A 57,718-nucleotide genomic window follows, 5' to 3' on the forward strand; every position below is an offset into this window, starting at 1 on the left:
TTCCCTATTTAGACGCAGATGTACATTGATATGCAAAACACACCATAAAATCACACATAATTACCCATGTCTTTGCTATTACTTTCAAAGGAGAAGTGCCTGTCTGTGTCCTTTGAGATGTGTGAAGCGGATAGTGATTTTCTGGTTTCGCAGTGCCACTGTAGATTGCTATTATCATCAACCCTAAATGTGCTCTGATGGTCTTAACTTGGTCAGTTAGTCTCATTTTATCTGCATTCATCAGACAACCACCACACATTTAAACAATTTTCACTCACTCTATTTGATTTTGTTTGTGTACCTAAAGAAATTGTAGCTTATGTTGAATTATATGGATTTATAATGCATAATATAAAACAAATTTGATTTGGCTTGCAAACACTTTTATTTTCTAGAACAAAACCACAAATCAGTGGCAAACATTTCAATTTTTTTTTTCTTTCACGTTTACTTTAAATCCCTTTTTTGTTACTTTCAGAGAGGAATACTCTGGCAACACTCAAAATCACAGGCAGCACATGGCTTCTGTCCATTTTAAGAGACAATGATTTGGATTTACAGAACATTCTTACAAGGCAAACACGAACATTGTTCCCTTTGTCAAAGATTTAAATGTGATACCAATGCCGGTGTCACATCCAAAACAAAAACATTTCTCCCATAATGCTCCACTCCAGGAGGAAGCACAATTAGAATGACCGAACAACACAGTTGTTCCCTCAGAAAAGACGAACAAAAAACAAAAAACGAATGACACTCTTCAAACAGTGAAGTTATTTCAGGTGAAGAGTGGAAATAACTGAATGAACACATGATTTGACAGATGCAAAGAAAACAATATGAAACTTGATCACAAACACAGCTCAGTAACCATATACACTGGTTCCACAGCGGTGAGGAATTTTATCTCCATACTATGTATCTCTGAAAAGTCCATATTTATGAGATTTTCACTTTGGACCTACAATCACGCAGTTAATAATATCACTGAGCAATAATACAAGAGTACCACAAGCATTCTGTGCAATATTTCAGAAACTGTCATTATTTTCCTTCCATTTAAAAAAAACTAACAAACAAAAAAGGAGATTAGCATGGTTTCTTATGTATTTACCAATAGATGGTTTCAAAAAGCTCTTTCAATGTGTTATAAATTCTTCTTAGTAGGCTGTACCGTGAATATACTACAAATCTAACATGAATGTAAACAAATTAAAGACCAGCTAACACTGATTAACTGTGAATGCTTCTATTGATATACACGGTCAGGTTGAAAAGAAACTTTACAGAATGATTAAAAGAAGTAATTGCTGGTCAAAAACAAGTATTTGAAAAATCAGAAATTTATCAACAGTAGCCCTTGAGTTTAATTTATGGCTTTGAGATACGAGTAAAGGATAAGCACAAACACACATACATACTTATGCACACAAACCTGAAAAACACCTGCCAGATACATAACGTTTGCACATACGAAGGAAACATATCCCATTATACTGTACATGCCAACATCAAACTTTCAACAAACACCCCACTTAGACTAGAAACGTACCTAATGCAGCTTAAATTTGATGTTTGTGCTACACATAAAATGTAAATACTGATTAAACAGATTTTGCTAAATAAATCACTGGAATTTTATGGATAATATTTCCAAACCCATTCCTTCAGAAAAGACTTCATTTACACCAAAAAATGGCTGACATCTGTTTGAGATGACTATTACACGTTCTGACAAATCAGACCACAGATTAAACAATAAAAAAACAAATGATGTCAAAAAAAAGAACCAAACTGATAATGCCTTTTAAAAGATTAACATAAAATATGAGACCATAATGAAACTATAAAATAAAATAGATTTAAAATACGACAATACCACAATGGCCAACGAGTAATTAAACTGAACATGAATATAACAGTCTGGTAAACAACATGAGCATCATCTGGTTGTGATTACCAAGCAGATGACCTTTGTGTGTGATCTGGAAATACCTGCTAAATAAGTGCACGTGTTTGGCTTTGATACTGGACAGTCCGACGTTACAAAAGACAGACACTTCATACAACCTACTGGCAGAAACAGCAGAGTTTACAGATTAAAGTGCTAGACACCAATACTGAAGCGCTCTTGCTAACAGTACGGTTAGTTTTTAACTCTGTGCTTTGCCTGTTCACCCAGAGTAATGGCAAGACAAAATTAATGGCACATTCCCTTAACAATAATGAATAAATTCCCTTCCATCTATATTTTAGGCACAAAAAGCAAACTTAATAACATCTCCCCACGCTTTATGCCTTTCTGTATCAATCAGTCCAGTCCAGTATGAAGTGGTTTGTGGTCCACATTCCCACAGGTAAAAGATCACCAGCGACCACTGATGCTCGCCATGTCCGAGTGGAACTGGCGCGACAGACGACCGCTGGCCCCGCCTTCTAGGAAGGAGGAGCGAATGTTGGGCGTGTCAAAGAGCTTCCTCCTGGTCTTATTCAGCTCTGAGGAAACATTCAAATATCATCAGTAAACACATGAGCTTTGTTCCTAAACCTAATGAGCTGCATCTCTCCCTACATATAGGCAGCATCCTAATTCAAGTGGAACTTTATGAGTAACTTATTTGAAACTCTACATAGGTAAATACTCTTTTAACAGTCACCAACACACATCACACACAAGTAAATGCTGACAGCATTGTTAAGTGATCTCTAGGTAGGCTGCTCACTAAGTTCGGAGTAAAGATACTACATAGTATTCCAATTTTATATAGACTGAATCTATGAAAGAAGAAATTGGAAGAATAGGTTGAATCTTGGAAGAAATTGCTTACTTTACAAAGCAGTGACTTCACATCCTATTCTTTCCACATCCTTTATTTTTTTCCCCTGTTGATCTGTAGCTTAGATATAAACACAAATCTTACTGACCTGAGATCGCCAGTAACATTTTCCGGCGAGCACCAAATGTTGTGATTCCCAGTTCCTTTAGGTCTGGATCCGTTAGTGTGACAAATGTTTGCAGATCAATCTATTAGACCATAACACAGACATACACATACAAATTAACATTTACAAAAACCACAAATAAATCCACTAATCCACATTTTTCCTACTACAGTGATTGCAAGGTGAACTAGCAAAGCGTCTTACTTTATTTCCTTACTAAGAGATTCAAAATGTTTATGCAATTTAAAAAAAATTACTAAAAATAAATCAAGGCATGTTTTCCACACTGCTTGTACTAAACAAACACAAGAAAGAATTATATTTAATCATTATATTTTTATGCACCAATATGACAATACGTAAATATCAGTATATGCCTAAATAAATATTTTACCATGAACACTTCATGAACATTTTTGATGATTGCAGACACATCCAAATCTAAATTCATTCCTCAAATAATGAATTACTGAATTACCTCCTGCTGCTGGAAGATGTCTGTGTATTTGCCGAGACCAAGTTTGCTGAACAGCTCAGGGAGATCTGTTCCTTTGAGAGATGAACTGAGAGAGCAGCCATTGCTGCCAGACATGGAGATACTGTCCATATAATTACTGCTGCTAAGATACTGCTCACCTACTGACCCAAACACACAGATAAAGTTTAAGACAACTCGTGAGTAGGCAGTAAATTTATTGCTTTGTGTTTCGAAGAAAGAGAGTGCAAAATCTTTAGTCTTACAAGATTTGTTCTTGATTCTCTTTGGGCTGCTGACAGCAGGGGAAAATTCAGAATTTCCTGGCAGTCCGTTACCATTGATGTGAACGTTCCCATTCAAATCCCCCCAATTATCGGATTTGGTGTCATTACCCAAACCCTCCTGACTCCCAGAGTGTGAGACAGAGAGATGAGAGTCCTGAAACCATATACACAAAAAGCAACTTTGAAACCCTGCTTTTTCAAATAATTTTTGAAGAGAACAGCTTCATATCAACTGAACTAGATTTATGCTGCACCGGAGAGTTTGTACCTCATAAGTAGTGCTTATGCTGGGTTTATACGGCACATGATGTGCCCTGCGCAGCTCTTTAATGCTCTCCGCTGGCATTGATTTAGAGAAACCCAACCCGCTCCAGGTATTTGTGGGGGTCCGAATCTCCGTCACAACCGGCTTCTTCAGCATGGCTATACAAAAACAACACAACTGTTTAACCACAACCTAACTAGTGATCTTTTATTCAGATGTTATTTTGAGATCAAGTCTATGCTCACCTTTAGTGGCCAGTAGCTTCTTTTTCTCATAGTCAAAAGCCTGAAAATCATTGATACACAAAGACAGTGTGAATATGTTTTAGTTTGTGTACACTTGTATGTAAGTGCAGCGTGTGTGTATGTGTATATAAACCTGCATATGTGGTGCAAGTCGTCTTTCTGCAGCTCTCTCGCTTCCTGGTGCTCTTTTGTCAGCCACTGGAGTCTCACAATCAGAATCGGCCAACACACACTCAACACTGCGCGCGCGCACACACACACACAAAGAAAATTTAAGGATCACTTAACAGCTGCAGTGTAACCTTAAATAAAAAAAAAAAAACATAACGGAATTTCCATGATGATGTACGGTCATTTTATGATTAAACATACTGAAGAAGTGAGTTCTTGGTTCTCTGCAGAAGTTCCATCGTTTGTCGTTTTCCTGATGACATGGTGCAAGAGGCCAGCATCTGCTTTAGCTCACTCCCATTGGCTGAGTGAGACGGGCTTCTGGGCATGCCCACTTCAACAAATGTATCTGAGCCTGACACACAGATAAATGGTGGAATAACAGTATAATGCATTAATACTGTGCACAGTGAATTAGGGTTGCAGAAAATGTGATTACATGCCAACTGTACTGTGCCAACTATAAAGTTTGATAGAGGAGGGATAATGGTACACGGCTGTTTCTCGGGTTGGGCTAGGCCCCTACATTTGAGGGGAAATGTTAATGATTCAGAACATTTAAAAACTTTGTGGGAACAGTTTGGGGAAGGCCATGACTGTGCATAACTGTGCCCTAAACTATTAACTTGACTGGGCCGCACAGAGCCCTGACCTAAACCCCTTCAAACACCTGGAACAGAGATTGAGAGCCAGGATGTCTTGTGCCTGACCTCACAAATGCTCTACTGGATGAATAGGCAAAAATTTCCACAGAAACACTAAAGAAAAGGAAGGGGAAAGAAAAGGAAAAATATATTTGAATAAATTGCTGTTCAATTGTGTAAATTTCATGATTTCAATTAATTAGACATAATTTTTGATTAATAAAATTTAATTGAACAATTAAAACAGATTATAGTAAAATTAAAATGGAAAAAAAACGGAATTTGGAAAAAAGTAAAATTGTTTTCATAGGGCCCTATTATAGCTGCAATGGAGAGACCTTCTCCATTATTAATATCTATGCATTTAGAATGTGATGTCATTAAAGTATCTGTTGGTGTAATGGTCAGGTGTCCCAATACTTTTGTCCATATCATGTATAAAAAGTTTGTGTTTTCTACCTTCATCTACAGATTTATTGGAAATGGATTCTGATTGGGAGTGTCCAATGACTTCCTGGGATGTGTCACAGTGGGTGGAGTTCAGCGATACAGAGGAGATTCGACTGTACACAGAACTGGCGAGCTGCAACATCCAGAAGAAACATACACGGGAAGAATAATGAGTTTAAAACAAAACAGATGCACTCATTTTGAAAATCGCCTTATCAATAAAGGACACATATGATGCTGACTTGATTTTGGCCAAAAAGACTTATCTTAAAAGGCAGCATATTTTAATCTATAATGCCTAAAAATGTTGCCTACGTATACAGTTTAGTAACTTTGATGAAGTTTCTCACATGTCCGTTGAGATGTTCTGCACTGGCAGGTTTGTGTATTGGTGCGAGTCCAGGTGGAGGGGACGGTGTGTGAGCGTGTGCTTGACTCTGGACCCCAGACAGCAGAAGACCACTGAGAGTCGACTGAGACACTGACTGCAGCATCAGGTCTGTGGAAAACCCTGAGCCAGGGACAGAGAGAGGGTTATGTAACACGCATATACAATATATGTGGTTGAAAAGAGCACACACTCACCTGCTGTGTTAGCTGTTGAACTGAGAGCATTGGCCCAAAGTGAAGCTGTGTGACCAGTAGCATGTGAATGTGTGTGAGCAGGTGTATGAATGTGCTGTGAGTTGTTCACTGCTCCATTCTGAATGTTTAACACAGAGCCGTGCCCATTAAGAATACAGTTTGGGTTTGGGGAACCATTAGGAATGGGGCTGACAGACGACCTTAGAAGACCAGCTGATGAAAGAGAGAGAAAAGAAAGAGTAAGCAATGTAAATACCAAAAACATTTTTTTTGTCCATAATGTTTTAACAGCTAAGTTATTATTAATTTATTTTGCTCCGATGTAACTTTCAAATCAGAGACAGCACAAGAAATGTCGAGAGCCAACAATTAGCATACCAGTTAGACCCAGTGTTATTGATTTACTTTTTGTTAATATTTAGATTTTTTTTAGGCTTCTGTTTTCACATGAATTTTAATAAATGGTTTAGTCATTTTTGTGTTTTTGTCATTTTTATATGCCTATATTAATTTTTATTTATGCGTTTTAGCTTATTTACTTTTATTTTAAACCTAACCCTAAACTAAACAAAAATGAGAAATTTTAAATTTTCAGAAAGATTTTTTTTTTTTTATTTCCAGTAACTGGACCTGACTGAAACATTTTTTTGTAACATGATTTATCTAAATACCATTGTTATCTGACTTTATTGCTTTGAAATGTTACCTGCTGCATGCTGCTAAGCTAAAAATTTGATACTCTAATTGTATATTACTCAAATGTTGGATGAAAAAAAATTAATAATAATAATAATAATAATATTATATATATATATATATATATATATATATATATATATATATATATATATATATATATATATATATATATATATATATATATATATACACACACACACACACATATATATATATACACACATACACACACATATACGAAGGGTTGAATAACAAAAGAATAACATAATTATGCAATTTATTTTTAATATTTTGTATTATTTTTGTAAAAAATGCACTTCCTCATTGTCTTATCCATAAAGGCCGTGATGCAGGCTTGATTAGGCTAAAAATAGATTTATTACAGGGAAACATAATTTAACCTTCAATACCTAAAAAGTTACCTAGGTAAAAGCTTGCTAGGTTTCGAAACAAAGCTATTGTTACCAGCAAGATTGTTAACTTTTAATCACTATTATGGCATGAATCCTTAATGTAACTGTACTGCAAATATGCCCAATTTGTGAATGAGAACAACAAAGCTTGAGTCTTGAGAACAACAGAGGGGACTGTTTTAAGTCACACTAATACTGTGTGAGTGAATGTGGAACACAGGCAAACACAAGTACACACACACACAGCTGTAGCTAATTATGGATCTGCTTGGCAGCGCGAGTTGTAATCTACCAACACAGACAGTAGTAATTATAGTGACTGCAGAGCTAAAGCAGGACTGTGTATGTTGTATTGATATAAACAGGCCTTGCTTAGAATACACATTCAAGGAATTACTTTTAGATCATAAATGTACCTTGCACAAGCCATTAAATACATCTAAAAATATCTAAATATACAACTACATTACCCAGAGTGCTTAGCCTCAGTCCAGCTGAAGCTAGGGTGTCCAGTCCAATGGAACCAATCAGGGGAGGAGAGGCAGGAGCATGTCCGTTAACAGCCACATGGTTGATAGGAGGAGGCACACAGCTGGACTCCAGTCCCAACAGGATCCTGCGTACCTCATACATACTCCCAGCATTCCTTTCCACGCTCTTCACTATCACAGACTGAGAAAGAGACATATAGTTAGTGACCGAGGCTAAATGTACCACATATACACAAAAGAGCTGGATATTTATTACCTTGCTGGGCTGTTTTGGTTTGGGTTTAATACTGATGAAGACGTCCAGCTGTTCCATAAGGGTAGTGACGACCTGAGATGCCACCTCCATCTCCTCCTTAATGTCAAACAGCAACACCAATGGCAGACAGCCCTAAAATATACAGACACACATATACATATACATTAATCCCCAAAACACATATACATACATGTACATTATAAACCCAAAACCAGGCTAATTACACCAAGTTTCCTTAAAGGTATGTTCCAGATTCAGTAGTTTATTTTTTTTAAATGTAATATTATTTCTAATTATAAAATTTTAATATACCATAATTATTAATGACTATTATAATGTTTAATACATTTTTATTGATATTAATCTTACTTTTATATTAATTATTACTTATATATATATATATATATATATATATATAAATAATTTAATATTACAAGTAATAGTATTTAAAAAAATAATAATAATAATATATATATATATATATATATATATATATATATATATATATATATATATATATATATATATATATATATATATATATATATATATATACACACACACACACACACACACACATATATACATATATATATTTTCCAATAAAGGAACGAGGGAATTTTTTAATCTTCAATTGCTGTTGACTGAGCTTAACTTTTGAAATCACAATATTGCTTTAGATCATTTTTATGAATTTAAATAAAGTAGTATTAAGTAGTAGTAAGTAGCTGTAGTAAAAAAAAATAAATATTAGATTAAAAAAAAAGCTTAAATGGAAATTAGAAATTTGCCCTGGCAACTAAATGAAATAGCATTAAGCTCAAATACTACAATTACTAAAACAGAAAAAGAAATTAAATAAAAATCTTTAAAAAAAACTGAAATGAAAACTGATTATAATACTATATAATAGTATATAAGTAATACTAAAATAAAATGCTGATTAGTCTGCTAGTCCTAGAAGCAATTCACCGACTAATTGATTTTTAAAAATGTCATTTTGCACAAGTCTATTATGAGACCTCTAAAATTATATTATAGTCTGCAGTGGCAGCGTGGCTAAATCTACATTTCCTGTTTTGAAAAAAACAAGAGCAGAGAGAAGAATAAGTTTGGCATATGTCTTGAAATCCCTCTGGTCGGGCACGTTGCTAAAGCCTCAAGGTCTTCAGCCAGCCCAGATTGAGTCTCATTATCTGTCAGTACTTACAGAGACTCTCATCCAAACATCTCTCTCAATTTCATCTCTTTCAACATAACATGTGTTCTGTTTCACAGATTGGCCACAAACATGGAGAGAGATAGTAAATTAAAGAGCATAAGCCTGAATAGAAAAAATACAGACAAACTGTTGCCATACCATTAGCTGCTGTCTAGCCGCACATACGGCGTCAATGCTGCCCTGTATGTAGACGGCTGAGCGGCTAGTGTGTGTGTTGTGAGCGTTGAGCTCGGGGAAGTGTATGTGGGCTCCAGTGCGCTGGGATATGTTCTTGACGTTGGCTCCGTTGCGGCCCAGAAGGAAGTTGTGGTGCTGGGGTGCGATGTCCAGTTGTGTGCTGACCAGCACTGAGCTGGCCAAAGACCCAGCGAGGTGCTCCAACAACAAAGCTGTACCACGCTGAAACACACACAAATATGTTAGCACACACTTGATATAGATCTGCAGTTGCACAAACACACACAGGGATGCCAGCATGTGAGCTTACACATACACACACTAATAAGACCATCACCCATCTCCTGTAACGTCTTACATTATGTGGTGGAGGCTGCTGTTTTTGGTTTAATTTCTGGCAGCTCTACTCGAAAACTAAATCTCTCCATTTCACGAAATGACCTAGTTTCAGTACTTCTGCTACTCAGGAGCTCTACTCATTTCATATCTGCTAATGGATGTGACTTCAGTAGGAGGTTATGATTGTATTGGGGTCAAATACATGCACTTTGGAAATTAATTTTAATTGGAAAAAATTTTACCATTTTATTTAAAACGTCTTGGAAACTTTTACCAATCATTTATATTTTATTTTTTCACTTGAAATGGTTTTCACACTACTGTTTAAAAGTTTGGTGTCAGTAAGATTTTTTTTTTTTTTTTTTTTAAGAAATGTTATACATTCTTGCTGACTAAAAGTAACAGAAAAGACTTTTAAATTGTCATTAAATTATACATAGTATATTATTAATTATTTATTATATTGTTCTTTTGAACTTTTTATTCAAAGAATTCTTTAAAAAATATGTATCCACAAAAACAACTGTATTCAACACTGATAATGTTTCTTAAGCAGCAAATCAACATGAACATTAGAATGATTTCTGAAGGATCATGTGGCATTGAAGACTAGAGTAATGCTGAAAATTCAGATATAAAATAAATTATAAAATATATTAAAATGGAAGAGTTATTTTAAATTGTAAAATTAAATAATAAGTTTTTATTATGTAATCATCTATAGTTCACTGCTTAAATAATACAAGCATAATAATGTATAATATTACATTCATGAAAATTATAATAAAATAGATTAAGTAAAATGCTAAAATAATGCTATCAAACACAATCCTTTCAATAGCAGAATTAATTTAGGCTATAAGTCTATGACTTCATGCCTCACCTTAACGCCACTAGCATTGTTCTGGTTGCCACGGACGATGGCGGTGTTGCCATAGAGACGGGAGGGAGGTTTGAAGGAGATGGAGACGTTGTAAGTGTGGGAGATATGCTGAACCACAGGAGAGCTACAGTCCACATGCTGCACCAAACCACTGCATTCAAACATCAGCATCAACGGTAACAGCTCCTACAGAGAGGATGGGGAAGAATGATGCTTTTGAGGAAAAACAACACATGGGTTAAAGACAACATAGAACAAATGATGATCACATTTCAACCACTAGGGTGCAGCACATAAAGCTCCTAATCTATGGTTGGCTCCTTAAAACTCGACCACAAGGGGGCGCTAGCGGAAGATTTGACAGCAAATTATTTTTGTATTTTAGGCTTTCTGGGTTAAGGTTATTAATTAAATAGGTTTGTGAAAATTTTCAGTATTTTAAGTGTATCTTTCGCCGTTATATTGTTCAAAAGAAGGTTTAAGGCAAAATTCTCAGTAAAATTTGTTCTAATTTAACAAAGTTTCTCTTTTTCTCAGGTTTTACAGGTTTACATCTATTAATAGTGGGTAGAAAAAGATATGCTGTCAACTTAACTGTACATATTTACAAGTCAATACTTTACAGATAATATTTTAAATTGTGCAGGATGTAGTACAATCACAAATAAAACACAATTATTTAATGTTGATTATACACAATTATAAATGGCCTTTTATACATGAAAATATACAGGGTAGCCAGAGCTGGGTAGTAACTGATTACATGTAATCCGGATTATGCAATCAGATTCCAATAATTAAGTACTTGTAATTTGATTAAATTACATTTTAAAATACTTGTAATCAGACTACAGTTACTCTTTTATTGATTACATGATCACATGTTATTCACACAATAGCAATGAATTATTTATCATTTATTGATTCTTCCTAATTCCTCTTTTCCATCTTTTAAAGGCTCCTTTCTAAAATAGCTTACCACTTATATACACTCAGAAAAAATGGATTGTAAAGGGATCATCACACACGTGGGTCCAGAAGAAAGAATGCTTGTAAAGCATAAATTCTCACCCGTATTTTAACTCTCGCTGCTTCTACACCAGTCAGCTGCCCCGCTATTGACACCTGAGAGAAAAATATAGAGACAAAGAAATGATTGTACTTCATGATCTTTCTTCATAACATGTGCAGATGTTTATTCCTTTCTCTCATCCTGTAAGAATTTTTGTTAAGCTTAAATAAGACGCAGTGTCACGTCCAGAAACCTGATTTATTACCCATCAAAACATTAAATGGGAGGATGTGTGTGGCAGTGCGCCAGTCAAAAAACCTTAATTAAAGTCCAGCTAGTTTTATTTTTTTGTTTCCATCGTTTCATCCCGACAACCACACGTTTAATCACGCCCTGCGAGAATTAATCCCCGGTTTGGAACCAGGTGATTCGGCCCAGTTCAGAGAGTCCATCTGGTTTGGCTCTGAAGTCATGTTTGTCCATGCGTGCGCTTGTATACGCTACTAACATTCCAAACTGTCTGCACGCCTCGTCAGACCACTCAGCAGTCTATTTAAACCTGAGAGCCATCCAACAGCCAATCAGATCCATCATACTCCAAACCATTCTCATCCTCCAGCCAATACAAACTGCTTCATGTCCCTTAGCCAATAAAATGATTCAGCTAGAGTTCAGCCACTGCTGGATAGTAAATGTTGGCTGGACGGAAGAAATTTGCAAAATTTCCACAAAAATTAAACATACAGTATTCCCATAGCAAGGATAATTCACAGAAAATTACAAATTCCGTCATGTATTCACCCTCATGTCTTTTAAAACCTAAATTTCTTTCATGCATAGAACATAAAAGCCATGAATTTTGCACATAAAAACACCAAAAAGTGCTATAAAATGTTATGACTTGTGTTATGACTAGTTTTTTTTTTTTTGTGAGGAAAAGAGCAAAATGTAAGTAATTATTTGCCAGAACTGCATCACGATTGGTTACAATACAAGAACCAATAACATCATCAGTTACGTCATCTTACAGGTTTGAAAAAACAAAAGGGTGAACTTTTACTAAAATAAAAATGAAGATCTAGAAAACAGATATGATAAAATGTTAAGGTGGAAATGCATATGATTGATCTGCTGATTTTGGTCGGGTCTGTTGGATTATCGTGTGTGTGTGTGTGTGTGTGTCTGTCTGTACCTGGTTGCTCTTCTCTCCCTGGCTGTGCCTGTTGGAGTCAGGAAAGTGTATGTGACAGCCCGTCTCTTCCATCACGCGTTTGATGTTATTCCCTCCTTTCCCAATAACATGCGAGTGCTCTGTGTGTGATACATCCATCTTCAGGGTCACCCGATTACTCTATAGGTGTCAAAGGTCACAATTTAGAAAAACAACAGAGCATTCATGGAAATCTATTAGAGCTGAATTAAAACCCTTTAATCCTGCTCCAAACTCTAAGAATATTGCATTCAGATACACTACCACTTAAAACTTTGGGGTCAGAAAGATTTTTATAAAAAGAAATTAATACTTCAATTCTGCAAGAATGCATTTAATTGATCAAAAGAGTAATAGGCCTATATACACTACCAGTCAAAAGTTATTGAACAGTAAGATTATTAATATTTTTTTAAAGAATTCTCTTCTGCTCACCAAGCCTGCACTTATTTGATAATAATAGTAATAGTTAATTTTCTGCTTTCTATTTGAATTTTAAAATGTAATTTATTCCTGTGATCAAAGCATCATTACAGTCTTCAGTGTCACATGATCCTTCAAAAATCATACTAATATACTAATATGCTGATTCAAGAAACATTTTTATTATTATTATTATTATCAATATTTAAAAAAAAAAAAATTCAGGATTATTGATGAACAGAAAGATCCAAAGATCAGCATTTATCTGAAATAAAAAGCTTTTGTAACATTACACACCATACCATTCAAAAGCTTGTAGTCGGAATAAAAATTTGTTTGTTTGTTTATTTGGGTGGGGGGGGGGGATTATAGAAATTAATACTTTTATTTAGCAAGGATGCTTTAAATTGATCGGTGATGATAAAGAAATGATATATAATGTTACGAAAGATTTCTATTTCTGATAAATGCTGTTCTTCTGAATGTTCTATTCATCAAAGAAATCTGAAAAAAAAAATTCTACTCAGCTGTTTTGAACACAATAATAAATGTTTTTGAGCAGCAAATCAGAATATTAGAATGATTTCTGAAGGATCATGTGACTGGAGTAATGATGCTAAAAATACAGCTTTGAAATCACAGGAATAAATTACATTTTAAAATATTTTCAAATAGAAAACTTACTGTTTTTGCTGTACTTTGAATCAAATAAATGCAGGCTCAGTGAGCAGAAGAGACTTCATCAAAAACTTTTGGCTGGTAGTGTATGTCTGTATTTCAAGGACTTAAGATAAAATATCTTCCATGTAAATGTGTGAAGTTTCTATTTCTACAGCCTGGCTAGTTCTGCCTACAGTTAAATCTTATTGGCCAAACATTTCTCTCTACATAACTGTACATTTAAAATGGCATATTCTGACGGGCTGTATCTCATTTCATAGCATATTTTCTAGACATTTTGATTTATTCATAAAGCAATACGTATTTATGCTTAAAACAAGAAAAAACCTTTCTCGGTGGGGTAAATAAGCATTAAGCAATTAGCATAAGACAAATAAGCATTCTCTCCCAAAATCTTATGCAATTCAGCTTTTAAAGATGTTTAGATTTTTTCTGAAAAATAAAATATACTGGTTTAGATGAGCAAGGTTTTTGTAGCAAGCCCACACCAGACCAGACTTTTCCATGACAGTCATAAACTTACCTTTGTGTCAAGAACGGACATTATTTTCTCTTTTGCCTCTCGTACATCTTCCCTTTTTCCGCTGACTTTAATATGTGGGTCTGTGAGAAGAAGAGGAAGAGAGCAGATGAATGCAGGACAAGAGAAGAAAATTATACATTAATAAAGATGCTCACATTCAGTTTGATGAATTAAACTACAACTGCAGTTTCAACACCAGTGGTTTCAAGAGTTAACACTTTTCTCTGTCAGTTTACCACACTGACAACCATATATCACGAGAAAGATAGCTGCTTTACTGCTACTCTCTAAAAATAGCTTGTGTAGTGTAACTTCTTGGAATTCGTTTTTTCTCTACACATATTCTCTGACTGTCTCACTTTCCCTAAAACACTCCCACAAACTTCAGGATTGGGCCTAGAGGAGCAGGGGGAAATCAAACAGGAAGGATCGCTGTCTTAGACACACACACACACACAAAGTACATTGTTATTGGGGGAGGTATTAGAGTAACACCAGTAGGGGTCTCCTTGTTCAACCCACACCACTATCCTCTTCCTGCCATGTGGTAGTCATCAACTCCAGCACGTGTGTGTGTGGGGTTGCATGAGTGGCCAGCATGTTTATGAATGGAGAATGTCTATGCATGTCTGTGAGGAATGTAATAGTTCGTGTGCACATATATGAGGATATGATATCAATGCCAATGTCTGTCTTTCATTTGAAGTGCTCAACATATAGATGTGACTGAGTTGGTATACATATAAAATACACACACATATAGATTTGTTTTCATTTTTTGCTGATGATTATATATATATATATATATATATATATATATATATATTTGTTTTTGTTTTTTTTAATGTTAAAAAAAATCCTACTGACCCCAAACATTTGAATGTTAGTATCTTGGACATGGCTTCAATCAAGTTATTTATTTCTGTTCTTAACCAAACTGTCTGGCCTTTCTACACGCCAGTTGAGAGTGACTTTTTTTGTCCGACAGACAGCCTCATTTAAAAGTGCTTTACTGACTCAGGACAGAGTGGAACAGACATCTCTCAGATTGATAACATCTGTTACAGAGGCTGAAAAAAGAAAGAAGGAAAAAATAGAGAGAAAATGAGAAAACCGTTTGAGCTGGGAGAGTAAAATATAGTGTAGAATGTGAGTCACAAACACTGACCATTATTTACAACAAGATGAACAGGGGACTTTACAGAAGATACGGAAAGCATGAAAAAAAAAAAACAACAAAGAAAAGAGAGTTCTTGGGCTCATCATCAAAAGAATATATGAGAGGGAAATATTAACTGATTCTGAATAAACTGTGGTAAATGACTGTTAAGAGACAGAAACGAAGACAGAATGATATGTACATGTAAATTCTTTGAATTTACAACAAATCACCAACAAATGAGTTGTATTACTGATTTTAGCAGGTACAAGGCATGCACTCAGTATTTTTGTTTGTTTGTTGCACTAGACAATTTTGCAATTGGACTTGGCGGCATGAATCAGACAAAAATGAAAAATTGCAGTTACCAATATCATTTTAGAAATGCTGAAAACAAGTCAGCCATGATCAAATTAGATGAGCAATTTGGCTGGGGATCTTATCATGGCGGCCTCCATGAGGTGACCATGTGAGCTAAATCAGCATAAGTCTACTGATAGGACTGTCTTCGTCTTATGGGGGTTAAGTGATTTTAAGCAGGATTATTATGATTAATTTCTTTAGGGGTTTTAAATAGAAAAAATACTGAGTGTAAGGAGATCCGAACCTACAAAAACACACTCTTTGAGTCTCGCAGTCACATGGCAATGAGCCACATACACAAAAATATGTGCAAATATTCACAGTCATAAAGATAAGCACAAAAACAGGTCCATGAAATATTAGCCTCAAAAGAACATTCATATGTACATTAATCATCAATTATATGGAAAAGCACAAATTAAGAGCTTGTCATCTTTTGAATGAGACTTATGAGATTTACAGCAATCTGGCCTCTGGTCTTTTAAACTCATAAGAAACATTAAAGGTAGCATAGAACACTAACTTCTTTTGAGACTCCTAATCCATCCAGTTTCATGTCACTCTTCACCCACACTAGATTCAGTTGTATTTAGTGTTGCCATATCCTCTCACATTAATCATTTAGGAAAAAGCCTTAAGGGCCTGATTATGTTCTATGGCTTTTGAAAGCCAACATTTTGGTATGAACTATTGCCACAGAAAATTAGACTCTCAGACTTGCTCCACCTAATCTCCTCTACAAAATCAGATGCTAATTACCATTTTCCTTTTATACATACCACCATTTAAACATTTGGGTCTGAAAGATTTTTAATGTTTTTGAAAGAATTCTCTTAGGCTCAACAAGGCTGCATTTATTTGATCAAAAATACAGTAAAACTGTGATTATAAGAAATATTATTACAAACTGAAATATATGTTTTCTATTTGAATATATTTTCATTTATTTTGACGTCAAAGTTGAATTTTCAGCAGTCATTACTGCAGTTTTCAGTGTCACATGATCCTTCAGAAATCATTCTAATATGCTGATTTGATATTGTTTACATAATATATGTGTGCGTATTGTGTATATTATGTATATATAAATACACACACATACAGTAGCCTATATATTTTGAAAATATTGACATGTATATATTTTTATTCATGCAATTCATATCATATATAAATATATTTAATATATAATTATTATATAAAATAATAATATATAATAATATATAATAAATATACACAGTACACACGTACTGTATATTATGTAAACAAAACTTTTATTTTGGATGTGATTAATCGCGATTAATTGTTTGACAGCACTAATTATTATCAATGTTAAAAGCAGTTGTGTTGCTGAATATTTTGGTAGTTGGTAGTTTATCGTTCATCAAAAATCTTTGATCAGTTTCAAAAAGGGAAATCAATGTTGTGTACCTATCGAAAGTCTTAAAGGAATAGATCACTAAAAAATTATATTTTTACATAATTTACTCCCCCTCCTGTCTTTCAAACTTGTATGAAATTCTTTCTTCTATAGAACATAAAACTAAAATAATTTTTGAAAAAGTTATAAGTATATTTTGTATCAAGACAGCTACTAGATACTATATAAGCAAATTCTCCATCAGAGGCAGCCGCTTGTGAGCAGATTGTAGCTTTGCATAATACACTACCACAGTAACTTCTGCCATAACTACTCTCTGTCTGTGTGTTGTGTATACCTTTTTTGGACTTTGCTCCAATCTTCAGTTTGGACGGCCAGGCGATCTGAGTGTTGGTTTCATCCATGACCTTAAACACAAAAACATAAGTGGCATAAGTGGATGCAAATGCATGTTAATCCAAATATGGATTCAAAAACACATAAACATGGTACACTAATATTAGCAAATCCATGTTTGGTCGATTTGGTTCTCAAAACACAAACACACAAGAACTCATATTTCACTTATGCTAAAATATTCTCACTGACAGAAATGGTCAGGCTGTTTCAATAGAGGTCTTACAATCATCTCTCTGGCTAAAACATGCCCCACTTTCTTGTTCTCACACACATATACACACAGCTGGCTCAAAAACCCGTGAAACATGTAACAGCCAGTTGGCAGAGAGTCTTTGACAGGCCTAGTATGCTAACCAGTAGCATATGTGAAGGAAAAGAGAGAGAAAACAAGAATGGTAATGTGTTTTGTGTGCATATAAAATACACAAAAGAGAAACTTATGGTAATTTGCAGCTACATGAACACACAGGTTCAATGTTTATTAAAACTCTGCCGTGATTTTGCCTGGAGCTCAATCCTCCTCTGGAAGAAGGCAGAGCGCTTCACTATTTTTAGTGGGTTTGTCTTTCATGTAAATCCATTTTTTAGAGTAAACCACAACTTTGGCAACACACTCCTTTGTCTCTATAGAAAACAGATTTCTGTACCCGTTTTGTGGCGCACTTTCTATCTTCCTGTGTATAAAAACCTCTTGGCTTTCATGGTCAGCGAGGCTTTACTGTACAGCAGTTCTCATGAGAAGTTTTGGCAACGAACCCAATTTCTTTCAGGAAAAAAAAATATCTGAGCATGAAACTGCAGCAATTAAAAAAAAATATATATCCCGTGTGGTTTTCCCACGTGACCTTTAGGAGAATTTCAGCCTCTGGAATAATACAATCTAGAATTACATTTATTTTAATTAAACATGACATAGATTTGCACCTGCTCGTCTCTGACAGATTGACTGAATATAACAAGCAGTCATTTAGTGTCATCTCCTCAGAGAAGCTTGGATAGCATTGGCAGCAGTGAGTGATCATGACGGTAATGGTCATGCAGTGTGAATACTTCAGTATTTCACTTATTGCTTGTTTACAGCCCAGGCTGCACGTGCTTGTTCATAAACTGGAAACAGTCCCGCATGTTCTACTAAATTTTACGGCCCATACTGTTCCAGGTTTCATTAGTCTTGGATCTGTGGTTCAACAGCAGGCCTCAGTTTTTATTTTGTTTTGACACCCTAAAGGACAAAAAAACATGAGAAAGTTTTTTTTTTTTACTTAAGGGAACACGTTTATTAATCTCCCCAGATCTTCTTAAGTCGGTAAATCATACGCACAGCTGTGACGCATCCTGTGATTTAGATTTGTGAAATTATGGCTTGAAAACAGCAAAGTTCAGCAAGGCTACAATAAAACAACAATCCACACACCCTTTCTACAGTGAGCCTGAATCAAGTTTCCTTCCATGTTATAACAAGCAAAACATCACAAACAACTTTCCCAAAATGCACATCAGTAATTACATGGTTTTTAAAAGTGTCCAAAAGTCATGTTTCATTCTCAATCTTTCTGCATATATGACAAAAAAATTACATTTTATGTTTACTGAACTTTTTTATGTATTGAAAACACACGTATTTAAATTTTTTGCATGTACTGTACCATTCTGCTGATTTGAATGCCACCAATGTCACAATATGTAACAAGCAAAACTGCATTAACAAAAAAATAAATAAAAATTAACGCAAGTATTTTTATATAAATATTATTAATATTATTATTGTTGTTATTTTGTATTTACTTTTAATGCACTTATGTATGTATGTGTGTGTGTGTGTGTTTTTATGTTTTTGAAAGAAGTGTCTTATGCTCACCAAGGCTGAATTTATTTGATCAAAAATACAGTAAAAACAGTAATATTGCGAAAAATTATTACAATTTAAAATAACAGTTTTATATTCTAATATATTTTAAAATGTAATTTATTCCTGTGATGGCAAAAAATCCTTATTTTTAAAACCTCTGTATTGCAATCTATTGCACAAAACATCAGTCACTTGCACACATTAGAAACGAGATGCTTGTAAGCTAAACACAAAGCAACTTTATTATTGCGGCAATGGGAAAAGTCATTCTGTAATATTTGCTACACTCTCTTCAGTTAAGTTTAAATATGGTGTTTCCGTTAAGCAACGCAACAACGTCAGAGCACTCTACACTGATGACCTTGAACCAAGTGAAGGCACAATCAAACATGCCTGAAGGAACCCCGAACATTTCAGATGGGATGAAAAGGTGAACAGTGCTTAAAGTTTGTACAGGCGGAGCGCCAGTTCCCATTTCCATTCTGTGTGTTTGCGTTGTGCTGCCACGCTGCTGTGCGTTCTATAGGTCTTTATTCCCGACCTGCTCTCACTTTCTTTCTTGACTGCTTTCTTTGGCTCCAATCTGCAGATGAGGGAGAATTCTGACAGACCACACAGCAGTTTTGGGGTTTGCGGTTTATTTTTGTGACGGACCAGCACATACCTCTCAAATGGGTCAGACGATTTCAGAAAAATTGGGTTAACTATACATTTGAAAATGTCCTTTCCTTTTCCCCCACACCCAATATCATCCTGTCACAGGAATGTATACACTCACCGTTAACAGGAGAGAAAGTTTCAAACGGCAGTGACTTCAAAGTACCGGAGTCACACAAACTCTGATCTTCATTAAGTCATTTAAAATGGGCACTGTGATGGAGAACAGAGTGTTTATATTTGACAAATGATGTGTATGAGAGAGTGGATGTACAAGAGCGTGTGTATAGAGATCTGATTCCTGTTTCCTTTGTTGATTCAGCTGAGGAGCACTCAGAAGAACGAGCAAAGAAAAGAGGTGTGAGGAGGAGAAAAGGAGGGAAACGGAACGAGGGGAGGAGAAAGGGCTGGAAAAGCCTTCACTTTGACTGGAGGCTGAACTGCACAGGTGTGTGCAATACTCTGAAAAAATAAAACAAATCCATTACAAACTCTGTAGTATATTTACTGATCCATAATATGGCACGATAGAAACTCAAGGAATACTCCACGCAAAAATGAAAATTCTGTCATCATTTACTCAAACTGATCAAAAGTGACAGAAGACATTTTCAACATTGATAATAATAAGAAATAAGCAGCAAATCAGCATATTAGAATGATTTCTGAAATATCATGTGACACTGAAAACTGGTGTAATGACTGCTGAAAATTCTGCTTTTTTTTGCAAATATATCTATTTTATTATTTTATTTTAACTAATTTATTTTAAATTGTAATATAGGGCTGTGCGATATGACGATATATATCGGATGGATGAAATAAAAAGTCTATCGTTTCATATTATGCTCTATCGTTTATTTCGTGGTGTCGCAAAATACATTGTTTATGGTAATACTTTTTCATCATTTGGATGACTACGATCTTTACACGCCACCATGGGGCGTGAAGTGGAGACAGAACCAGGTGGCTCTGAGCAGGAGAACGACCAGCCAGGACAAAGCGAGGAGCTCATTCCTAAACGAGGGACTAACATTACATCTGTAGCATGGACATGCGTTTTTAAGCACTGCAGTTTTAAAACAACCGATTTTAAAACATTGAAACACAAACAACAGAGCTATCTGCATTTTTCCCCCGCTTTATTAGCTTTGAACGATTTCATGGACACACTTATATGCGTCAGAATCCCCGTCTTTGCAAATATTCTCATAAACACAGTGATTTAGGTCTGAAGAGAGAGTAAACAGCTGAAAAAGAAAATGCGTATGTAACAGTATATTGGATCCGGACTTCGGACTTAAAGGGGAAGCTGTCCAATATTCATCCTGTCTGCCATTCATATTAACCAAACAACAATGAGAGAAAATCTCTCACTGCTCTTGACTAAATCAATTTTGTTACTTTAATAAGAAGAAATTAAAAAAGTTTTCTCAATTTCAGGTTTTCCTTTCTCTTTGGAGTGTTACAAGCCGTTTGTGCATAGAAAAGATCCCTGAAGTTGCAAAGATTAAAGTCTCAAAACCAAAGAGATATTCTTTATAAAAGTTAAGGCTCTGCCACGCCCCCCTAAAATGGCTCATTTAAACATGCCCCCACATGTCTACGTCACGGTGTGGGGAGATCTGCAAAACACCGCCCAAACGTATACGCAATGAAAGAGGGCGGGACTATTATTCTTGCTGTAGTATTGTTGCTGCCGCCGGCGCCATGTCCTGGAGACGGTGTGTGTTTCGTTGTGAAAGCGAAAGTACTTTGTTTAGGCTTCCAAAAGAGGACACAACTAGAAATCAATGGTTAAGTTGTATTTACAACTCTGTTCCAGAACAGTTCAACCCAAATATTAGAATGCGTGCATTTTACGGAGGACTATTTCCTGAACCTGGAAGAGTAGCCTACAATGCTGGCTTGCACAAAGGCTGTTTCTATAAAGTGGGGCAATTCCAACTTTTGCAAGGACAGTCTGACGCTTCTGACTCACAGCCTGTAAGTACGTTTCTGCCACCGACTATTCAAATGTGAGTTTTGAGCTGAGTAGAGTAGTGCTTGTTGTTTGTCGTTTCTCCGATCACAAATGCAGACATGGTAATGTGTATAATCAGTAATTATGTCCACACTGGATGTAACAAATGTCTCATTTATAAATGTGTTTTATCATTGTTGTGTCGTCTCGCCGGGACATGGCATCACAATATGGTAAAAAAAAAAAATCGATGCGTTTCAGAATGGTGGGACATAGAGGAGCAACAATAATGTACAGTATGTGGAAAATAATGTGTTTTTTTAAACTTAAACCAAATAAACACATTGCATTACACCAAATACACAAAATAATGTTCTTTTTAGCAACGTCATATGACCCCTTTAATTACATCTATCTATCTATCTATCTATAGATAGATAGATAGATAGATAGATAGATACAATTAACACCCTGAAGACTAATTAATTTACACAATGTATGTAGCATTTCTTATTTATTGTAGTTTTTTGTCCTATTGCTTGCAATTAGTTTCTTATCCTTATTTCATCACTGTTTATTTATCTCCAGTGAGCTTTTTTTTGTCTCTTTTTAGGCTTGTATTAGTTTGATATTGACATTGGTGACAAGGATTATGAAAATTCTATGGTATCAAAGATTTTAATATCATAAAATAACTATACCGTGATATATATATCGTTATATATCGTTATCGTGTCATATTGTGATATAAGATTTTGGTCATATTGCCCACCCCTATTGTAATATTTCATTTTATTCATATTTTTATTTTTACACACATATATAAAACGTGCTTTTAATATATATATATATATATATATATATAAAAGTGTGTGTGTGTGTGTGTAACAGAAACTGTAACTATGGCTGCAGTACAATGTTTTTCTTGTCAGTTTATTTTTACATATTTGAGTGACTTTTGAGAAAATGTTGAGGAATTGTGTGAAACAACAGTAAAACAACAGTGAAGGAATTGGAAGAGACTACCGCTGTGGTGATGTTCAAGATAATAATAATAATAATAATAATAATAATGATGATAAAGATATGGAAACAGAGACACAAAGAATGGCTGAAAAGCAAGAATGAGCAACAGGCATAATTCCAACCCTTTCACGGCAGGGAAGGAAAACATAAACAAAGGGTTTAATCACTGAAATGATGACTCTACTGCCTGCCTCCCAGAAAACCCAGTGATATGGCTTCCCATGTCACCACTATCAAAAAGCATCAGACATTTGTCTTTCTCTCTCTCCATTTATCTTTACTAGTGGGTGATTCCCAGAAGACCAAAACATAGACCGTGTCAGACAGAACAAAATAGTACAAAATTACAACAAAAAAAGGAAAAGACATCACAATCATATAGGTAAAAGTAGGTGAGACACAGAAAGTCCAGTTCTTACTCACTTAATGTTGGCATGAAATGAAAATTCTCTTAATTCCTTATCTATTTTGCTTTTTGCAAACGATTCATCTTTACCTGTGTTACTTTTTTGGAAGCTCATAATTTTTTTTGTAACAGAATGTCTTGATAATTTAGTGAAGAAGAAAAGATCTGTTGCTACTCCAGTTTCATTACCATTTCATGTCAACTAAAAAAAGTCACATATTCACCAAATAATCTGCAAACAAAACTAAGAGAGTGAACTCTGCATCTGTATTGTTTATATATCATACATGAAGGGCTGAATCATCAAGTCTGCTGTAATTTAATCTCAAACAAAGATGAATACAAGAAAATATATTCAGATGCATAAAAATGTCTAAATGTACCACTCTGAACTGCCTGAGAACTGGCATTCACTAAAAAAGATAACCACAAAGGCCTTCTGGATCAACCATGGAAAGACAGCAATAGTGCAAGTGAGGACAGAAAACAGTGATCATATCAATACTGCAACCAGAGAAGCGCTGTTCATAGACTATACACAAACCACAATCATATGAGCCAAACCAAGAATATTTTGACAATTTCATTGGCCCTTGTTATCTCTGTTTATTAGAAACCTAAGCAGGGATAATTGTTTGGATCAAATCAATCAAACTTCTGAATTGGCTCCTCCATCGAGCATCTTTGGTCAGATTTAGTGTGTGTTTGAAGAAGCTTCACCACAAACTCTCACACACGCACAAAAAAAACGCTGGAAAGACCAGCATGCTACTGGAATATGGATGATAGTTTTGATAGTGTTTGTGTGTTCAATAGCTACAGTGTGTGATTCTGGAGATGGGAGATCTACTTCCATCCTGCTTTGAAACTAATGCTGAATTTGCTCACAACAATCAAGTTCTAAACATTTAAACATAATACAGTGAAGCTTAAAGTGCCGGTGCACCAAACAATGTATATACAGATAAAGTGGGACATCACAACATCAGAAACTACTGTTTATAATTTTACGGTTGGAAAGATTTTCAAATGTGTTTGAAAGATGTCTCTGACGCTCACCAAGGCTGCATTTATTTGATTAAAAAAATCAAGTAAAAACATTAATACTGTGAAATATTATTACAATTTAAAATAAGAGTTTTCTATTATAACATATTTTCAAATGTAATTTGTTTATAAATGTAATTTATTTCTGGCAAAGCTGAATTATACCTCAGTCTTCAGTGTAACATGATCTTTCAGAAAATAAATAAATAAATAAACTTTATAGATGTCTATATAGATATTTTAAATATTTTAATAAAATGATTTCTAATAAAAGTATTCATTTCTTTTTAAAAAGTGAAATCTTACTGACCCCAAAGTCAATAAGTAAATAAATTCTTACCTTCTGAAAAAAATCCTCTCCTCCATTTATCCTCCCCTCACTGGCCGCTATGTGAGAAAAAGAGAGAGACATTTACCATCACCATTAATTAGACATCACCATTAGCAAAAGACACTTTTATTTTACAATTATTTCTGTTCACTAAAATGTTTAACTTCCTAAACGAAATTTAAGCAATAAGGTATGAGAAGCCATGCTATATTGTGAATGAATAACATTTTAAGGTTGATGTCAGGGGCGATATTAAAGATTTAACGCCATATTCACATACTCAAGATGTATTTAAAGACACACATATAAGAATCAGGCAGCATTCTCACAACCTGCTGAAACTAAATATATTTCATATGTCACGCACATGCTTGTCAATTACACATGCAAGCAGCTGTATGCAAGCTCACACTCATGCACTTAGTTATAGATGACAAAAAAAACAGTTCATAAATCTTAATAAACACACTCACAGAATCCCACACAGGGTATGATGCTTGCATATGGGTTATACATGTCCAGCATGTGTCAAAACCACTCTTTGACACTAGAAAAAGTCCATTTAAACTAGTACAATGATCATCATTCTTCCAGCCATTATCAGACTTCAGATCACTCAAATATGTAATTAAAGCGTGATGTTGAAAAACGAAAACGTGCAAAGACTCCCAGTCAGGTGCAATGAAAACATTGGGCTCACAGGAAAATCAGAGAATTTCTTTGCTTCGGTGGGATGCTGGGTCTCCAGATGTTTGGTTGAGACTGTCCTATCACATAAAATGAAACATTCTCGCTTATGTGTCTACATAGAGGGCGATTCATCTAATAGCGCCAAGCCCTCTCCTGCACTTTGCTTTACCTTTAAAGTTGAAATATGGATTTCATAGAGAGGTCAGAACAACAAACCCCAAAATGGGAGGAAATAAACGGTTTGGAAATGGGACAATCTTGTCATCTAAACCTCTTAATGACCCTAAAATCACAAAAAAAGCACATCCACCCATCTCTACATGAAATTCACTACATGTCCAGATCCAAACAAGGAGAGGAAGAGCTACAATTACAAGAAGTGCCCATCTCATTACACCAAAGTTTGGTTTGATTTGAAACCTCGTTCACTGCACATCATTGCACGGACTAGTCAATGGAGCAATGCAGGGATTTAGATGGCAATGATGAAATTTACAGACTCTTTTGGAAAACCATGAAATGATATCCTCACAATTTCTCAACAGTGTCTGGCATGTGGGACAGAGAAGTGGTTTTAATCTTTGAAACTCCTGCGTTCCCAAAACAAAATCCATTAAAATACTTTCATTTACTGATTCCACTTAAATTTTAAGCAGAAACAGTTTTATTGTACTCTGTTTTAATAAACAAATTATCTTCAAGGCAACATGCACAAATAGTGTTAAAAATAAATTAATTAAATTCTTTAAACATAGACCATTTTTTGTATGTCTGCCATTTTTGCAACCCTGTTATACTCAAATTTAAGACATGTCTGTACAGTTTAATATGTATTTATATGATTTTGTTATTTAACAATAAAAATCTCAATTGGATAGACAGAAAGATAGATAGGTAGATTTTTAGTCAGAAACCCACTTCACACTTTAAATCACAATCAATCACACTTTAAAACTAAGCGGCATTCACATCACTGTAGCTCACAAGTCTGATGTTGGGTGAAGTGAGGACAGAGGAAGACTGAGTTCACTCTCTGAAGTTGTGAAATCAGTGAAAGCTCACTTCACATCTCTCCTATCAGATGCTGTAAATTGAATCAACAGTTTCATGAGATGTTTGGAAGATGTCGTATCTCTGTAGCACGGATACACATGTGGTCATTCATCTGTAATGAGTACAGCATGCAACAGATTAACACCTCTGAACTAAACTTGTCATAAATGCTTATAATTCCATGTTAACTTCAAAAATGTTCCTTCAAAATACTCTTGATACACTTTTTCTCATACACACAAAAACAACTGAAACACATCCAATAGAAAACACGTACATACTCAGGCTTACACAGAGAAAAATATGAAAATAGCAAGCCTCAAACCAGACAGAATGTTAAATGCAGTGTGTGTGTGTGTGTTGATTTCAGGCCTTTCCTGTGCTCTATTTAGAATGTGGGTCAGAAAAACTCCACAGCTTTTGAGTTTCTGAAAAATTCAGCTTCATACACACGTCCACAGTAGTGTTTGATTATAGCACAGCTCCTGTAAACTATGTGCGTGTTAGGAATGTGATGAATAAGCGAGTGCAAGAACAAAACTGTATAATTTGAATGCATTTCTCCTGGATAATCCTGGAACTTCCCTTCAACTCCAGAGCTCAGTGAGTGGGCGAGACATCAGAGAAACTTACCCATTACTAGCATCTGGATTCAAATCTTATTCTTCACTATTAAAATTTGAAGCCATCTGTTCTGAAGTGATATCGCAACCTACACTAAAGTTCAAAAGTCTGGGGTCAGTAAGATTTTTTCTTTTGGCAGAAATTAATAATTTTGTTCAGCGAGTAAATTGTACTGTAAAGACATATAATTTGACTAAAATGCTGCTATTTTTAAATTTTATAATTATCAAAGAATCTATATATATAAAAAAAAAAAAGCATTTATGGCTTCCCCAAAAACACAAATGGTTTTAACATTGACTAAAAAAATTAAATAAGTTCCTTCATCACCAAATCAGTATCATGTGAAACTGAAAAAGTAACAGCTGCTATGCAGGTTTGCTATCACTGGAATAAATTGCTTTTAATTGAAACATTTTAAAATAAATGAAAATTGAAATCAGTTATTTTAAATTGTAATAACCTTTCACAGCATATTCTTATTTTATTGTATTTTTTAACAAATAAATGCAGTCTTGATGAGCAGAATAGACTTCTTTCAAAAATCTTACTGACCGACCCAAACTTTTGGTAGTTCATGGTAGTGTAATCTGATTGGTTACATCAACCTCTAACAACAGGAAACATAAATCACTCTATATATATATATAAGCACAACCCTGTCAGTGCCCAAACTAAAGTACTCAGCCACTTGTGCAAATGATTCAGAGCAGTCATTTTATCTTCTCAGACAGTTTTTGTGCCATGTCATAACTTGATTACACACACATGCCGCAAACACATCTATTGCAGACTGGTTGTACAATCTCCTGTAACATTTTCTTTTGCAACTTCTGAAAGCAAGCAGTCTGTATGAAAAGGAAACTCAAAATGTAGAGCTCAAGTGAAACATCTGGTCATGGGAAACTAACACTTAGGCCCGAATGCCTCTCAGAAACAATGCTTACCACCACTAAAAGGTCGGCACAAGTCTGCAAAACTATTTAACATATGATGGAAAAATAGAGCAATAATAAGGCAATATGAACTGCAGAACTATTTGGGATTATAAATTACAGATGTGCTGAAAACACATTCAAGACCTCTCCCCAAAGGTATTGAGTGAAAAGGATTCGTCTGTAATGTGAATTAAATAATGTGAATATCTCATCTCTCCATGACGATAAGGAACTTTATCCCTTTCTGACAGGTTATGAACATAGCCAAACTAAAACTCTCCCAACATTTGGAGTATTTCTGCCAAACGCTCACCTTAGTAATCCAATACATCAGTTCTTTAAGATTTATAACTCAAGTCTGAAGTATTTCATAAAACAATGTAAAACCTGATGTTTTAAACCCAAGAAATAGATTTATATTTGTAAACATACAAACAGAAGTCTACTTGGAATAAAACTGCACCAATATTGGCAGTGTAGGCATTTATAGCACTAGAAAAAAAATGGCCTGCCAGTTGAATAATGAATGAATTAAAAAAATGAAATAAAATGAATAAAATAAAAAAAATTTAAAAATAAAAAGTATCAGCATACTGTTGTTGCATCTGTCAAACCATAAAACTCTTGTTACCAAGACAACACTACTTCAAATTCATTTTAATACTACAATGTGTGATTTATAATTCGTAAATACACATCAATATCTGATATATTGATTTATTGCTAAATGTCTAAACTAAGACACAAGTGTGCCTTTAATATTCAAACTGCACATGTATGCATATAAAAAATCTAAATCCAAAGCAAAAGACCTATGTTTCCCTGGCAACAGTGTGCTGAGCCATGAGCACATTCCCAAAACACAACGCACTTCCTGTTGCTTCACTCGCCAACCCAGACACATGCAGCACGTTAAGAATCATGCAGTGAACATGCACCCAGATTAAATTAGACTCAATAAATAAAACCCACGTCAGAAAACATGCATAAGCAAATTAATAAAACACACAGCACACTTTTGGTGGTAACAAGCCTGACCCACACACAAGTTCACACACAAAAAACAGGATTAAATGGAAAAAGTACACTGTAAAAAAAAAAAGTTGAGCCAACTTAAAAGTTTAAGGCAACCAGCTTCAGCAGATTTTATTTTATAGAACTTATTTTTTAGGAAATTTCTGAGTTCTCAACTTTTTTTTATTTTTTTTTGTATAAACTTAAAACAAGAAGTTGAGAAAACTCAAAAATCTGCTGAAGCTGGTTGTCTTAAACTTTTTAAGTTGGCTCAACTTTTGTGTTTTTTTTTTTACAGTGTACTCACACTCAGGTCATCCAAGATGTAGAAGAGTTCGTGTCCATAATTGGAACAGATTTGGAGAAATTTATCATTACATCACTTGCTCACCTCTGCAGTGAATGGGTGCCGTCAGAATGAAAATCCAAACAGCTAATAAAAACATCACAATAATAAGTTATCCACACAAATCTAGTGCATCAATTAATGACTTGTTAAGTGAAAAGCTGTGTGTTTGTAAGAAACGAATCCATCGTTAAGGCGTTTTAACATTAAACTGTCACTTCTGGACAAAATAAGAGTCCATAATCAATAATAACATTTCCTCTGGTGAAAGAGTCTAGCTTCTGTTGTCCTCTCACATTAAAATCCACCAATACATTTGTTTGCAAATGTTTTGGATTGTTTTTGCTTGTAAACAGTGCTTGATCTGTGCATATTTCTCTCCCGATTCAGAAGAAACAACTTTTCACTGGAGAAAGAAACAGAGAAACAGAGGACTTGCATTTTAGCCAGAATCAACAGTTTGAATATAAAAATGTCTTAATGATGGGCTTGTTTCTTACAAATACGCAGATTTTCGCTTCAAAATACGTTAACTGTTGGACTGGAGTTTTATCAGCTGTTTGGACTGTTATTCTGACGGCACCCATTCACTGCAAAGGATCCATCAGTGAGCAAGTGATGTAAAATTTCTCCAAAACTGTGAAGAAACAAACTCATCTTCATCTTGGATGGCCTGAGGGGGAGTAAAGTTTCATATTTGGGGGGTGAACTATTCCTTTAACTAGCAGATGTGAGATGTACTGAAATTTAGATCTTAATATGTGACCCTGGACCACAAAACCAGTCTTAAGTGTCAATTTTTCGAAATTGAGATTCATACATCATCTGAAAGCTGAATAAATAAGCTTTCCATTGATGTATGGTTTGTTAGGATAGGACAATATTTGGCAACTATTTGAAAATCTGGAATCTGAGGGTGCAAAAAAAATCTAAATATTGAGGAAAATCATCTTTAAAGTTGTCCAAACTAAGTTCTTAGCAATGCATATTACTAATCAAAAATGAAGTTTTGATATATTTACGGTAACAAATTTAAAAATATCTTCATGGAACATGATCTTTACTTAATATCCTAACGATTTTTGGCATAAAAGAAAAATCGATAATGTAGACCCATACAATGTATTTTTGGCTATTGTTACAAATATACCCCAGCGACTTAAGACTGGTGTTGTGGTCCAGGGTCACATATGAAGTTTCACATCCTGCTGCAACAGGGAAAAACCTACAAAAACACACATCTTGATCAAAAAGCCATTGGGGGACATATGATTTCCATAAAGTGCCGGAATAAACTCCGCTAAACAAACACTGCATTCTTTTTAGAATTCCTTATCACACGGAATATAAGGTCAGGCCAGCACACATTCCTTTGTTTTTAATCAAAACCAGATATCTGATGTAACAGCCATTGGGGTAAAGAAAAAAACTGAATCCTAATATACAAACTACTCCCATAAACGTTAGTGAGAGAAACAGTTATTGCAAGAGAGAAGATGCAGTATTAAAGTGCATCTCCAAGCCTTTCCCTCCAAATCATCACTTGTTTTAGTGATTACTTCTATGTAAAAGTATGAGTACTTTTGTGCTTTCTGATGAAACCCTAAAGCCCCTCACGTGAACATGAATCATAGGTGATCCACTTTTCTCCATTGGTCTTTCTGAATAAGCCTATAAAAATGAGCTGATTTAGTCGTGGTCTGGCCAAAGGGGAAAAGTACAAGAGTGGGTCTCCCCTCAGTCTCTCCCTCACCACGTTCTTCAAAGTTATTTTTAAGAAAAATTATTTTAATTGTAACCCTCTCGGTCCCGTTTCTCTTGCTCTCGCTCCCATTTCCTGGAAAAGGGGAGCAAAATTGTGCCACACAATAAACCTTCACACAAAAAACACACATCGCTGGATTTATGATCACGCCTACTGCTGCATCCGACCAATCAAAACAACAGCCATTCAAAACACCTCCAGATGTTGCACGTCATCCGGAGCAAAGAGATGATTACGAGTCACTGAATCATAGGTGTGGGAAAAACTGCCCACATCACTACAACAATGATTGTAGAATAAGTATATGAGTGTGTGTGATGTGAAAGGTGTTGTCTTTGTCTTGAAAATGTGGTAGCCTGGTTATGGATGTTTTCCTGGTGCTCTTAAGCTTTCTCATGCTGAACTGACCTTTGACCTTGGGGTCCAAATATCAAGGATGCATTCACTCATGCAATCACACACATTAAGACATAAAGGTGGTGGAAAGGGACTGAGGGTCTCAGTTTTTACAATGCATATCTATGTAAAATGCAACAAAATACTAGAATATAATAGATATCATTTGCCTAGTACAAAAAACAAAACACTGTTTATGAGACGTCCTTACTTACATAACTTCAAAAGTCTGTGTTTGTATTCATGTACAGGTTTGGATATACCTGTGATGAAATATTTGAAAACATGTGCACAAATACAGTGTTTTTTTTACTTCAAATCTACAGACATAAACCGTTTTTGTGAGGGATAGTTTATTCAAAAATGAAAACTCTGTCATCATTTATTCATTCAGTAAAATACTCACAAAGGAATGCATATACATGTATATACCATTTATGAAGTCAACATCTATATAACTATCTTGAGTTTGGTTGGTTTGAAGGTATGGTAACAAAGGCAGATACTTTGTAAACTAGAGGGCCTGCTATAAAGGACCAAACATTTTGTACATGTTTAGAATATGCCAATACCAAACCACTGACCTCAACTTGTAATACTTAAACTTGTTTAAAATTCTCCTCTGCTGAAGTTACAACAAAAGAAAAACAAAACGAACTGAACATTATTCTGCAGTGAAGTAAACTGTCCATTGCTGACAGACTGACTGTAAAATATGATGCAAGTGTTGAATTATAAGCTTTAACCAGATGATGTTGCTTTGTGTGTGTTTGTGTACAGGTTTGGCTGTACTTGTGAGGGCCAAATTTGTGAAAATGCCCTCACAAATTTAGTTAAACATGGTGAAAACCGACTTGTGAAGTGGTCCTTATGATTTGAAATGCACATACATCAGCTAAATTATATTTTACAAATGTAATGTCAACGGGTTTGCATGAAGGTTTGGTTTAGGGTTAGAATAGTAAATATCATTAGTATCCTAGTATGAAAAAAACACTGTGTCTGTGTTTGTATGAATGCACAAGTTTGGCTATAGTGTGTGGCCCAAATTAAAAATATTCTTACAGATATAGTGAAATATGATTGCTTCAAAATCTAAAGACTTAAACAGGTTTTTAAGAGGGACAGTTCAACCAAAAATTAAAAGTCATCATTTATTCACCCTCATGTCAGTATGGCTTTTTTATGTGAAACATAAAAGAACATATTTTAAGAAATGTCTCAATGTTTTGTTTTGTCCATGCAATGTAAGTCAATAGTAACCAAAGCTGTTTGGTTTTTAAAAATATATTTTGTGTTTCACAGGAGAAATTCATACAGTTCTGATATGACATGACGATGCCAGAATGAACTATCCCTTTAAATCTAGGGTAGAGCAAACTTGATCACCTCTGTATAAAAACCATTGCATATATGGGATCTTCTCACTGGTATAGTGAAACCAGTGTGTGTGTGTGTGTGTGTAACTGTGACAGTGGTGCCCTTGATGGATCGATAATACTGATCTCATATTCATAACTTACATCTGACATTTTATTGTGATGCTGCTCAATGCATTGAAATTATTGGAATTTGGCAAGTATTCATGTAAAACTTTTATGACACTCCAATAATATACTTATTTCTTAACCATGGTGTGTTATGAATGTCTAACATCCACATATTTGTGCTAAATGAACATAAGAAGCTTAAATATTCCATATACAGAGTCCATGCGTCATCCTAAGCTTATTATTAAATTCAGTGCAATTTACCCAAAAATTGTTGCTAGTTCATGTGAATGTCTGAGGAATTTGGCTACTAAATAATATCCCAGTGCTGGTTTTCAAGTCCTACACAACAAGCAGTGTCCTTAACACATCTCTTTCAAGATGGACTTCGAGGAAACATAGTGATATTTTTAGACAGAACTATTTATGCTTCTCGACGCCAAGCAACACTGCAAGGTTAGCTAAAAGTATTTTAAAGATATCAAATTGTGTTCCCACCTCTAAATGAAAATGTTTAAGAAAATGTTAACATACCTAGCAACATAGTTTCTAGTTTCTTGCGGTCAACTCGAAACCTTTCCTCGGTCCAGTCTGGATCAGGCGGGGAGATGTGGCCGCAGTGACCGCTAGAGTCATCCTCAGACACGGCAGACGGTGAGTCGTCACTCCGCTCGCTGCTGGAGCCCTGATCATGATGCATGAAACTCAGCGGCTCAGCCATTGCGCCTTGAAGTGTTTCAAACTTACTAAACGGGGTATATATGTGAAAGAGGCAAACGGCAAGTCAACATTAGGAGAAAAACATTCCGATTTCCAGGCAAGTTTTTCCAATCCTGCCTTTGAAGTCCCTTAAAGCCCCTCTGGCCAGTTACTGCCCCCGAGAAAATCAATCTGCCCCTAGATTCCTCACCCCTCCACTTTTCCTCTGGCTCCAGGACCAGAACACACTATAGTTGGAGGACATGGATGCATGGATGGATTATGCTCCTGCGGGAGCATTCACGTGTCAGGATCACCGCCCACTCTCCTCCCAAAACTTTCTCATCACCATATCCAGTTTACCCTGCACGCGCAGTGCAAAATAAAACACTATGAAATGACGTTAAGTTACTTTTTCTTTGTTTACATTTTCTTTGTTTCGATGATGCAAGTTTTCAACTCCGGAATTAAAAGTCTTTTATTTAAATGTATTTATTTCTTTATTAACAAAAAAACATGACTTTTGACCTTACATTTAAATGTCCAGTTACTGCAACTCTCTAGGAAAACATGCATACATACATAAAGACAGACAGACAGACAGATAGATAGATATTAAAAGATTGACATTCTTGACGAGAGAAATGTTGGTATTGCTTGGCGTAATGTTTTAATATTATCATTTCCTTAATAAAATGAAGCGAAGCATTTTTTCAATGAACTTTTACAGTGTGACCTAACTAAACTATCATACAGGGAGCCATTTGTTGTCATGTGACTTGAAACCCTTAAAAAGAGAGAGTACAGAAAACTCACATATCTCATTTTATTCTGATTAAATGGAGCAAACTCTAAAAGGTAATTCACTTACAAATTAACTTAAATTTCTTTGTATTTTTAGGATATTTTCTGTAAGATAAACTGTTTATTTCATTAGGACATTACTAGACTTTTTTGTTGTTGTTGTCAACAAATCAGCCTTTTTGACGAAAACAAGTTCTTTCCAAATGTATGAACATGGACAAAGATGTTTACATTTGTAGGACATTTTCACGTGTATTTTAAACCAAATATTTAATTTTACTGACCTTACTGAAGTTGGGGGGAGATGGGAAGAGATCATTTGTGTATGACAGAAGCTAATTCCTTTGTCTTATTGAGCCAATAACTAATTTTATAAAATAAACATCAACCTTACTTTGCCCATTATCGTCGCCTGCCAGTGAAACACTTAAAAGTGCAAATGTAATATGCTGAGCAGACAGTCCTGTCAAAGAATTAAAGGCCAGTGTTGAGTACTAGTGCTAGTACGGAGTACTAAGAACCTCATGGTGGGGATAAAACGGATGAATATCGCCATCTAGTGGCACAAAGCTACGACGCAGAACTAAATGTGAACACAATGAGTAAAGTTTCATCCCTAATGCCAACTAATTCCAAAATCACACAGATATGGAAAACATATAGTTCTCAAACAATATCATAAAACAACTGCAGTGAGACACATATTTTATAATAACACCTTTTAATGCAAAAACAATAAAAATGATCCAGTATTGTATTTATTTCTATACAATAAAATTACTAAAATGTAACTAATCCATTGGAAAATAAAACAATATTTTTTTGTTATGTGTTAACTGACATGTTGTTCCGGGATGCCTCTGTGAACAGGGACAAGTGACTCAGTCTCCTGAACAAGTTTTCTTCTGAAAGGTTGTGCGTGTATATATGTATATATATGCGTGTGTGTGTGTGTGTGTGTGTGTGTGTGTGTGTGTGAGTTTGTGTAGGGGGAGGTTCATCTGTTGGTAAACGTCTCGTCTCTGTACAGGTGCGTTGCAGAGTCGTGTGCAGTAATAGTGTCCATGTGCAACCATTTCAAAATCTTGCCATCCAGTTACATCGCATACTTCTGAGTCCATTCCCTTGCCAGTCTGTTATACCTAAAAGACAAGAATAGACACTTTAATTCAAAAGAATAGCACTCTTTGTGAAGCATTCAGAGTCTTTTGGTACTCAAACATTTTACATTTTGCTTGATAGTAATAAAAGAAGAAAATGTAGAAAATATATGGAAATGCAGCTTTGATTAAACCAGACGGAAGAAGGAGGTTCATATAGATGTAGCCATTTTACAAATAAAACATTTACATAAGGTCACCTACTTATCTTTGTCCGATTTGTAGATGTGTGCAATATCTGGAACTAAAGGGTCATCTGGATTCGGGTCACAAAGGAGGGAGCATATGGATAATAAAACTGAAAAAATAGCAATAGAAAACAGCTGAATCATTTTAGTGGTGTTTATAAAAGTAACATGAATATTTATCATATTGAATTAAATAAAGTCAATTTATGTGCCATAATGCTAAGCTCATGTTTATGATGAAAAGACTATATTTGTGCTCTCTAACCTTTGGATACCGTGAGGGCAGGTGACCACTGGGAGCGCAGAATGTCCAAACAGATGCTTCCATTACTGTTGATATTTGGGTGGTAGATTTTTGTTGTGAAGGCAACCTGTCAGCAAGATAGTGTCAAATATCTACAACAAATAATTTATGGAAAAGGTAAGAACAGATGTAATTCTCTACTCACCTTTGGTGGTTTAAAGGGATAATCAGTCGGGAAATGGATTGTGAGGAAGAAAACCCCTCCCTGATATGGACTATCACTCTAGGGGGAGATCAAAAGAGAGCATTCGTGTATGACAGGAGTCAATTCCTTTGTTTTACTGAGCCAATAACTTATTTCAGAAAATTAACCTGGAATTATTCATGTGTACTTACTGGGCCCATTATTGTCGCCTGCCAGTGAAACACTGAAAGTGCAAATAGAATACACTGAACTGAATGTCCTGTCAAAATATTAAAGGCCAGTATTAAGTACACAGTTAGCAGACACACTTACAGTCTTCTCCGAGTGGTCCAGCTGAGCACTGCGAGGGTGGATCCCGTTGCAAGTCCTGTAGCTCCTAAAAATACAGTATAAATGCACATGTAAATTTCTATGCTTCAAAAACAGACTTGCATGTTGCTGACAATTCAGAGTGGGAAAAAAAACACAATATAAAGTCTTGATATTATCAAAATTTATGAGCTGAAACCAGTGACTTATAAATGCAAGTCATAAAGAATGTGTAATAAAAATAGTTTATTCATTTTCATTTTAAATGTTCCAGTTATACCTGTTTAAGTATACATTGTTACATGTGTTTGTCATCTTTATTGGTTGCTGTTTTTAAATATTTATTTACATTTTTTTAATTAATTTAAATATTTATTTTATTTAGGCAACATTGCGGTTTTTTATTTCATATCTACATTTCATTGTAGCCTTATTTTAATTAACGATAAATTTTTTTTACATTTAAATCTAACAACACACACACATACACACACGTACATATATATACATACACACACACACACACACACACACACACACACACACACACACTATATATTACATAATCAATGTTCTTGTGACATTCACATTGTACATATTGCGAATTATTTTATAAAGAACCTAACGTTACTGTTTAAACAAGGATAACCTTTTTAACTACAGCTGTTAAAACATTCGTCGACAATCTAAATCAATGCAATGGCATACCTATTGCAATTATAATGTAATATTTTTGATGTCCTATAAGACTTCAGTCCGCTTTGTTCTCGACATCAAGCTCTTTTCATCTGGCCGAAAAATAAATTCTTCTAACCTGCCGACTTTATATAGTAATGTGGACCGAGAGATGACTCACTGTATCAGCCATATATAGATCTTTTGGATCACCGTAATGCTATTCTACTTTCAAGACATTTATTCTGTTTAGAAATAAAAATATTACCTTCTGGATCCTTTTCAAAGCCATCAGATCTCCGCTTCTTTTCTCCGCCTGAGGATGTGAAGGAAACGACAATGTAAGGGCGGACATGAGGGTAGTTTATTTCAAAATAAAAGTCTTTGTAACCCTCCATGGACCTGTGCTCAAATAGCAAAATAAAGCAATGTATGGGACGGTTCGTTCTGTGAGGTTCATGATGCGAATTATTTAGATTTTATTCAGGATTACTATGACTTTAAATAATAATTTATAATTTATATAATTTTCTATTTGTATGAGATTACACACAGACACTTCTTTTTTATTGAACAATGTCATTTTACAAACTCAAGTGGGGAACAATGTGTATGAAAATATACACACTTTTCTCATAATTGCATCTCCAGTCATACATAAATGTCCATATGTATGTATATCCAATAACAGTCTTAAAGGGAAAGAGACTCATACATGGTTTTATACAATTCACCAAGGTTTTTTTTTTTTGTTTGTTTGTTTTTTTTATCTTTGGATAAGTTTTTTCAAGATTCTAAGTTATTTTTTCATTCACTTTTAAAACAATTTAAAGAGGGTTTACTGTTATTCCGCTTTCTTTTATGTATATGATATTTACCCATTGTAATAATAATGTTTAACATCAATGACATCTTTTTCAAAAGTCAATCTGCATAAACCAAAACCTGAAATAAATTTAATGACAGAATATCAGTATCAATATCAATATTTAGCCAGCTGTAAAGATCTTGCCAGAACTGAAATGTGACCGGACAAGAAGAAATAAATGTTCGATGGTTTCAGGCTCTTCTAAACAGAAAACACACACAGAGACACTTCTGTTCATTAAGAAATTCAGGTGGACTAGCCCTTGTTTTAAAGGAATAAGGTCATTGCATGGAAATTGAAGTACTGGAGTACTAATAAGAAGTATAAAATTCTTCACTAAGTGTGTGTATGTATGTTCCCATGGAATGATAAATAAATACATTATGAATCAGAATTAGAATCAGAAAGAGCTTTATTGCCAAGTGTGTTCACACACACAAGGAATTTGTCTTTGTGTCAAGAGCTTCCAGTACAGAAAGTACAAACATAGTGCAGGCATACATATAATTTAAGGTCATAAAAACACCTTTCATTGTGAGAATTAACAATGAAAATATAAAGAAAAAGAAAAAAATCAAGAGATAGAATTGTGAATGTGTATACGTGCTATTTACAGATAAGTTTTGATGAGTTATTTACAGATGTACAGTACTGAGGTGTGTTATGTGTTGTTCAGGTGGGATATGGCCTGGAGGGGAAATGGTTCTTGTGTCAGGCTGTTTTGGTGCTCAGTGCTCTGTAGTGCCGGCCAGAAGGCAACAGTTCGAAGAGGAAGTGTGCTGGGTGTGAGGGGTACAGAGAGTGATTTTACCAGCCCATGTAAAGATCTTGGAGGTTGGGCAGGGGGCACCACTAATCCTCTCAGCAGTCCTGACTGCTGTAGTCTCTTGATGTCTGATTCGGTAGCTGAGTCAAACCAAAGAGTTATAGACAAACACAGGACAGACTCAGTGATGTGATTAAAAGCACCTAAATGAATGTAAATATACTTGTAAATATAGCCCCAAATGTACTAAGCAGGAAGGGAAGGGGACTGGAAGGGCAGAGTGTTTAGGCGAGGGATTACTGTAATTCATTTTTGATGCAGGACGCAGATGTTCTGTGTGCTAATCGCAAATTAGAGCTAATCCCAATAAACAACATATCAGACAGAATTACTGCCTGCATCATCTGCAGTGGGCTCCACTTCATTGTGGTGTGTGAGTTACATGTTTACTTGATAAAAATAATCTGCTTGTTTGTGGTTTTGTGTCCATATCTTTCATATCACGCCTGTTCAGAGATACTTTCATGTGATACATGTAATTCATACAGGCTAATTGTTCCATATTTTTTTCATTTTATATTATATTTACAGTCATGGCCAAAAATATCGGCACCCTTGGTAAATATGATCAAAGAAGGCTGTGAAAATTAATCTGCATTGTTAATCCTTTTGATCTTTTATTAAAAAAAAAAATCACAAAAGTCTAACCTTACATTGGATAATACATTGGACACAATTATTGGCACCCCTAGAGATTCTTATGAGTAAAATATCTCTGAAGTATATTCCCATTCATATTCACAATTTTGAGCACTCCAGGGTGATTATGAACATGAAATTATACTGCCATGACTTCCTGTTTCACAGAAATATAAATAGGAGGGAAAACAAAGCCCAAATTTCCTTAATCATCCATCACAATGAGAAAAACCAAAGAATATATTTCTGATGTGCAGCAAAAGATAAATGAGCTTCACAAATTAGTGAACTGGCTTTAAGAAAAGAAAATTCCAATTTCCACCATCAGGGCAATAAATAATCATTTCCAATCAACATAAAATGTTACGAAACTGCCTGGAAGATGACGTGTGTCTATATCGTCCTAAAGCACGGTGAGAAGGAGAGTTTGCGTGGCTAAAGACTCTCCAAGGACCACAGCTGGAGAATTGCAGAAAGTAGTTGAGTCTCGGGGTCAGAAAACCTTTAAAAAAAAATTGTCAAACAGCACATCATCACATGTTGTTTGGGAGGGTTTCAAGAAAAATTCTCCTCGCTCATCCAAAAACAAACGCATATTCAGTTATCAGACACGACTGGAAATTCAAATGGGACTGGCTTCTATGGTCAGATGAAACTAAAAATGAGCTTTTTAGCAGCAAACACTCAAGATGGGTTTGGTGAACACAGGGATAAAAAGTACCCCATGTGTACAATGAAATATACTGCTGTATTTTTGATGTTGTGGGCCTATAATTCTGCTGGAGGTCCTGGACATCTTGTTTAGACACACGGCATCATGGATTCTATCAAATACCAACAGATAAAAAATCAATAAGTGACTGACTCTGTTAGAAATCTTATAATGGGCCATGTTTGGATCTTCCAACCGTACAATAATCCAAACACAAACCTCAAAAACAACACAAAAATGGGTCACTGAGCACAAAACCAAGCTTCTGCTGGTCATTCCAGTCCTCTGACCTGAACCCTATAGAAAATGAGTGGGTGAACTGAAGAGAAGAAGCACCAACATAGAGCTGGGAATCAAAACGGTCTGGAGTGATTCTGGATGAAGGAATGGTCTCTGATCTCTTGTCAGGTGTTCTCTAACCTCATCAGGCATTATAGGAGAAAATTTAGAGCTGTTAAACTGGCAAATGAAGCTTTCAAAAAGTATTGAATAAAAGGGTGCTGTTAATTGTGGCCAATGTGTATTAGAAAAAAACATTTATTTCATAATGATATTTCCCCCATTTTAAATTCTTATTATCCAATGAAAGGTTAGATTTTTGTGAATTTTTTAAATAAAAGATCAAAAGGATTAACAATGCAGATTAATTTTCACAGCCTTCTTTGATCAAATTTACCAAGGGTGACGATATTTTTGGCCATGACTGCATATTATTATAATATTATATTGTATACACACATTTATAGGGAAGAGTCAGGATAATTTTAAACATTTTTGTTTGTGCTAAATTATTCATAATTTAATTGAAATATTATTTAATATGATTTATATTGTTTGCAATTACAGTATATATAATATAATATTATTACATATATTATGTTTATATATTATTATATTATTTTATATAATATAATTTCATTTATTTTATTTTATTTAATACATTATATATTATACACATATTCTCAGATTATGAAGCAAAGGGTTTAGCTCTGATTTATTTGATTTATTTGCAGCTTGCACGGCCATCTTTCATATGGCCACTAGATGGAAGCACTATACGATCAAAACATGTTCACCTGTTACTGCATAGTATATCTTTATAGACATTGTGCATTTTATTACCTTTAGATTCAGGACACCAAAAAATAAAAAAGTACAGTAAGTTAAATATAGGCTATTATATGTCACCCCAAATATCGCAAAAACAATATTTTTATAGAGATTTAGTGTATTTGTTTACCAGGTGAGGTGAATATGCACAGATGATTCTGTCTGACAGAGAAAGTTTAGCAGCCAAACCACGACAATAACAACATGGTTAGAGCCTGTGCTTTACTTATGAGTTAAAATGCCAACTGGTCTCGCTTCATCAGGAAAACGCTGAACCAAATCAGCTTTGTTCAGTGATTCCACAGGGCTTGCCAAACGACTGCTGTGTGCCAAATGCACATCTGCATGTTTGGAGCTCTCTGCATTGCTAAGCTACTTACAAATTAGCAGTGGACATAATATTTTCTCTTCATCATTATCATAAACATCACAGCTTTAGTCTCTGCCAATCCCTCTCTCCCTCTCTCTCTCTCTCTCTCTCACACACACACACCACACACACACACGGAAAGTACCGCAACATGGCTAATTTTTACAACTGGTGCTTGGCTCCGAAGCATCAGAAAATCTTCTGTGTGAGGTTAAACCTATAACCAGAACAGATGTTGAAATGGGATTATTATTACTATTTTTATTATTATTGTGTTTTCTGTAGATCTCTTGGAATGCTAAAACGTGGATGTTGTTAGTTATTTATTATGCGGCTTTCTGGAATACTTGACTCTGATTGGTCAGTTGCGACATTCAGCGATGTATCAGATGTTGCACTTACAAAATTATTCAAAAAGTAACTGGGGCAACTGTTAGGAAAAAACAAACAAACAAACAACCACACCCTGTCATAAGTCACACCCTGTGATTTTTATGTAACTCTTCTTTGGTATGCCGTAAAATCAGGTTATTTCATTTTGTTTTTCCATTAATGGCCATTTTCAACAGTGGGCAGGATAATCTTTTTGTCTAACCCTGGGCATAATAGTTTAAAAAGGACCCATCATCTATAATTGTTATTTTGTTAAGGGCAGTTGGCACGAAAGATTATTGGGATCAGCAGTGATTGATAATATTTTAATAATTTAATTCCTATAGTCCTGAGCTTGTCTCAGGCTGAAGTGTTTTTAATCTCTGTTTTCATGCCCCTCTCCTCTGCTAATCTGTTTTTTTTTTTATTATTCTCTTTAAACCCCTAACAAAACAATTGCTTTTCCTAATGTCATATTATTGAGATTACCTTTAGAAAACAATATATACTATCACATTGTTTACATAGTTAGGCCTACCCATTACCAAATTACAGGAAATTTCATATAAACTTTATCCACCTTAATTTTAACGGCACAAAAACATATATCTATAAAATCTATGTACAAATACAGTCCGTTAAGCTGTTTGATATTGCTAACTTGTTTTCATTTTATTTAATTGTATCATCGTAATCATAAACATACTGGTTTGTAGCGCAGATCGTTTAGTTGTTTTTTTTTCCTTCACTTTTTCCTCCAGTTATTTATGCGCATATTGAATCGGAAGTCTCGCACATTCATAGAAAATAACTTACTTCCGCGATGCAAACATGCCAATGCATGTTAATACATGCAATAATAATGGCAATACATGTAATAATAATACATTTTTTGTTTGTTTACAATTATTTCTGTTTATATAGATTATAAACTGAATTGTAAATGGTTGCTTTTAAAACAAAGCCATTTGTGTGAAATGATAGAATATGAATTATGATGATTACGCTACATATTAGAGCTAAGGTATTGCAGTAAACAGTTGGATAATGAAGTGATTTTATAATGTATAATGATAAGCAAAATAGTAATATAACAAAACACTGTGTTTGTCGGTTTCCTTTGACCACGTGACTTCAAACATGGTCATTAAAAAATGACCATGATTTTGTAGATCTGCAGGTGATGTTCTTGCAATGTTGCATATCTGCAGAGCCTTTGTTGAGCTTGTTTAAATAAGAATATCTGGGTATGGATTATAAAAGCAGGCTGACATGAATTAAAGATGATTGGGCTGTTGAGTAGTCTGGCAGTTTCTGGGAAACAAACTGCTTAGCCTTGTTGTTGTTTGGCTTAAATACACTTTTTTCCCCAGATGGTAGAAATGTTAACAGACCATCTAACAGGTCAGCAGTATCTATACTGGAAAACATCTGTATACTGTTCTCATGTCTTTGACAGCGAGAAGACTGGGACCAGTGACGAAATGAGCCAATTTCTTAAACTTCTTCCTTCTGTGTGACAAATCAAGTTAATTTTTAATGACATATTTTTAGATCTGGTGCACGTGCTGAAACAAAGAAACAGAAGGCAGGATTCAAAAGCATAAAATATGTTTTATTTTTTGTCACGATGTGGATTTGTTTTTGCTGGTATTATATTGCTCTGTTGATGACATTGATCGATGCAAAACATTCATCATCCCAGCAGGTAAAGTGCTTTAGAATCCTTTCTGGAGACTTTCTGTTCCCCAGACACATACCGTATTACAATAGGGAAATATTATGACATTCACAATAGTGGTAGAACAAGTGGTCACCCTGCAGATTTTTTGACAGAGAAAAAGAAAATTTATGGATAATTCCCATGAACGTAACATAAAACATTATTTAACACTTTTTACATGAATCATTTTTACACATGAAAGATAAATTATTCAGAATAAAACAGTCTCTAGTATTCAAATATTTGATAAACAACTACAAAAAATCCACAGGAAAGCTGACAAACAAAACCATTGTCAAAAGGTGAGATACTGTATAAACCGATAGTCCTTTATACTGTATGTGGTCTTTAAAATTGTCCATATTCATTTGCATATTTAACTCTCAGTCTCAGAATCGCTGCTGTCTTCTGTTCGAGGTGGTGATCTTTTCAAAGTGCTTTTACTCTCTTGTTTTGAAGTGCTGGACAAATCTATTGCCATGTCTTCTGAGTCGTCTGCTCCATTGGCTCCACTCGACCACGTCGTGTCGCTGTCTTTCACCTTGTGTTCCTCCGAATACGAATCAGAGTGTGTTGATTCAGGTGTGCCGGGAGGTTTTTTTGCGATTTCCAGAGACTTTTTATGCATTCCTGAAAGAATAAAATACAGATGTGATTAAAAATTGACCTTAAACTGCTGAATATTTATAGCTGGATTACAAAACGGCCCAATTCGTGTACATTTAAGTGTAAAATATGGGCAACACCAGACAGACATTCACAAGACACCTCAGCTATGTATTCAAGTGATCAAATACATATTTGAGTCTTTGAGTACTAAATAGAAAAACCACCTGCTGGCTCACCTAGAAGCCAGGGAGCGCAGGAGCCCATCATGCCATTCTTGGCCGAGTTGATGATGGATTCTGGAAGTGGAATGGAGTGACGGACCATGGCACCATACAGCCCATATTCCGCCATGACGCTGCTGCGGCCCCAGCACTTCTCCCTTTTCCTCCACTTAGCACGGCGGTTCTGAAACCATACCTGGACAAAAACAAACCTGGGCATTAGCTATTGGAAAGAAAGAAAGAAAAAGAGAGGGAAAAACTGTGAAAATCATCCAACCTGTATTCTGTCCTCTGGTAGCTCTGTCTTCATGGCCAGCATTTCTCTTGCATAAACATCTGGATAGTGTGCTTCATGGAAGGCTTTCTCCAGCTCCTCGAGCTGATGTGAGGTAAAAACTGTCCTGAAAATCAAAACGAGATGTACGGTTGATAAAACGAATCACTAAATCCTTACAGATTAAGCATTTAACGTAACATTTAATTTCAGTACATACCTGTGCCTTCGCTTCTTCCTCTTTTGTGAGTTCCCTGAGTTTTTCCCATCATTGCGATCCCCGGAAAGACAATCATCATCTGTAATGAAAATTTTTTTTTTAATAAAAATAAAAATCCTTGCCAGATTAACATAGAATTTATAAATTGGGTCAAGGGAACACAATGCAAATTAATAAATACAAATACGTAAGAAATAAAATAATAAAAAGTGACTAAAACTGTATGCTTTCAAGTAACATAAAATATTCTTGAAGTTAACAGGTTCAGAATCCAAAGCGTATTTTTATACTCTTTATAAGAGTAGCCTATTAGGCTATACTATTGTTTCTGATTCCATCAAATCAGTAAATAAAATCACAAAATTAACAGTTAATTCAAAAGTTTCCATTGTAAATAGAGAAACGTCTATTTCAGGATCAGTTTCAGCACCAACTTCTGGGAACAGCTCTTCGGCTCATTCAATGATCAAATAAAGTCATTCGTACCGGAATAGGCTTCCCGTTGCTGTTCCAGATTCTGCATGAAGTGGCTCTCTGTCCGTGACTGCAGGAGCGGGATGTGGCTCGGGAGAAAACACGGGGCCCCGGGGGGTTGTTGAGCCGCCAAACTGCAGAGAAAACCCAAGCCGAGCGGCAAAGAGCCTCCCGGGAAAGCAAATCCTCCGAGCGCCGCGCTCTGCCCCTCTCCATTGGCCCCTGCGCCAGAACCGGACTGATGCGGCTGGAGATCCGACTCCAGACCGAGCAGGTCTGTGATCGCAAACCTTTGGACCTAAATCCAGATCCACTGAGACGTGATTTGTCGATTCCGAAAGAGGGATACAATTTAACCTTTGGTTTTTCGTCTATAGCCTCTTCTCTTCCCGTCATGGTGGCAGTTTGTGTAATTCACTTTCTCTCAGAGGAGGTCGTGCTGGTGGGACGGTTACGCGCTCTGGCGGGACCATTTATCCGTCTGTCCAATACAGCACTGTCCAATCAGATTCAACGTCAGATATGTCAACCAAGAAGAGGCGTTTCCCTTTTTCAATCACAAAGGATTAATTGCCACCAATTTTCCCTTTAATCCGATAAGGATTTTCCTCCCCTATCTGAATTGGTCCTAAGTAGTTTTTTTTCCCTTTAGATGGAAGATTTCACTCATGTGCTCAGACTGTAACGCGACGAGTTGTGGTGGTTTATTGAAAATGTTTAATAAGTGATATTTCATTTGAAGTCAGAATATAGGCTAATTTAATTAGTAACGAGAAACCAGAACGAGGTCAATATTTTAAATTTTAGTGACTTAGGCTACTATCTAGTCTTTCGTGATATTTCTTTATCATTCGATAGCCGTAATCTAATTCTAAATAATGTCTTAATTACTTGCTATAATAATTAGCCAAAACTGAGACAGAAAATAGCCTATATTCTCTGTAAAAAAATAAAATAAATAAAAACATAATTTCTCCTGTAAATATAACCATAACTACTCATTTAAGTAATTAAAAAAACGAATTATTTTTTGCCACGCTTGTACTGGACTATAGCCTAGTTTGCTTGAAAAAAAAAAAAAAGAAATATTCTCAATTTGCCGTCTTTGCTATTTTAAGAAATTATTTCCTTAAAGTTTCCTTGAAATTATTTACTTAAAAAACGCATTAAAGGCGAGCCAGTTATTTTCATTATGTAAAACAACAATAACAATAAGAACAACGGCAACATTAAAGACAATGAGATTAGGTTGGTGAATAACAATAACAATTATTATTATTAGTAGTAGTAGTAGGCTAGTATTATGATTATTATATTTATGATAACATTGCCTACATTTTTATAAATGATTTTATATGTATATAAGACTTATAATTATTATAATAAAAATATAAACTATAACGTATCAACTTATTACTCAGTTATTACTTAAGACTGTTTTAGTATAGGCTGTATTTAAACTTAAATGTTGTTTTAACATTGAGAAATTTAAATCAATAACATATTCGATCTTGCATTTAATTATACAAGACCAGTAAACAGCTAATCAACTTTTACCAATGAATAAAATGCATTTATGTTTTTAATATTCGCAACATGATTGACACATGTCCACCAAACCAGTGTTTGAGAGTCTCCTTAGTTAGATCCAGTAGTGTATTCCCACCTTCCAACAAATTGCATGGAAGATATTGGAATAAAAAAACTTCTTGACGTGATCACAGAGAATATGCTTTATTTCGTTCATTAAATTATTACGTCTGCAATGAGGGAAAATGAAGCTCTTTGAGCGTAAAAGATTTTGGAAAATGAGGTCAAGTTTCGTTACGGTAATGCTACATCATGTCGACCTGACAGTGTACAGTAGCAGAGGCCAGGTGTTTCAAAAACAGGGGGAAAAACGGGCAACATCTCAGCCAGTCTGTTTCAAAAAAGAAGCAATTAGAGAAATCGTCTTACACGAGATAATTAAACGAAGTCCATTAAATTCGTTTACAACATTAATCTGTCATATAAAGAGCTCGACTCTAAAATCTGCTTTTAGGGCCCGTTTCCACCAGGACGACCTCCAGCTTTCTAACTGGCAGTTAAGAGAGCTGCTCTACATAATCCTCATAACTGTAGCCTAATGTAAAATAACGTTAACTAAAACTAAATGTGATCATACAGGGGAAAAAGGAGGGAGAGAGATCATTAGATCATTAGTTAGTATCACGCTGAAGAATTATTTTTGGCCATCACGTTTATTTTCTCCATCATCTTCTTCTCAATAATAATAGGCTATAACAACAACAACAATAATAATAATAATAATTATTATTATTATTTCTGCAGTAGTAACAACAATATTTTGTTTGTGTTGTAATTATCTTATAAGAAATTAGGAACACATAATGAACGAATGTGATTTAATTTTATTCCTCCTTAAACCAATCAGCAAAATTCCAAAATGTTGTTATTTATTTGTTTGTTTGTTTATTAGCAGACATTATTTCACATTATGGAATTTACAAAAATTGTGTTGCGTGTTAAACTATTTCTACTATTTCTACTACTACTATTTCTATTATTTCCTGAATCTGTTTTCTCCAATTAAACGCAAACCCTTAATTATTATTGTGTTTTTTTGTTTGTTTTGTTTTGTTTGTTTGTTTTTGTTCAGCCTATTTATTTAGCCTGTAAATTATAGGTTGATTCCTTAATAGCCAACAACTTCATAGTAGGCCTGTACTGGCCAACAGGCTGCAGTTTAATACTCAATAAATAGCCTTGTAAACTACCAAAAAAAAAAAAATAATAATAATAATAAATTAATAAATAAATAATCAAATCAATTACTGTTAAATAATTCTGAAACCATTCATAACGCATCCTTCAGAGTAAACAAAAAGCTTGACCGTTGATTTCTGGTCCTGCTTTTGTTTTTAGGCAGTAGGCCTACGGATCAAACACAATTCAACGGAAACAGACAAATAAAACAAATCCTTCTATAGAAATCGTGGCGCTAAGTAACTGAAGCGAACAACACACTTAAACTGCGCTTGCGGTAAAGCGAAATAAATTATGTTATTTTAAGGGCCAGATTACAAGGCTGGGTTTCATGGTGTCATCAGATAGGATAATCCTGGATTAAACTAATCAGTAAATGTTTCTCCGCTCATTATTTTCCAGAGAAGATTTCCAGCCGATTCTCCACCGCCAAGATTATTAATCTCTTAAAGAGCGTATAACATCAAAAAATCGCTCTTTGCTCTAATTTTCTCTGGCCGTGGCGCGAGGCACATGGAGGTTGTTTGACTAATAGACATGCCACGTGCCCTAATTCTGAGCAGGATCCCGCCACTGGGAATAGCAGCAGCCCCGCACGCGCACTCATCACCCACCCACCTAAGAAACTAGCTGCAGCAGAATGGCTATTAAGCAATAGGATTTCATACAGATTTTACATTTAATATGATGGGGAAAACATAGATTTTAGAAGTTAAATGAGGTAAAAAAGGATTTTTTTCCTCCCACAAGGACAAATGTTTGGCATGCACTGCAAAAAATATTTAATGTGTTTTTTTCAGTTTTTTAATTATTCGTGAAATGTACTAGCAATGTCTAAGTACATTTTTTTTTCAGCGTACACCAGAATAAGGACCACAGGACCTTCAAATGTTCCTTGAATGGCTTTAGAGGAACAAGATTTCTCAAAAACCTAATAATGTCAAGGATGCTTTTTGTCACTTTACAACATTGGGCAGATGTTCAAATCTAAATCCAAATCCTCGATTCTTGGGTAGCTATGTGTATCTGTGCTCAAGGGTCGAAGGTTTTATGTGTTTGTTGTGCAAACATCTGGGCTCTTAGATCTCCAGATGTTTCACCCAGTCTATTAAGATCCCAGCTGATTTGTAATCATCAAGAATATGACACACCGCTACTTAAACTCAATCTGACCAATCGTCAGTGCGCAACAACTTCCCATCACTCTGGCCCTCGTTGCTTTTCAACAACACTGGATGATCCCTCTAGACAACTTGTTTAATGTCCCACAAATACGCTGCGAGGATCACTTAGTAGTCTAAGAAATTCAGTCAGAAGAAAGCTGCACCATCAAAGTCAGCTGCACATAAGCTTCATCCTGAAACAGCAAACAAACAAGCTGTAACCCAGCATCCTATTTGTCCCAAACCAGGACAAAATAAAGCGTATATTAATTGTAAGCAAAATGAAATGCCCTCATCCCAACCCTATATAATCTTTTATATAATAATAATAATAATGAAAAACCGATGCAGATGTCCATTCGGCTGCTTTCAAACATGCAAAGGGAGACCAGCCAGATAATCATTTTGCTGTATTAGAGGAGAACAGGCTTAACAACATTTGTGCACAAAATTTCGAACTTACTAAGGGCAACGATTTGCGTTTTGACGGGGTAATATTTTGTAAGCTGCTGATCGTTTTTTTGGAACGTATGCCACATTAATGCTGTGAATTGTAATCACACCAGAGAAGTATTCATCCTCGAGTGGTAAATAATTTATGTTGAGATTAGGTTTTTGCATTCTTAGCCCCGCTGGCAGCTTATCTGTCGATACACAAATCTATGAGATTTAGTAATTCATTTTCTCTGTTTTTGAAATTGGTTTGCCTTTTGTTGCTTCACTATCCTTACATTCACTCTAATAATTGCTCGTCTGTGCCTGATGTTTATTTTCATTGATGTTTCCAGTTTTCCAGTTTTCTGGGTGAAAAAACCACAAAACCCTGCAAGGTTCAAACACGCTCTAATGAATTGAATATACTCTTTTAAAAAGTATCAAATTTGTTTCACATGTAGTTAATAACAGTAAACAAATTTGTAAAGGTTTACTTAAAGAGATTCTGTCATCATCTACTCACCCTCATGTTGTTTCAAACCTGTATGACTTTCTTTCTCATGTGGAGCACAAAAGAAGACGTTTAAACAACTCTAAACACTATTGACTTTAATTGTATGGGGGGGGACTGAAATTTTTAGCAAAAAAAAAATAAAAAATAGAAAGTCATGCAGATTTGGAACACAAGGGCAAGTAAATGATGACAAAATTTTAATTATTGGGTAAACTATCTTTTTAAAATTGAATCAATGCATCATTGTATGGTACTGAAAACCTTATGACTTGTTAATCAGTATTAAATGTGTTTCTTGCTCCTGACAAACATCTTTAGAATCTATTACCAACCACTGAGAGCAATAAAGGCAAATAACTAACACACACCCACTCACATGCTCAAATAGGTGCATTGTAAGAGGACGTGTGCTACAGAGAGTGTGTGAGGCGTTAGGACGCGGTTTTCTCCCTCTCTGGGGAATAAGTACAAAAGCGCGGAAGAGCCCACCTGGGACTAAGAGAGCTGGGTTAATTAAAAACCTTCTGCACACACACTCTCATATTCACACACAGACACAGAAGGGATATCAGAGGTCATCTGATCAGTTACACTCAAAAGCAAAGAGAAATTGGCCAGTCAGTTGGAGCTATGAATCACTTATATTACGTGAATTTGCCCCTTGGGAAGACACTCCAAATTAAGCTAAACTGCTGCTTTAAAATGGATTTTTGTGCTCTCATGCTGGGTAATACTAGAATGTGGGTTAGTAAAGTGCAATGTGACTAGTTTTAGAAAATGTTTCATTAATAGTCACACTTCAGTTTGGGGACCAATTCTAACTATTAACTACAAATTTTGCTTCAATAAACTCTTAATTTACTGCTTATTAATAGTTAGTGAGATAGCTGTTTAGATACGTTTAGGTATTGGGTAGGATTGAGGGATCTAAAATATGGTCATGCAGAATAAGGCATTGATATGTGCTTTATAAGTGCCAATAAACAGGCAATATGCAAGTAATATGCATGCTAATAAACAATAGTGAGAATTGGTCCCTAAACTAAAGTGTTACCAATAGGGTCATAGACCTTTGAGTGTCTTTTTAGTTAGTCTTCCACAGAATAAAGAAATATATACAGCTTTGGAACAACATGAGGAACAGCATGTTTGTTCCAAACCTGTATGACTTTCTTTCCTCTGTTAGTCAAAAAGATATTTTTCATTATATTGATAACCACCAAAATTTAGGTTCCCATTGACTTCCACTGTATAGACAAAACAAAAAATGGACATCAATGGGAGCAGAAACTGTTTGGTTACCAACAAAAATTTGATGAAATCAAATGTTCCATAGCAGGAAAAAGCCATGGGTTTGGAACAACATGAGGGTGAATACATTTTGACAGAATCTTTATTATTGGGTTGACAATTCAAGATGATTTTGAATAAAATATCCTTCAACAGAATCAAAAAAAGCCTTAATTGTTTAAAGACAAGGCAATTTGGCAGATGGGAAAGGAACTGTTTCATAATTTGAATCTTGAGTGTTTGCGTGGCACATTGTAAATGATAGCAGTAATTGCTATAATTCTGTATCCAGACAGTGATTATGTCCTGGGTCATCTTCAACAATGCCCTATAAACACCAGACCCAACTGAGTTTGTTTTTAATTGTTTAGCTGGTCCATTGTTTATGCTAGATAAGGGGGCAACAATAGTCTGGCCACGCGTCACCCCCTCCAATCACACCCCATTCACCGCCTCTGGCCCACTAATTATTCAAAAATGCACATTTATGCAAATAGCCCTCCTTGTAGATTAACCTAATTCAGTGATGTAAACAATGGGTAGTCGTGGGATTAAAGTTTCGTAAATTAGTCAAAACCACTAATGATCTCTGATGTCTGTAAGTCTGGGGTTTTGTGGTCTTCTTAGAGCTTTATAGTCTTGTGGTAATCTCACGTCTGAAGTGAGGCCACGCCACGCAGCGCGCAAGACACGTTACAAATCTGTCAAAAGTGTAAACAATGTAACTGCACTCGCCGTTTTGCGTAACAGTTTAGGATTAAAGCTTACTAGGGGATGCGCAGGGTCAGAGGCATTTTGTAAATATTGTTAAACCTCTATTAGCTTTCCTTTGTAATTATGTATGTGTGTGTATGCAAATAAGCCACGTGCCATCCGAACAAAGCTAGATTCTGGCAAGATGCTAGTTTTGAAATTTAAAGGGATAATTCAAGATAATTCAGTCATCATTTAAATACCAAAACAGTATGACTGCCATTTTTCTGTGGGACACAAAAGAAGATATTTCAAAGAAGCTTGGGTTCTAACAACATTGGACCATTTCATTGTATGGACAAAAAAAGTTTTCATATTTACAAAAAAAAAAATTTTTTTTTTTTAAATATATACTTTTAAATGTATATACTATTATCAATATATATGTTTATTTTTATATTGCAACATATGAAATATCATAAGTCAGACTCACAGGTTAAACAAGGAATTAGTTTTGATCTTAATCCTCTGGTCCATCAAGAGTCTCATCTTCAACACTTTCGCTAAAACTGCACAGCTTGGGTCACATATGATCAGCAAAGCTTTGTGACCCCGATATAATTAACGCACATATTCAATACTGGAAAGTTTCTTTCTGCAAATAATCATATCAGGGCTGAAATAGTGGTTTTGACCCTATGTCTGTATTTTACGGCCCGTATTGGGAAGATATTGTCAAGATACAAGCTAATCATAATTGAAAAGTGTGTAATTACAATTAAACCACCTTTTTGAAAAGTTATTGGCTACAAGCTACTAACAAAAAGGGCATAGCAACACTGCGGCTACACTACCGTTCAAATGTCTGGGGTCAGAAAGATTTTGAAATGATTTCAGAAAGACAGCTCTTGACAGTGAATAGACCATAATTTCAGACTAAAAAAAAAACTATTAGGGGAGGAAAAGAAAGAAGGTCAGACAGAAGAAGGGAAAAGATAAAGGTTAACAGTGGGAGGTACGATGCCCCTAACCACCAGTTGAGCGCTAGGTTTGTGTAATGAGTAAGTATGTCCACTAATGACCTTTGTGTGTCTTGTTCAGTTAGCTTAGCTAACAAAGACACTATTCACACGCCATCACAGGCCTGTCTGACTCACTTAACCTATTAGACAGTGATCACTCTCTTTTCTTTCTCCCACTCCTTCCCTTTCCCCCTCACTCCTGTCTTGCTCTCTCTTTCTTTCTCTTTTGTTTCTCCCCACTTCCTTAAAGTGTGCTAATTAGAAGGAATCAGGTCAATTAAAAGATGGGGCCTCATTATGACACATTGTACTGTCCAGACAACCAACTGTCACTGTGCCACGCCATGGAGAAAAAGAGCCAATCCACTCTTTACCTAAATGAGGCAATAAACGCTCGGGAATGCTTGATTCTGACTGTTCAATTGTGGAATTCTGCAGCTGGATATTTTCATATAATGACCACTAAACTATAATTAATTAATGACCCAGGCAACTGAATTCTATGTTCTTGTGTCACATAGGAAAATGATATCAATTCAAATCAATATTATTTTTGTTTTTCTTTCATACACTATTGTTCAAAAGAAAAGTTTGGGGTCAGTAAGATTTTCTAATAAAAGATTAAATAAATAAAATCTTTTATTCAGCAAGTGTCCAAATGTGTCAGTAAAAACATTTATAATATTACAAAAGATTTCTATTTCAAGTAGATGCTGTTATTTTGAACTTTCTATTTATCAGAGAATCCTGAAAAAAATATGCATCACGCTTTCCATAAAAATATTAAGCAGCACAAACTGTTTTTAAAATTGGTAATAATAAGAAATGTTTCATCAGCATATTAGAATGATTTCTGAAGGATCATGCGACACTGAAGACTGGAGTAATGAATGCCATCACAGGAATAAATTATTAAAACAGAAAACAATAATTTTACATTAAAATACTATTTCACAATATTTTTGTTTTACTATATATTTTTTATCAAATACATTTCTTTGCTCAAAAACTTATGGAACTATAACCTCTGAACAGTGTATTTACGCAAAGTTATACATATTTGACCAGTTTATATTCCCTGGAAATCAAACCCATGACCATGACCCGTGCCAGCTGCATTTTTCAAATGAAATAATCCTGTTGGCTTCTCATGGGTCACAGTAACTTCATATTTTAGAGGCACAAACCGGAAGCCAACAGAGTTTTGGTGGCTTTAAATTTTGTAACACAAGATCAGATGAACTAAAGATGTACAAACAGATGTAGACTGAAATAACACGTGTACACTTTCGCCATATTAGAAATTTGGAAATGCTGAACTTAATTCGACCCAACGCACCCCCTGTCCTCAATGGATGGATAGGAGGGGTTTAGCTTTAACTGGCAGAGGACTTTTCTGAAAGTGATAGGGAGAAATCATAAGAGTATTATAAAAGAACAATGAAAACAAAATCTGCCTTTGATTTGAATAATAGTTGCGATATTAAATCGGACGAAGGGATTATTAAAAGTGGAGAGACTATTGTCCTTTTTTATGTCCATCTTAAAAATAATCACATATGTTATGAGGCATATGGTTCAAATCTGGGTGGAGGGGAAAGGAAAGAGCAATCTTGCACATGGATTACCAACTTATATTTCCAAGTATCCTTTCTCACAATGATGATTATAGTTCAACATTATAGTTGAACATCCACCACGTTAATGACAGAAAGAAAACTGTCTTTAACCGTTAAGTCACAATGTAAGTATTTCATTCTCATGTGGAGGGGTTAACAAATATATTTTCACATATATATATATATATATATATATATATATATATATATATATAAAGATAATATTTTTTCTAAATAATTATATAAAATCACCTCTCTGAGGGTTGCAAGATACAAGAAATCTTATGGAATAAAAAATAAAAAAACACATTAACTCCATTAATTAGGGAAACATGGCGCTTGATGAAGTGTCCTAAGCCCTGTGGCGTTTGGTGCTGAGTGGCAGATGTCATGTGCTAACATTCGATAACTAACCTTGAGGAGTGGGACAGCCTTGCAAGTTCCTAGCCCTTGTCAGAACGTCTCCCAATCTGGCTCCAATCTGTCACAGGGATGCAGAAGTGGAGCTCCATGAGTGCACAGGCTTCCCTTTCCCCAAGGCCATCCCATCCGCCTCATCCTCATACTGTGTGCCCTAAAGACTATATTAAAAAAGATATAAAAGCATATTTTCTTCAAGAATGACAAGATAACTACTATATTGCCTTTGGATTAAGGTTCTCTAGAGACTCAAAATTCACTTAAGGTGCATTTTAAGAACAAATATATGGAAAACAATGGATATGTTATATGGAAATGAACAATGAATATAAAAGGAAGAGGCTTGGAGTGATGACGGTTTTAAAATAAATAATATCTGAATAGTAAATATGGCATTAAACTAACATCTAACCATTTTTATGTAAAAAAAATAAAAAATAGGTGAGTTACAAGTGAATTCTTGCATTTAAACCAACCACAACCCATATGAGGGCATACTATACATTCAGCTCATTTTCTCAGCTAAGTGCCATTACCCATAATCCACCATAAGCGCGGGAGAGCGCCTGTCCCCGTGGTCCTCTGAGTCCCTCTCACCCTGCTTTACCACCAACCACCATCCACTCACCCGCCGCAGCCACCCCACCCTCTGCAGCAGCAGGATTAGGCCAAATGAGGCTAAGAACAGATTGAAAAAAAAGGAGGAAAAGGAAAATAAGAAGAAAATCGGTTTTAAAAAATGCAAACATTGATTCACAATAGATGACAAATGATTTAACCCGTCCTCTCGTTTGAGATCAAAAGTTCAGTATGTGCTAAACAAACACAACTTCATGTGAAATTTAAGACACTGCTTATTCTTTACACTTCAAACTACATTTATTTATTTGTATTCTTAACTAATTGTATGATAAATGGTTAAACTTGTGTGGTCACATATAAACAGGTTAAATTATAGCAAAATTAAGGTCAAATGAACTCTGCAGAAAAGAATGATTTATGAAACTGGGAGAAAACATGACAATTAGGAAATATAGCTCTATACCCAGTGGGGTCTTCATCATTGGAAATGATTACTGAAAATTAAAAACTAAAATCTGATTATATATAGGCCTAGCCTATATGTGTGTGTGTGTGTGTGTGTGTGCGTTCAGGTTGTACGTGTTTTAAGATAAAAAGATGGGTTTTTTTGCCGCAACCAGCGTTTACATGAAGCAGAATAAAATTAATTTAATGTAAAACGTGTTAATCGCGTTAAAAGCAAAAAAATAGGCTACGGGGCAAAACTTTTAGAATTAATCGCGTGTCAGCGCGCCATTTTTCCACAGCTCAAAATACTAAGTAAAGAAAAATCAGAAGACTGAATAAATCTGGTTCCTCTTCACGTTTCCAGTGAGGCAGCACTAGTTGTGGCACTGGTGCAGTCTGCATGTCTGTAGTGCAGTCTGCAGGGTTGGCATGAGGGTGCAGTGGGGCATGCAGATACGGTAGCGTTAGAGACCCGTCTGTCTCCCTCCCTGGGGTAAGACAGGCACTCTGTGGCTAATTTTCCACATATGCTCGATGACAGGCAGCCGGCGTCCTCTGCAGCTGCCAGGATAGAGAGATGGTGATCAGGCAATTTATGAGTTTTTTTTTTTTTTTTCTTGAAGGACATTCTGTTGTTGCTAATATGACATGGGCCTTGGAAGATATGACTTCAAAACAGGAGAAATTGAAATACTCACATTGGGTATAGTGATTTTTGAGACACTATACAGTTAAAGTTTTTTTTTATTTTTAGGAAGGGTGCATTAAATTGAT

General features: G+C 35.2%; 3 protein-coding genes across 4 annotated transcripts; all 3 read right to left on the reverse strand.

The window, feature by feature from the left end:
- Positions 1–256: 256 nt before the first annotated feature.
- bicc1a (BicC family RNA binding protein 1a) lies at positions 257–34,351 on the reverse strand. Of its 2 annotated transcripts, none has more exons than XM_058749400.1 (22): positions 34,199–34,351; positions 33,823–34,034; positions 24,982–25,028; positions 17,632–17,701; positions 14,395–14,474; positions 12,750–12,908; positions 11,617–11,670; positions 10,546–10,731; positions 9,285–9,545; positions 7,925–8,056; positions 7,648–7,849; positions 6,066–6,278; positions 5,831–5,991; positions 5,490–5,613; positions 4,588–4,741; positions 4,349–4,454; positions 4,216–4,255; positions 3,974–4,128; positions 3,685–3,859; positions 3,422–3,579; positions 2,926–3,025; positions 257–2,496 (listed from the first exon to the last, which is right to left on the reverse strand). In XM_058749400.1, the coding sequence occupies exons 1-22, from the start codon at positions 34,285–34,287 to the stop codon at positions 2,366–2,368; spliced, it is 3,009 nt and encodes a 1,002-aa protein (XP_058605383.1). In that variant the 5' UTR covers positions 34,288–34,351; the 3' UTR covers positions 257–2,365. The 2 variants fall into 2 exon arrangements, with proteins under 2 accessions (XP_058605383.1, XP_058605382.1); XM_058749399.1 differs by having other exon boundaries at positions 258–2,496; positions 3,422–3,582.
- A 1,141-nt stretch (positions 34,352–35,492) lies between these two features.
- Positions 35,493–37,958, reverse strand: ube2d1a (ubiquitin-conjugating enzyme E2D 1a). The gene is made up of 7 exons (XM_058749401.1): positions 37,841–37,958; positions 36,901–36,964; positions 36,780–36,811; positions 36,589–36,666; positions 36,405–36,510; positions 36,156–36,249; positions 35,493–35,933 (listed from the first exon to the last, which is right to left on the reverse strand). Exons 1-7 carry the CDS (start codon positions 37,925–37,927, stop codon positions 35,888–35,890), a joined length of 507 nt encoding a protein of 168 aa, XP_058605384.1. The 5' UTR covers positions 37,928–37,958; the 3' UTR covers positions 35,493–35,887.
- Positions 37,959–44,107: 6,149 nt separating this feature from the next.
- On the reverse strand, positions 44,108–46,386 carry vsx1 (visual system homeobox 1 homolog, chx10-like). The gene is given in 6 exon segments (XM_058749805.1): positions 44,108–44,822; positions 45,038–45,218; positions 45,300–45,423; positions 45,517–45,595; positions 46,003–46,281; positions 46,284–46,386. Coding segments are annotated over 6 exon segments (1,020 nt in total). The 3' UTR covers positions 44,108–44,568.
- Positions 46,387–57,718: the final 11,332 nt, after the last annotated feature.

This window comes from Onychostoma macrolepis, chromosome 17, assembly GCF_012432095.1.
Source record: "Onychostoma macrolepis isolate SWU-2019 chromosome 17, ASM1243209v1, whole genome shotgun sequence".
Classification (NCBI taxonomy): domain Eukaryota; kingdom Metazoa; phylum Chordata; class Actinopteri; order Cypriniformes; family Cyprinidae; genus Onychostoma; species Onychostoma macrolepis.

Excerpts from the sequence above, each read along its gene's own strand:
- ube2d1a (XM_058749401.1), bottom strand. The coding sequence starts at position 37,927 with ATGTCCGCCCTTACATTGTCGTTTCCTTCACATCCTCAGGCGGAGAAA. Across the intron at positions 36,812-36,900 it reads TGGACCACTCGGAGAAGACT|TGTTTCACTGGCAGGCGACA; the intron begins GTAAGTGTGTCT and ends TTGCACTTTCAG. Across the intron at positions 36,511-36,588 it reads ATCCCTTTAAACCACCAAAG|GTTGCCTTCACAACAAAAAT; the intron begins GTGAGTAGAGAA and ends TCTTGCTGACAG.
- bicc1a (XM_058749399.1), bottom strand. The coding sequence starts at position 34,287 with ATGCTCCCGCAGGAGCATAATCCATCCATGCATCCATGTCCTCCAACT. Across the intron at positions 7,850-7,924 it reads AACCAAAACAGCCCAGCAAG|TCTGTGATAGTGAAGAGCGT; the intron begins GTAATAAATATC and ends TCTCTTTCTCAG. Across the intron at positions 2,497-2,925 it reads AATGTTACTGGCGATCTCAG|AGCTGAATAAGACCAGGAGG; the intron begins GTCAGTAAGATT and ends ATGTTTCCTCAG.